This window comes from Lepidochelys olivacea, assembly GCF_965140295.1.
Source record: "Lepidochelys olivacea isolate rLepOli2 genome assembly, chromosome: 14".
Classification (NCBI taxonomy): Eukaryota; Metazoa; Chordata; order Testudines; family Cheloniidae; genus Lepidochelys; species Lepidochelys olivacea.
The window spans coordinates 38,217,530-38,281,323 of record NC_140424.1 but is presented as its reverse complement, the minus strand read 5'-3'; the positions used below and the strand labels follow the sequence as shown (position 1 = coordinate 38,281,323).

General features: G+C 53.5%; 2 protein-coding genes across 2 annotated transcripts; both read right to left on the bottom strand.

Annotated features, from left to right (window-relative positions):
- Positions 1-13,293: 13,293 nt before the first annotated feature.
- LOC311530979 (zinc finger protein 197-like) lies at positions 13,294-21,976 on the bottom strand (the record flags this gene model as incomplete). The annotated part of the gene is made up of 6 exons (XM_084648051.1): positions 13,294-16,313; positions 16,682-16,795; positions 17,765-17,891; positions 18,455-18,542; positions 21,280-21,471; positions 21,927-21,976. The coding sequence occupies 5 exons, from the start codon at positions 21,974-21,976 to the stop codon at positions 16,791-16,793; spliced, it is 462 nt and encodes a 153-aa protein (XP_084504177.1). The 3' UTR covers positions 13,294-16,313; positions 16,682-16,790.
- A 5,214-nt stretch (positions 21,977-27,190) lies between these two features.
- LOC311530809 (uncharacterized protein) lies at positions 27,191-43,376 on the bottom strand. The gene is made up of 6 exons (XM_084647746.1): positions 43,146-43,376; positions 34,004-34,091; positions 33,352-33,478; positions 32,286-32,399; positions 29,902-31,917; positions 27,191-27,534 (listed from the first exon to the last, which is right to left on the bottom strand). The coding sequence occupies exons 2-6, from the start codon at positions 34,025-34,027 to the stop codon at positions 27,518-27,520; spliced, it is 2,298 nt and encodes a 765-aa protein (XP_084503872.1). The 5' UTR covers positions 34,028-34,091; positions 43,146-43,376; the 3' UTR covers positions 27,191-27,517.
- Between the last annotated feature and the right edge of the window lie 20,418 nt (positions 43,377-63,794).

Here is a 63,794-nt window from a genome sequence, read left to right as displayed (position 1 = left end):
AGCCAGCGCATCTCTGTGACCCTCCACCAGGTTTCCTAGTGTAACCTCACCCTGAGCATCTTATGTGTAAGGCTAAGATTTTGTCATGGATATGTTTAGTAAAAGTCATGGACAAGTCACAGGCTCAATGATCAAGGGGGCAGCTCTCAGCCACCATGGGCTGTGTGGGTACTCCACAGCTCCGAACCAAAACGGGGTGAAGTCACGGAGGTCTCTGGAACTCACAGATTCTGTGACTTCCATAACACAATTGTAGCCTTACTTATGTGTTCTGACGCCCTACCAATTAACAGAGTGATTGTTAGTCCCTAAATTCCCCCTTTGGGGCTGGATTGTCTCATTCCCAGATAGTCTCAGATTACTCCAGGCCCTGCTAAAAAGCATTTAGTGTTTGTACATTTTCTGCCTTAGGGAGCAGAATTAACTAGATGCTAAATAAATGGGGAGCAGGGACAGTAAAATGTGGTGTTTTAGCTTCTGTGCTATTTGAGGATGATGGGGTGAGTCCGAGGGATTCCCTCCTTCCCCCATCACCATCATGCTCCACTCTCAACACGGTAACATCTGTCCCAGCAATGGACAGTTTTACCTTCTCCTCATTCTACCCCTCCACCTCTCAAGGTGTCACTTACCACCGTGACCCTGGCTCTCCATGCTTAGGAATCACAGTTTTGATGTCTATGGTCTTAGTCAGACTCGGGAGGGCTGGAGAAGGAAGTGTCACAGACCTGGGAGTGGGTGGGGAAATCCCAATGAACCTCAAAGCAGAATCTGACATTTCACATCTTATAGCCTTGTTTCCACCTATTGGTAAAATTGCTTCCCGGCTTTTTCTAGGCTTAGTCCAGATCATATGTAGATGGGAAGAGGTTTTTTTGTCTTTCTTTCTCTTGTAGTATACTGCTGCTAAAACTTTTGCAACTAATACAACCAAAAAATGAGGCGAGAAGTGAAGCCGGTTTTGCCACTAAAGGTATATTTATTTTCTAGGTTTTTAATTTTAAAGAATTATCTGAGAACATGAATGTGTTTTATAGCCCACCCTGGGCTATAGGTTTTTCCCTCTTTGTGAAAGCCGTTTGGTCACATGCATTGATATCAGTTGAGTTTGACAGCATGTAACTCAGATTTATTGAGGATTTCACGAGACAAATGATCATTTGCCAGAATCGTCTTTTTATAGATTTTATTTTATTTTAATCTTTATCTAACCTTTCGTCATGAGATTTTTGTGTGTGTGGTTTTAACAATGAGAGTGATCAGTATCTCTCAGCACAAACACTGATGGTGCAGACTAAATCCAGACGCCGAGGGGCAGAGACTGAAATGGGGAATGAAGTTATTTCCTGCTCCCTGCAGAGATGTGAGATACGTTGGGAGGGGGACAAGGTGGGGGGAACAGAGCTGGGAAACTGCTGGGCTTGCTCCTCAGAGCCAAGTGGCTGAGACTGTGAACTCGCTGCATCAGAGCCAGAGAGCGACTAGACGGGGCCAGTGAGTGTCATGTGAAGCTGCCCCTGAAATCTAAAGGACCAAAGAAGGATAGGGGACGTGGGCAGCATTTCCATATTGCTGAGATGCTGAGGTTGGGCACAGGGAAGAAGGGATCCGGGGATGTCAACACACTTGGGCAGCCTTGAAGCCAGGCTGACCTCCATCACTGTGGTCAGAGGAGGATGAGGAACCTGACAGCCCACCTGGTCTCCGCCTCCCACTCACCACAGTGTCCTGTGTCGGGATGACAGAGATTTTCTTTGCCCCACTCACCCCACACTGCATGCCTCTTGTTACTAACCCCCTGTGCCCTATGTTCCCCACTTGCATATGGTTCTGATATATTGTGTACAATGTGTGCCTGGTGAGGGATCTTTGGAAAACTCATGGTCTGCTGAATGTTGTGCCATTGAAATGCGTGTGACACCAGTGCACACGGTGAGATTTGCCTGTATGTTTGTTGCTAGGGTGACCATATTCCAGGTGCCCAAAAAGAGCACACTGATGAGGGGAGGCAGCTGTGGTGGGGAATCTGGGGGTAAAATTAGGGGGTATTGCAGGGGGTGCAGTGGGGGTACTCATGAGGTGAGTGTGATGGGTTGGATCACAAAAAAACCCCTTCGGAACTGCCAACTGATATGCCGAGACTACCTTGAAGCCCATTTTCCCTGGCAGCTTGAGACTTCAGAACCCTGCCTGGTTGTGCCAGACACGCTTGACTGCTACAAACACAGCCCCAGGTCTGAACCACATACCTCAAAAGCTGCAGGCTTAAGAAGTGTTCCTGTCTCCAACGCTCAGGTACCCAGCTCCCAATGGGGTCCAAACCCCAAATAAATCCACGTTACCTTGTATAAAGCTTATAAAGGATAAACTCATAAATTGTTTGCCCTCTATAAAACTGTTAGAGATCTGCACAGATGTTCCCCCCCCCCCAGGTATTAATACATGCTCTAGGTTAATTAATAAGTAAAAAGTGATTTTATTAAATACAAAAAGTAGGATTTAAGTGGATTTAAGTAATAACAGACAGAACAAAGTATATTACCAAACAAAATAAAATAAAACAGGCAAGTCTAAGCCTAATACAGTAAGAAAGTGGTTACAGATGAAATCTCACCGTCAGAGATGTTCCAACAAGTTTCTTTTACAGACTAGCCTCCTTCTAGTCTGGGTCCAGCAATCACTCACACCCCCTGTAGTTACTGTCCTTTGTTCCAGTTTCTTTCATGTGTCTTTTGGGGGTGGCGAGGTGATCTCTTGAGCCAGCTGAAGACAAAATGGAGGGGGTCTCCCAGGGGCTTAAATAGACTTTCTCTTGTGGGTGGAGCCCCCCCTCCTCTCTCCTATGCAGAAGCCAGCTGCAAGCTGGAGTTTTGGAGTCACATGGGTAAGTCACATTTCCGTGCATGACTCAGAACTTTACAGGTGGCAGCCATTGCTCACATGCTACCTTGAAAGTCCCCAGGTAGACTTCTTATGTGGATTGGAGTCTTCCAAGGTTCCATTGTCTGTTAAGTTTCAGAGTAGCAGCCGTGTTAGTCTGTATCCGTAAAAAGAAAAGGAGGACTTGTGGCGTCTTAGAGACTAACAAATTTATTAGAGCGTAAGCTTTCATGAGCTACAGCTCACTTCATCAGATGCAACATCTGATGAAGTGAGCTGTAGCTCACGAAAGCTTACGCTCTAATAAATTTGTTAGTCTCTAAGACGCCACAAGTCCTCCTTTTCTTTTTATTGTCTGTTAAGTGTTTCTTGAGTTGGCACTTACCTTACAAATTCCTTTCTTAAGAAGCTGACCAAATGCCTTACTAAGGCTACTTAAAATCAAACAAATACGCAGCCAATATTCATCGCTTCAAATACAAAAATGATACATGCATACAAATAGGATGAATATATTCAGTAGATCATAACCTTTACAGAGGCATGTTACATGGCATACATAGCATAAAACATATTCCAGTTATGTCATATATACATTCATAAGCATATGTCCGTAAAGCGTTATGGGGGTGCAACGTCACAGTGAGGGCAGTGTTAGTTGCTGTCATAGTGGCAGGGCACTGGCAGAAGCCCAGAATGCAGCAACAGCCGTCAGTCAGCACCTAGGTGCGTGGGTGGGCAGGGCCTGGGTGGGCAGGGAGCTGGCAGCAATCGGCTGCAGATGCAAGGGAATGGACCAATCAGCTGTGGGTGCAGGGGAATGAACCAATTGGAAAGCTGACCAATCAGAGCTGTTTCTGAGCTGCAGCCCCTCTGCTCGGCAAAACCCCTGGATATTTGCTGTGATAGGAAAACCGCACTCGGCAGGCTCAAAAGTGAGGCTCTGTCCAGGAAAATCCAGATATATGGTAACCCTATTTGTTACTGAAATATGTCATAGTTCTGGGGAACACCCACGGACTAGCTCCTCAGAGACAACAAAGGACTGACTGTCGATGTTAAAACTATTATCTGGCCGTCCACCAAGAGGAAGAAGGGGGGAAAATGAAATGTTCAGTTCATCTGTAGGACAGTTTGGAGCTCACGTATGCCGGACCTGACAGAGTCTGGTCAGATCTACTGACTGGACACCCAAAGTCTAGTTACTGCGGGCGGGGAGGCATTGGGTCATCACCCTCACCAGCCCCTACTCAGCCGGGGCTGCCTCCTACCTGCATTGGGTGGCAGCAGCTCCCAGCCCCAGCTCCATAGGCAAGTCCCCCTTGACAGGGCGTGGACGGGAGCAGAGCCTCGAGGGAAGAGGCAAGGCAGGGATGGGGCCTCAGGGGAAGAGGTGGGGCAGGTGTGGGACCTTGTGGGAAAAGGCAGGGCAGGGGAGCTTCTGGCACTCCTGCTGGATTACCTAGTTCTTAAAAATTACGAAGTTGGCAACCCAAGTCACTGGCTGAAAGGCTGTGAAAAATATTATCACTTTTCACAGCAGCAGACCTACTTGATAAAAATCAATAAATCACCACGATTTTGATGTTTCTATGGGTAAGGGGACTGTTGGCCCCTTACTGAACCTTAGTGGGGTGTTGGGAGGGGCTTTGGTTGGCCCTCTCCCAATACCAAAAGACAGGAGGAGGGCCAATGAGAAATAAAGACCCTGAGACTCGTCCCCAGGGCCAATGGGGAGAGGCTAACACTGTAAGTCAGCCTCATTGACAGCACAGGCTGGCCAATGAGGGAGTCAGGAGTCCGTCCTCTGTGTGAGCTGGCACTGCCTACCAGAGAAGGGCAGAGCTAAGGGGAGAGTAGCAGCCTGAGCTGGGTTTTCATTGGGTGAAAGCAGCAGGTTTTCACTGGGTCCTCCAAACACACGTGTGCAATTTAGGGGGCTAAGGGCCAGTTGGATTTCCAACCCCCCTCGGTGCCTAACCCCGGTGATTTCACAGGGAGTCAGGCGCCTCCCTTTGGAAATCCCAGCAGGCCCCTCTCTGCATCCTCGGGCACTTCAATCCCGCTGCCACACTGCCCCGAGTCCCTGGCCCTTTCCACGCCTCTACCCTCGACTGAGGAGGTGCTAGTGCTGGGCAAAAGAAGCTCAAGGCAAGTGTTTTTTCTTTGTCGAATGACAAAATGCATCCCCCGCCCCATTCCCAGTCTGCTGCCTTCACACGCACAGACGGCTGGGCCTTTTCCGGCTCAGACTTGCCAAAATTAATCAACTCACAACCCAGGGCTGAAACGGTTCAGCCCAAAAAGGAGACGTTGGAGGGAGCTGGAAGCCAACAGGAAAGGGCTTGCAGAATGGAGGCGCCCAGGCAGCCAGAACTGCTAGCACCAGCTAATAATCTGTCTGCACTGGTAACAACTGAGAACAACCCGCAGTTCTCGGCAAGCTCGTCATTGCTCCATCTCCATGCACTTTACAAAAAACGGTCAGCTTCATTATCCCCATTGTACAGATGAGGAAACTGAGGCACAGAGAGGGGTTGTGACTGGCCCAGGGTGACCCAGCAGGCCAGGGACAGAGCTGGAATAGAACACAGGCGCGCTTCATCACAGTCCCTCTGCCCAGCCACACCACCCTTTCCGGAGATACCCAAGCATAGGTGTCGGCTCCGTGGGTGCTCCGGGGCTGGAGCACCGACAGGAAAAAACATGGTGGGTGCTCAGCAGCCACCAGCAGCCTTCCCGATCAGCGCCTCCCCTCCCCCGCAATGCCGTCTCGGCCCGCCACAGTCAGCTGTTCTGTGTCATGCAGGAGGCTCACAGGGGGAGGGGGAGGGGGCGGCGCACGAGGGGGAAGGGGGCGGAACAGGGTGGGGAGAAGCAGAGGGGTTGGAGTGGGGGGCGGAGCGGGTGTGGGAAGAGGTGGGGCAGGAAGCGGTGGAGTGGGGGGAGGGCCTGGGGCAGAGTGGGGGTCGAGCATCCCCTGGAGCATTGGGAAGTCGGCACCTCTGTACCTAAGTCCCATTGGTGTGACTGTGCCCCTCCCGCACCCCATGCTAGCTCCTTGCAGGCTCACTCACCCTGCTGCCGCAGGACCCCACTCCCCTGCTGCACCGGGCTCTGCAGGGTGTCCAGACACTTTTGTTTCAGGTACCACCGGACGTACTGAGTCCACGTCTTGCCCGTCTCCCAGCTCTGCTTCTGAGGGAAGGCCGGCTGCTCGGCCGCGACCCACGTCCCCGTCTGGTCGTCAAAGCTGATGAAGTCCCTCCCATCGTAGGCGTACTGGAACCTCGGGTCCATGAGGGCCTGGCCGCTCAGAGCGCAGCCCACGGGAACCTGCTCAGTGTGAAACCCTGGAGGCGGGGGAGGGAGAGAGCTCAGACCGGGCATTGAGATCTGGGAAACGTGTCCATAGGGTGGGGTGAGGTCAGAGGGGCGCTCGGCTGGAGCAGTGACACCAGTGCTTTGCCATCTCTGACCGGTGCTGACCGAGCGACCAGTTCCAGAGGACGCTGAGAAGCAGGAGGGTTCAGAGCAGAACCATGACCAGGGCCCTCCTCGTTCCCCATTGATTTCCAGGCTCAGCAGCTCACAGGGTCTGGCCCAGCTCAGAGACTCTCAGCCTGGGGAACAGTGTCCCACAAGGGAAGGGCTGGGAGCCCCATTGCTGGAACCTTTCCAAACACACTGGAGACAGCTCTGGAGAAGCCCCTGCCCGGTCGGAGAGTGAGGGGCTCTTGGGGACTGTTTGCAAATGAAATCCCTCTTTGGAGATATTCTCTCCCCATTTCTGCCTCTCCCCAGACAGAGAGGGGAAGCCACCGAGGAACCCGAATGCCACTCACTTGCTCTCAGTGATGGGATAATGGATGGCGGATGTTCAGGGTCAGCAGACGTCCCTTGCCCTCCTCCTCACTCTCCAAGCCCAAGGCAGGCTGGAGAGAGTGGTGACCTCAGGAGTTACCCTGCCCAGCCAGCAGGCAGGGTGATGACACGAGGGCGATCGACTGGCTGTGAAAACAAGAGTCTGTCTGATTGCCAAGGGACAGAGAAACTCAGCCAGCAGCAAGGGGGTGCAGAACACGGCCCTAGGGCGGAGGTGACAGTGCCTCCGGGATCCTGACATCCCAGCACTTTACACACCTTCCTGGAGCCTCCCAAACCCACTGGGCTGTAGCGATGGGACCCCAACCCTACTGATGGCAAACGGGCCTCAGCTACCATCTCAGGGTCACACTGAGTGTCAGAGCCATGGATGGACCCCTTCACTAACCACTGCTGCACACTCCCTCCCACAGCTGGCAATTGCAACCAGGCCCTAATGTCCGGTCCCCCTGCCTTTGAGAGGGAGTGTCACTCCTGCTTCCATTGCTGCCTCTTGATCTGTGGGACTTTGGGCAAGTTGCTCCCACTCTCTATGGCTCTCTGGGACTCACATCCCTGAATGGGCTTTAAAAAAGACAATGGTTAAAGTTTGGCCCCAACTAGTTCTTGTTTCTCGAGACTAGCCATTTTAGCAAAGTTTAGAATTATTGACGTTCAACACCTGGAAACATCCCTTTCTCCTTCGCAGACGACCTTAACATCCCTTATCTCACCCAGGCTCCCTGCTGCCTGGACTTAGAGAATTGACCCTGTTCCCATTGGACCTAACCAAGGTGTCACACAGCAAAGTGGTGAAAGAGCCAGAAAGAGAAGACAACAGTCCTGACTCCTGTTCTAACTAACAGACAACAACCCCCCCACCCGGAGGCAGGGATAGAACCCAGGAAATCAGGTGTGAACATTTTCATGGAAACCATTTTCTGTCTGAAAATCCATTCAGATGAAACCACTTTATTTCTTGAAATCATAGCAAGTAGGATGAAAATTCTTTGCAAAAATATTTGTTCAAAAACAAGAGCATCTCCTGTTCATCACAGTGCACTAAACTGTCTCATCGTACACAAAGGGGAGACACTATGATCTAGTAAATTAGATGAGATACTTCAGTCTGAGCTAAGTCATTGCTGCTCTTAACAATTTCAAAAGAATAAAATACAAATCCATTACTCCTTGTTCTGTCATCAGCTACCACTGAGAACAGTCTAGATCCATCCTCTTTGGAACCCCCTTTCAAGTATCAAATCCCCCCTCATTCTTCTCTTCCGTAGACTAAACAATCCCAGTTCCCTCAGCCTCTCCTCATAACTCATGTGTTCCAGTCCCCTAATCATTTTTGTTGCCCTCCGCTGGACGTTTTCCAATTTTTCCACATCCTTCTTGTAGTGTGGGGCCCAAAACTGGACACAGTACTCCAGATGAGGCCTCATCAATGTCGAATAGAGGGGAACGATCACGTCCCTCGATCTGCTGGCAATGCCCCTACTTATACATCCCAAAATGCAATTGGCCTTCATGGCAACAAGGGCAGACTGTTGACTCATATCCAGATTCTCGTCCACTGTCACCCCTAGGTCCTTTTCTGCAAAACTGCTGCCGAGCCATTCGGTCCCTAGTCTGTAGCGGTGCATGGGATTCTTCCGTCCTAAGTGCAGGACTCTGCACTTGTCCTTGTTGAACCTCATCAGATTTCTTTTGTCCCAATCCTCTAATTTGTCTAGGCCCCTCTGTATCCTATCCCTACCCTCCAGCGTATCTACCTCTCCTCCCAGTTTAGTGTCATCTGCAAACTTGCTGAGGGTGCAATCCACACCATCCTCCAGATCATTTATGAAGATATTGAACAAAACTGGACCCAGGGCCGACCCTTGGGGCACTCTACTTGATACCGGCTGACAACTAGACATGGAGCCATTGATCACTACCCACTGAGCCCGACAATCTAGCCAACTTTCTATCCACCTTATAGTGCATTCATCCAGCCCATACTTCTTTAACTTGCTGGCAAGAATACTGTGGGAGACCGTGTCAAAAGCTTTGCTAAAGTCAAGGAACAACACGTCCACCGCTTTCCCCTCATCCACAGAGCCAGTTATCTCGTCATAGAAGGCAATTAGATTAGTCAGGCATGACTTGCCCTTGGTGAATCCATGCTGACTGTTCCTGATCACTTTCCTCTCCTCTAAGTGCTTCAAAATTGATTCCTTGAGGACCTGCTCCATGATTTTTCCAGGGACTGAGGTGAGGCTGACTGGCCTGTAGTTCCCAGGATCCTCCTTCTTCCCTTTATTAAAGATGGGCACTACATTAGCCTTTTTCCAGTCATCCGGGACTTCCCCCGATCGCCACGAGTTTTCAAAGATAATGGCCAATCGCTCTGCAATCACATCCGCCAAATCCTTTAGCACTCTCGGATGCAGCGCATCCGGACCCATGGACTTGTACTCGTCCAGTTTTTCTAAATAGTCCCGAACCACTTCTTTCTCCACAGAGGGCTGGTCACCTCCTCCCCATGCTGTGCTGCCCAGTGCAGTAGTCTGGGAGCTGACCTTGTTCGTGAAGACAGAGGCAAAAAAAGCATTGAGTACATTAGCTTTTTCCACATCCTCTGTCACTAGGTTGCCTCCCTCATTCAGTAAGGGGCCCACACTTTCCTTGACTTTCTTCTTGTTGCTAACATACCTGAAGAAACCCTTCTTGTTACTCTTAACGTCTCTTGCTAGCTGCAACTCCAGGTGTGATTTGGCCTTCCTGATTTCACTCCTGCATCCCCGAGCAATATTTTTATACTCATCCCTGGTCATTTGTCCAATCTTCCACTTCTTGTAAGCTTCTTTTTTGTGTTCAAGATCAGCAAGGATTTCACTGTTAAGCCAAGCTGGTCACCTGTCATATTTACTATTCTTTCTACACATCGGGATGGTTTGTCCCTGTGACCTCAATAAAGATTCTGTAAAATACAGCCAGCTCTCCTGGACTCCTTTCCCCCTCATGTTATTCTCCCAGGGGATCCTGCCCATCAGTTCCCTGAGGGAGTCAAACTCTGCTTTTCTGAAGTCCAGGGTCTGTATTCTGCTGCTCTCCTTTCTTCCCTGTGTCACGATCCTGAACTCAACCATCTCATGGTCACTGCCTCCCAGATTCCCATCCACTTTTGCTTCCTGGTTTGTGAGCAGCAGGTCAAGAAGAGCTCTGCCCCTAGTTGGTTCCTCCAGCACTTGCACCAGGAAATTGTCCCCCACATTTTCCAAAAACTTCCTGGATTGTCTGTGCACTGCTGTATTGCTCTCCCAGCAGATATCAGGGTGATTGAAGTCTCCCATGAGAACCAGGGCCTGCGATCTAGTAACTTCCGTGAGTTGCCAGAAGAAAGCCTCGTCCACTTCATCCCCCTGGTCCGGTGGTCTACAGCAGACTCCCACCACGACATCACCCTTGTTGCTTACACTTCTAAACTTAATCCAGAGACACTTAGGTTTTTCTGCAGTTTCATACTTGAGCTCTGAGCAGTCATACTGCTCCCTTACATACAGTGCTACTCCCCCACCTTTTCTGCCCTGCCTGTCCTTCCTGAACAGTTTATATCCATCCATGACAGTACTCCAGTCATGTGAGTTATCCCACCAAGTCTCTGTTATTCCAATCACATCATAATTCCTTGACCGTGCCAGGACTTCCAGTTCTCCCTGCTTGTTTCCCAGGCTTCTTGCATTTGTGTATAGGCCCTTGAGATAACTCAATGATCGTCCCTCTTTCTCAGTATGAGGCAGGAGCCCTGCCTCTCGCGCACTCCTGCTTCCTCCCGGTATCCCACTTCCCCACTTACCTCAGGGCTTTGGTCTCCTTCCCCTGGTGAACCTAGTTTAAAGCCTTCCTCACTAGGTTAGCCAGCCTGCTGGCAAAGATGCTCTTCCCTCTCTTCATTAGGTGGACCCCGTCTCTGCCTAGCACTCCTCCTTCTTGGAACACCATCCCATGGTCAAAGAATCCAAAGCCTTCTCTCCGACACCACCTGCGTAGCCATTCGTTGACTTCCACGATTCGACAGTCTCTACCGAGGCCTTTTCCTTCCACGGGGAGGATGGACAAGAAGACCACTTGCGCCTCAAACTCCTTTATCCTTCTTCCCAGAGCCACGTAGTCCGCAGTGATCCGCTCAAGGTCATTCTTGGCAGTATCATTGGTGCCCACGTGGACAAAGTAATTAAAAAATAAAGGAAATTGCTCTTGATGTTCTATTTTTGGGGGGGAGGTATAGCTCAGTGGTTTGAGCATTGACCTGCTATACTCAGGGTTATGAGTTCAATCCTTGAGGGGGCCATTTGGGATCTGGGGCAAAAATTGGGGATTGGTCCTGCTTTGAGCAGGGGGTTGGACTAGATGACCACCTGAGGTCTTTTCCAACCCTGATATTCTATGACACCATCCGAGCCCATCCTGGCTAATAGCCATTGATAGACTTTTCTCCCTATACTTATCTAGTTCTTTTCTGAACCCAATTATAGCCTTGACCTTTACAGCATCCTCTGGCAAAGAGTTGCACAGGTTGACTGTGCGTTGTGTGAAGAAACACTTCCTTTTGCTTGTTTTAAACCTGCTGCCTAGTAATTTCATTGGGTGACCCCTAGTTCTTGTGTTACCAGAAGGAATAAATAACACTTCCTTATTTACTTTCTCCATGCCAGTCATGATTTTATAGACCTTTATCATATCCCCCCTTAGCTGTCTCTTTTCCAAGCTGAAAAGTCCCAGTCTTATTAATCGCTCCGCATATGGAAGACATTCCATACCCCTAATCACTTTTTTTGCCCAATTTTTGTTGCTTTTTTCTGTACGTTTTCCAATTCAAATAAATATTTTTTGCTAAGGGGTGACCAGATCTGCATGCAGTGTAGTTACTGGAAAGGATTCCATGGCTGTCTCACTGAAGGAGGTGCAAAGGAGTAGCTAGAGATGTGGGCAAAGAACTTCAGCCACAGGTCTTTAGCTGTTGCTGTCTATGTGGCTCGTGTGCTGGATATGTCTAGTAACATGGAGAAGGAATTGGTACTTTGCACTGGAGCGGGTCAGGAACCAGAATGTCCTTTTTGTGAGAAATTCCATTTTTATTTTTTCTACTGAATCAGAATGAAAAAAAAACCATCCTGCAATGGTAAACAAAAATTAATAATTTGGGGTGAATTGAAATGTTTCATTTCAGTAAAATTGTAGAGTTCTATTCTGATTTTGACTTTTTCATTGTACATTAGAATCAATAATGTAATGTAAAATACACTTTGAGACAAAGTTGTTTCAAACTGAAAAACCAAAGGGAACTATCACGAAGTCACCAGGCGATGCTCTGGAACTGCTCCCTACGAAGCCAGTCCGGACTCTGAGGGAGCCTCCTCTCTGTGAGCAGACTGTCTCCAGGGCAAGCGGCTCACACAGCTTCCACCTTCCTGGGTCTGACTGTGGAGCATTCAGCATCCCATACCACACCGTGCGCTTCCCACAGCAAGTCCACACAGGCAGGGCTCCTGCACCCCAATTCCACAGTCACACGTGACTCTCAGCCAGCCAGTAAAACAGAAGGTTTATTAGACAACAGGAAAATGGTCTAAAACAGAGCTTGTAGTTACAGAGACGAGGACCCCTCAGCCAGGTCCCTCTTCGGGGAACAGAGAGGCCAGAGCCCCATCTGGCCCTCCCTCCATTTCCCCATGGGGGCAGGGAGGCCAGAGCCCCAACTGGCCCTCCCTCCATTTCCCCAACCAGCTCTAAACTGAAACTCTCTCCAGCAGTCTCCCCCAGCCTCTCCCGCCCCCTCCCCCCATGGCTCCTCCTCCAGCCTTTGTCTCTTTCCCAGGCCAGGAGGTCACCTGATCTCTTTGTTCTCTAACACCTTCAGTTGGCACCTTTGCAGAGGAGGGTCCCAGGCCATCAGTTGCCAGGAGACAGGGTGTCGGCCATTTTCTGTGCAGACCCCTGCACACACCTGCCCTCTAGGGCTCTGGAACAATCATACACCTTTTCCCCACCACCTAGATACTTAAGAACTTCATAGGGGAAACTGAGGCACCCACACAGTATTCAGAGAAAACATTAAGAACATTCCCACTTTGTCACAGGAACATTTTAACTTTGTGACCCAAGGTGCCTGGGGCAGCCCACGGTGAAAATGCCACAGTCAGGGCAGGTTGCAAAAGGAGAGCAGATTCTTCCATAACTGGTGGTTAACACTGAAATTAGACTCACCAACCAGTCACAAACTGTGCTCCTGATCCCCCATACTGGTTAGCAAGAAGCTGAAAAAAAAGAAATCACACAGCCCCCTTTGTTGCATTCCAGTTCTCTATCTCCCAATCAGCACCTAGGTCCACTACAGTGTGAAGTTATTTGAAACTCTGCTCACATATACAAAACGTTCTTCTGATCCCCACCAGCCACATTAACAAGTCAGTATTAATTTGGATCTTCCCCATAAGACCACACTGCCAGCCAATCCTTTAGTGTCTAAAACTAAAGGTTTATTATAAAAGAAAAGGCAAGCACAAGGAGAGACTTGTTAAATGGTAAAGCAATCACCAATCAGATACACACATAAGACTTCAAAGTCCATATAGCAGGTTCTTAGCAGTATTGAGTTTGCTGGCTTGAGAATCCCTGTGGAACATGTCCAAAGCTTGGATGGGTCATTCAGTCCTTTGTTCAATGCTTCAGTTTGTAGAGAAGTTGCTCCAGAGGTAGGAAGCAGGATTATTAAAGACAAAATTGAGATGATGCAGCTGTTTTTTATATTCTTTTTGTCATGTGTCTTGTACTTCCTTTGTCCCAAACACAAGCTTCACAGCACATGGCATGAAAAAGCCTTAGGTCTTGTCTACACTTGCACGTTAGAGTGCATTAAATCAGCCCTAGGCACCCTAACTTCTCAGGGGTCCACACTGGCAAGGCACGTAGAGCGCCCGGACTCCGTGGCTGGAGCGCTCCTGATAATCCACCGCCACGAGAAGCATAGAGCTTGCTGCACCCGGGCTGGAGCGCCGTGGTACCAGTGGGGATGTCCTGCTCTATTAATGCGCTCTGATCGGCCTCCAGGATGCGTCCCACAATGCCTCTTCTAGACACTCTGGTCATCAGCTTGAATTCTACTGCCCTGCCCTCAGGTGACCAACCGTCAGACCCACCCTTTAAATTCTCTGGGAATTTTGAACGTCCCCTTCCTGTTTGCTCAGCGACACGTGGAGTGCTCTCAGCACATCTTTCCAGGTGACCATGTCTCCACGCGCCAGGCGATCACCAGCATGGAGTAACGCCGAGGTGCTGAATCTCATCAGCGTTTGGGGAGAGGAGGCTGTCCAGTCTCAGCTGTGCTCCAGCCGTAGGAATTACGATACCTTCAGGCAGATATCAAGGGTCATGGCCCCTTTCCATCATGGTAGTCGATGCTAGCCATGGTACTGAGGACTACTCCACCAACTTAATGTGCTTAGTGGGGACACACACAATCGACTGTATAAAATCTCTTCTGAAAAATCGACTTCTATAAAATCAACCTAATTTTGTAGTGTAGACATACCCTCACTCTCTGACTCTCGGAATGCCTATCCAGCTCTTGCCCTCATAGTTTTTGCTGACAGATACTGGTCATTTTCCTTGTTCAAAGAAGAAGCAAATCTGATGTGAAAGGAAAATCAGTAAGGACTATTTTGGCAAATTATCATTTGTCTTTTGAAGTCCCCAAGAAATCTGAACTACATCCTGTCAAACTAATTTAATATCAAAATACATGACAGAGCAGCCTTCACCAAAAAGAGAAAAACCCCATAGTCCAGGGTGGGATAAAAAAACACCTTCCCGTTCATGAAATGAAATCCTAAAAAATCCTAAAACTGAAAATCTTGGGAACAAATGCTCAGCAGGCTAAAGCTGCTTTACTCCGCACCGCAGTGTTATTTGGCTGGGTTATTGACAAAAATTTTAGCATCATCCTCATAAAAGAAAGAGGGGAAAAAAGACAACCAAAAACTTCCTATATACAAATGATCTGGATTTGGCTGGAAAAACTCCAGATGCCACTTTACCAATAGATGGAGGCTGAGATTGAAGCTCAAACTGTGCTTTGGGGTTCACTTGAATTCCCCCTTCAGGAATTTGACATTTTCTTCTCCAGCCCTCAGAGGCATGCTTGAGGATCAAAGAAATCAAAGCCTGATTCCTAAGCATGGTGGGAAAAGAACACTGTGGTAAATGACACACACGAAGGTGGAGGGGTAGAAAGGGAAAAGGATAAACTCTCCACGGCTTGGGCAGAGGCTGCTCTGTGAGAGAAGACATGTGAGGTCAATGGGGGCAGGAGGGAATCCCCCAGACTCAGCCCGTCCCCATCATATAACACAGAAATTAAAACACCACATTATTTTACTAGCCATGCTCCAGCTTTTTTTAGAATCTATTGAATTCTGATGTATAAGGGAGAAACAGCAAAAAAAGAAAACTTAAATACTTTTCAGCATAACCTGGAGCAGTGTGAGGATGTCTGGGAATGAGACAATCTCACTCCAAAGGGGGTACTTTTAGTGACTCAAACAATCACTTTGCTAATAGGGGATTGGAATAAACTGCTCAGGGTCAATCTACACTAGAAAAAGGGGTGGAGGAACAAAGGAGACACACTAGCTAATCCCAAACACTTTTCCTGCCCTAGACAGACACTCGGAGGCTGATATCATCACTCCCCATTTATTCCCTCTCTGGAAGGCACAGATTTGTCTCAGGTCACCCCACAAGCTGCTGGCAGAGCTGGGAACAGAGCTTAGGTCTCCTGAGTCCCAGGACAGTGCTCTATCCACTAGGCAATGCTGCTTCCCTCTCAGAGGCTGATGCTGCTGTAGCAGAGGTGGGAAACCCAGGTTTCCAACAAAAGGCCCTGTGGGAATCAGTCTCTGCTAACCCAGGGGCTGGTGGAAGATGGGGGGGTGGGGACAGGTTTCTAGAGTGAATATGGGGCCTTGCCCAAGTGTCCTTTCCCGCATCTCCATGGCAGGGGGATCCTGGCTGGGAGGGGAAGGGAGAGGGGGGAACTTCAGCCGCAGAGGAGCGGCTGGAGGAGTTTCTCTCTCTCTTTTCCCCCACCTGTGGCCCATTAGCTCAGCAGTCAGGGCTGCAGCAGGGAGGAGGGGCTGATTGGGGCTTCTCCTCCTCTGCATCAGCCAAGCATCAGCTGGTCAGTGACCTTCTGGCTCTGCCTGGTCTAAGCAAACTGAAGCTTTTCCCACAGTCAATACATTTGTAGGGTTTCTCTTCATTGTGACTTGTCTGCTGGACTGTGGTTTCCTTCGGCTCCTGACATCCTCCTCCATGTTCAGTGGATTTATTCATTTTCTTCCCAGGATGGTTTCCCAGCTGCATCTCTGATCCGTCTCGATCTTCCCAGGCATTTCCCTGCTCCAAGCACTGGGAAAAATTCTCTTCAGCTCTTCTCAAAAACCTCTCCTGCGGTTCCACTTTCCCAGGACCTTCCTGCTGCTGAGTCTCCTCCTTGTTCTCACTCACTGTCCTCTCACCTGCTGGGAGAGAGAGAACCCAGACAGGAGTCACTGCCTGTGCCGGGGAGAAGGGACCGAAAGGGGAATAGCAAAGAGGGAAAACACAACACAGTGACTGCTGGGGAGATGGAGACGTTGGATTCTGCCTCCACATCCCAACCAAACACTCCCAGGGAAGGAAAGTCAGGGAGGAAATTCCCGACAGCTAACAGGATGGGTAGGAAGCCGTGACTGATATTTGCCTTGGTGCTACAACACCTGCTGACTGCAGCCCTGACCTGGGTGAGATGGGGCAGAACTGGGGGCTCTCGCTCACGGCACGTTTTGGGAGTCCCAGCTTTTTCCTTCACTCGCCAGAGGGTTCTGTCTCAGTTTCCCTGACTCCTCACCTGTGCGGGTGCCTCTCGGGCTCCCACTTTCCCCAGAGGCCTGGAGATCTGGGACCCACGGCTCTTCCCCTCGTTCCAGCCAAGCGATCAGGTCAGGTTTGGGAATGGGTTATCCTGCATAGGGAGTAAAATCAGGCAAGCTCAGGGCACATGGAGTCTTGGTAAAATATCTGTCACAAGGAACATTCCCTGAGTTTAACCTGACCCTACATGGGACTGTGGTAACTCAGACCCCTTGGGAGCAGAAGAGATCTGGGTGTCTGGGGGGATCTTTTTACCCTCTCACTAGGAGGTCTCAGGGTAGATGCGCTCTGGGGGACTTGCTGACACACACACAGCTCAGGTGTTAAACTCCTGCCTATTTCCAAGCCTGCAGAACCTAGAGCCCTCCCCACAGATGGAGCAAGGTGAATGGTGTGTGAAGAAGAAATAATACAGACAGGGCAATACCCTACTTCTGGCCCCTGGACAGCTGGAGAGATGGGGATGAGTTAGTCTGTCCATTTCTGACTCCCGTGTTCCCTTGAATGGGGTATGGCGATGCAAGTCTCTCTCACACTGGCATAGGCGCCGACTTCCCATCTTTTTCATGGGTGCTTGATCCCCCCTCTGTCCCCGGCCCTGCCCCCACTCCACCCATTCATGAGGCCCTGCCCCTTCCCCATCTCTTCCCACCCCTTCCTCACCCCCATTTCAACCCCTTTCCCAAAGTCCCCACCCCAACTCCTCCCCCTTCCTGCCCATATTCTAATTCCTTCCCCAAATCCCTGCCCCAGCCCTGCATCTTCCCCTGAGTGTGCCACATTCCTACTCCTCTCCCCCTCCCTGAACATGCAAATAGCTGTTTGGCAGCGGCCCAGTGGGAAACGCTGGGAGATAGGCGCAGGAGTGTGGACGCATGTGCTCAGGGGGAAGAAGAAAAGGTAGGGCAGGGGAGCACCCACGGAGTCGGCACTGATGCACACTGGAGCTGTGGACTATGCGACCCTCATCCTCCAATCTAACTGACCAGGGAAGAACCTGACCAGATTCAGACACGCAGACCCCACGGCTTCCATTAGTGAGGCCACAGGAATCCCTTACCCAGCGAGGTCACCATCACATAGTTCTCCTGCATGACGTCCCAATAGAGGGCTCTCTGAGCGGGGTCCAGCAGAGCCCCCTGCCCCCGGGTGAAATACACAGCCACCTCCTCGAAGGTCACCGGCATCTGAAACATCAGTTCCCGCATTCAGCACCTGCTGCCCCAGCCGCAAATCCACTAGTGACGGGGGAGGAGGCCCAGAGGAGCAGAATCCCACCCCCACTTAGAGCAGCCAGGAGGCTTCAGGGGATGGGAGAAGGTGAGAGCTCCTTGTCCCCCCAGCAGACGGAGCAGGGCAGGGTCTTCTCATTTCCCACACACCTGCCAACCACAGGCTGAGACGGGAAGCAGAGCTCTGAGGCAGGGACAGGAATCCCGACAGCTTCCCTTCGTACTTCACAGCAGCCTCTGGCCAGTGGGGTCAGGCTGCAGCACTGGGAGTCTGGTCACTTTTTCCAGCCCTGCCCGGGGGGGGGGGGGGGGAGGGGGATGGTTTCCCATTTCAGAAATGGGGGGAATGTTCCCCTTTCCCCACACCCGCCAATGGGCCTGTTCAGAAAATCAGGATCCAAGTTGAACGTGCCCCAGCAGGTTTGTCAAACTTGTCCCCTCCCTGCCTCCCCCTGAGTGTTTCCTGCCCCTCCCCCTCTACAGCAAATCCCCCCTGCAGCTCCCTGAAAATCCCCTACCTGAGCTGGCTCCATCACAGCCATTTCCCTTCCCTGTCCCCTGGAAGACGGGAGGATCTGGAGCGAAACGTGGACGTGATTCCTCAGCCTGTCAAGGTGAGAGGGGCAACGGGGGAGGTTTCAGAAGGGGCTTGAATCCATTTCACACCCCAGTTCCCCCCAGGCTCCCTCCCTGCAGACAGACACTCTGGGCTCTGCTACACTAGGAAAACCCTCAGTCACTTTATTACAACACATACCCGGCCCCTCCCACCAGCACTGAACCTCCGGAGACACTTAACGCCCCCCCACCCACCCCCAGGACAGAGTCTCTGAGACAAATGCTAGAGAAGAGCAGAATAAAATGAGCCACTTTGGGGGATTTCCCCTGATATCAGCCCTGAGGGCAGCGCGTCCCCCCAGCAGCACAGGGATTCGGCCGGGGCAGGATCTGGATTTTCCTCTGTCAGCTCCTCCCCTTGTTCCCAGGAGAGTCAGGCTGCCCAGGGGGATGCAGGGAATGGATCCAGGCGGGTCTGGGAACTTCCCTCCCCACTTCTTGCTCCTGCTGCCGCTTTCACTTTCATTCCCCTTCCTGTCTCCTTCCCTCTCCCCTCTGCCTGGTAGAACTGGGGACTGTCCCGTTCCCATGGGCATTCACTTTCCAGTGTGAGCCTGGCTGTGTCACTGAGGGCAGCAGCTCTGGGATCCGCAGGTATGGGGGGAGCCCCCTCCCCATCTGGTACAAACTCACCAGCAGGTCCCTGAAAGGGGCCCGTTGTGCAGAGTCACCTTCCTGCCCGGCCCCAGCCCTTTCCCCCAGGGTCTCTCCCAGTCACCTGCAGGCTCTGGCTCAGGGGCTGGTGCCAGCAGAGCCCGGGGCTACCCTAGGAGCTGGTTCCAACCACCGGAGAAAGTTGTCAGTCCGTCCCATCCCCCGTCTCGGACACAGAGGGGGGTTAATGAAGGTCTCTCCTTGGCACAGACCCCGCTGGGGAAGCAGCTGCTGCTCAGTCTGGGCCCCAGATCACACTGCAGGAGGCAGCATCAACCCAATATCATGGGTAAGGCTCCCTTAGAGTCATGGATATTTTTGGTAAAACTCAGGGACAGGTCACATGCTGTAAACAAAACTTCATGGCTCGTGACCTGTCCATGACTTGTACTGTACAGCTCACTAACTCTTGGGGGTGCTGCAGGTGCTCGTGGGCGGGAGTGGCCCGGGGGGCACCGCGGGTGCTGGGAATTAGTGGCGGGGGGGGCTCCGCGGGTGCTCAGGGAGATGGTCTAGGGGGCGCTGTGGGTGCTCGGGTGGGAGCAGCCCAGGATCCCCGCTGGTGCTGGAGGGCGGGGTTGACAGGGCTCGCAGGCTTCCTACCCGGCTTCTCAGAAGCGGCGACATCTCCCTCCCTAAGCTTCTAGCTTCCATGACCTCCATGACAAACTCGCAGCCTTAATCATGAGCAGAAGGAAATAGACACCAGCCTTCTCTGCCTTAGCAGTAACCAATCCCCCAACCCCCCTTCTGAGGGCAATTCAGCAGCTGCGGATTTCATTGGCCCACCTGGACTCACACCAGAACAGAACCAGGTTGAACCAATATGCTCAACTGACCTGGAACCAGACTCAAACCAGTATTCTACTCTTCTACAGTGAATTTGAATTGAACTTGGAAAAAAAATGGCTACCTGTTGAAATGAAGTTTCAGCAGTTTTTCAGCTCAATATTTGACAAAATAAAATAAAACCTACTCTGATCTCACTCATGATAAAACAAGACAACAAAACAACACCCAGGCATGTGATCGCTACCGGAACAGCCTGTCCCAGTAGGAGAAGAGAAGGGGGCAGCCCACAGGAGCAGGGAGGGAGGGGGGAGAGAAGTGGGGCTCCCTGCCCCAAAAGTTAACATTAACTCTTCAAGCCCAAGGGAAAAGGCTGCTCAATTCTTCTTCCCCTTAGACAGGCCTCCTCTCACCCATCCCCACCCATTGGGACAGCTCCTCCCTCCAACTGCCCCACCTGAGGCAGGCCCCAGGCCCCAAATTCAGTTCCCCACTGAAGCAAGCAACAAGGCTCACTCCCAACCCCCTCCCCCTTCTGCCACTGAACCCGAACCAAACCCCAATTCCACTCCTTGTGGCTTGCAGTGACTCTGGTTGGACACCGAATCCTGAGCAGAAATCAGACCAGCCCCTGTTCAGTGCTGTCAACCCAGGAGACAGACCCCTCAAATAAGAAGATTGTTTTTAAACACAAACATGAAATTGGGAGCGGGATGTGTGTGGCGATTCTGGGTGGACATTTGCCTGGTAAATTCTCAGCCCTCCTAGGTAAATCTTCTGCCCGCCCCCTATCTCTGGGTGATCAGCTTTTCTAAAGGCAAAAGTGGGACACATGCAGGAGCCCCGCCCCTCCTCTCCCTGAGGCCACGCCCCCTGCTCCACCTCTTTCCTCTGAGGCCCTGTCTCCTGGCCAGGCCAGAAGTCCAGCTGTAATAACACCTGCCCAGGGAGCCTGGGCTACTGCAGGGAGCCCCAGACCCTCCACCTGCCCTTGGCAGGGGGCTGGAGTGCCGATTAGGGTGACCAGGTGTCTGATTTTGGACTGGAACACCCACTTGAAAAGGGATCTTGGAGGCTCTAGTCAGCACCGCTAACCGGGCCGTAGACTGGTACTGCGCAGCAGGGCTGGCTGGCTGGCTCCCTGCTAGCCTCCGCGACATGCGGCTCAGGGGAAGCATCTTGTATGTCTGGCTCCTAGGCTTAGGGGCGGCCAGGGGGTTCTGCGTGCTGCCCTCACCTCCCGCCCGCAGACGCAGGCAAGGGACGAACTAGCCCCACTCACAAGCACTCAGCAGGCGGCTGTTGAGGGGTCACGGCACACACTTCTGCCTCCGCTGCCGGGCATCTTCTCCTCATGTGGCTGGACTCCAGTTGCGGCACGTGCCCTGCAGCGACCCCGCAGTCTGTCGTCCCATCGCCGGCACCAGGAGTTCGAGGTATAGATCTTTGTCTCTGAGTGCTGGGAATGGGGCTGCTGGAGGGAAGGGCAGGAGAATGAGACCCGGGCTGGCCTGGGCGGGGCGGGAGGGAAGAGACCTGAGCTGTAAGGGGCAGTTGGACGGCCAGCCGAGCCAGGTGACTTCTCAGGAGCAGGGGTTCCCTCCTCCCCCTGCTCCACTGCCATATGCAGCCACCATTGCTCCTGTCCCCCAGAGCCCCCAGCTGCTCGGACTGGGAGCATCCTCCTGTCTGCTCTGTGGGGTCGGGGGAGGCTGATGAGGTGTTCCCCTCCCATGTACCCCATTTCCACTAAGTTGAGTTGACGGGACGGGGGAATCTGTGTGTGCTGCTGCCATGGGTGGCGAGTTCTATGGGCCCGGCTCCGGCACTGTGTGAGGCCGGGTCTCTCCCTTGGCCCCACCTTCTGCCTCCGGGAGTCCCACCCGCACGTCCCCCAGGCCATTTAAAACAGCCCGGACGGCCACTCACCACCAGCAGTGCAGGGGAGCCGAGTGGCTTCCTGCCTGGTCCCTCCACATGGCTGTCGGCCCCTCCCTGCAGCCCCTGGGTGGGGTGGGTCGGGTCAAGCACCCCTGTGGCTAATGGGAAGCTGCAGGGGCAGTGCCTAGAGGTAGCAGCGCATGGAGACCCGCGGCCCGCCCTGCCTAGGAGCCCCAGGTAAGCGCTGCACCCCCCACCCCATCCCAGAGCCTGCACCCTGACTCCTTTCCCACACAACCCCTCCTGCCCCCAAAACTCCCTCCCAGAGCCTGCACCGCTCATCCCCTCCTACACTCCCACCTCCTGCCACAGTCTGCACAAAGCACCAAAACTCCATCCCAGAGCCTGCACCCCAGACTCCCTCCCCCACCCAACTCCCTCCCAGGGCTCAACCTCTTACCCGTCCTGCACCCCAATCCTCTGCCCCAGCCCAGAGCCTGCACCCAGACCTCCTCCCCCCACCCAAACTCCCTCCCAGAGTCTTAGGCAGGTGGGAAGGTGGGCAGGCTCTGGGCACCGTCAAAATTTCTACAAACCTGCCGCCCCCGGCTGCTGCCTTTCTGGGTCCAGCTGCTTGTGTCTGAACAAGCCTTCAGGTGCCTGACCGACCCTGGGTGCTTTCTTAAAGAGAGTGCGATGAGACGAGACCGGCATCAGGAGCTCCTGCTCTCCTGCCCTCTCCTTACACAGCCCAGGCAGGGAACGTGACCTGCATGCAGGGAGCCCCAACCTCACTCCCCCTGCTCACAGCCCCCGGGGGGGCGCGGGGCAAAGGAGCATCAGTGCAGTGGGGGAGCGAGCAGCAATGCCAGCTGCTCCATCCCTGCATCCAGGTCAGTTTCCCCATGTGGGTGCAGGAAGGGGATGCAGAGCTTAGGGGCACAGGAGGGGGGTAGGAGTTGGGGTGAAGGGGGCACAATGTAGAGGTTAGCGTGCAGGAGGGGGCAGGGGTTAGGGACAAAGGGGGCTCAGTGCAGGGGGTGGGGTGAAGCGAGGCCTCGGGAAGAGGTGGGGCGGGGCCTCAACGAAAATTGCGGGGGCAGGGGCGGGACAAAGGTGTTCAGTTCTCTGGACTTAGCAAGCTGGCAACCCCAGTGCCCCTAGCATCCCCCGGCCCATCTGCCGGCCCCCCAGGGCAGGCGGACAGTCTGGGACTCCCCACTGCAGACGGGGCAGCTCTTGTTATGGCCTGGATCTAGCTTCTGGCTGGCCAGGGGGCAGGGAAGAGGAGGAGCAGGGGGCGGGGGCTCTAGGCCATGGGGGGGGTCCCACCTCAATCCCACCCACGGGGAACAGGCTGGCGCTGCCCCGGAGCCTCGGGCAGGCGCAGAGCCCTGGCCCAGGGAATCCGGGACAAATGGTGTCCGGGAGTCCTTCAGCCCAGGACCGGGACTTGAACTCTGCACTTCAGGACTGTCCTGCCCAGTTCGGGAGGGACGGTCACCCTGCCCATCCCCCACTGCTGGTTTGACCATTTGTAGGGGAACAAATCCCCGCTGGGCAGGGCAGCCCCCTCACCCTCCCTTACCCCACGGGGCAGGGGAGCTGCTTTGCATCTCCCCACCCCTCCGCCGTCTCCCTGCCCCCAGGCCCTCCCTTCACCGGGCAGCTCTTTACACAGCCTCCCCTCCCCACACACCCCCCTTTCCCTCCCAGAGGCCCCCCCACACACACACACACGTCTTCCCTCCATTCCAGCCTCGCTCCCGTCAGCCCCATAATCCCCGCTCTGTCCCCCGATCACCCTGCATCGCCCCAGCCCCCCTTCAGTGCAGCCACCGCCCCTGCCCCCGCCGCATCCTGCTCCCGCATCGCCCTCCTGCCCCCCCGTTATCCGCACCCCCCGCCATTTTCAGCCCCTTCTCGGCTCCCCCCCTCTGAACCCAGGTGTCACTGTCCCAGCCCCGGCCCGGCTGTCCCGCCCCGCACACGCCGGGGGCTGCGGCAGCTTTCCCGGGCCCGGGGCAGGGAATCGCAGCCGGCTCCGCGGGGAGCAGCCCGGGGGGGGCGGGTCTCTCTTACCTTCCCTCCGAGCGGGGCCGGGCCGGGAAGGGGGCTCTGCCCTGGGAGAGGCTCCCGGGGAGCAGCGGGCAGGGCCCGGCTGGAGGTTCCCCTCTCCCGGCTGCAGCCCGGGCTCCCGGCACCAGCTCAGGGCTTTTGGACGCACAATCACCGCAGCGGCTGCGATTCACTTCTTGCTACCTGGACTGACCCCAGCGATCCTCCCACCTAGGTGCTCCTGGGTCCTAGCGATAAACCCACCGCGCTGCAGCCCCCCTGCCCCAGACCCTGCCCCCTGGGGCCCCACCTCCCTTGGGCACGGGCAGCTTCTCTCAGCCCTATGTAGGTGTCCTGCCGAGAAGCCGCAGGGTCACTGGGGGCACAGAAAAGAGACCTGCAGATCCCGGGGAGGGGGAAGAAGGGGAGTTTCTAGAGAGATGGGGTTGTTCCAGAGAATCCGGGGTGATGGGGAGTCAGGGATGCACAGGTAACAGACTGGCACAGTGAGCAGTTGGTCAGAGCTGGTCTCTTGTCTCCACACCAGGCTCACTGGCTACCAGCCCTGGGCTGGAGCTACCAGCTCTGCTCCCCTCGCTCGGGTCATGGAGCTGTCTGTGTTTTGTCTCTGGGTTCTTCCTGGGGATCCCCTCTACCCCTCTCCCAGCTAGCTCCCCCATGTGGGCATAGACTCCAGCTCCCCGTCAGACACCTAGATGTCAACAGTAAAGCTCCTGTTGCTCTGGGTCAGGGACTAGTGCTTTGCCCATTCAGGATTGTCCCCTATTTCCCCCTCATCGTTTTCAATTGTCACCAAAATCATCCGCCTTCTCCTGATGGCCGCCCAGACAATCCCCTGAAATGCTGGAATTGACCAGATGCAGCCATCGAAACAGACCAGTGCCACGGAGTTAAGTGCAGGGCCTCACTTTGCAAGGCCAAAAACAGATCAAGATATTAGATAGCACTCTTAGGTTATAGAGTAGCAGCCATGTTAGTCTGTATTCTCAAAAAGAAAAGGAGGACTTGTGACACCTTAGAGACTAACCAATTTATTTGAGCATAAGCTTTCGTGAGCTACAGCTCACTTCATCACTCTTAGGTTATGGCTACTGATGCAGCTGCACCACTGTAAGCTCTCTAGTGTAGAGGTTCGCACTACAATTTTTTGGTAGCCTCAGAGCACTTTGAGTAACAGTTAATGTGATAGATGCCAAAATGTGCCAGCAATGCCCCTCTGCCATGTACATTGGCCAGATCGGACAGTCTCTACGCAAAGGAATAAATGGACACAAATCTGACATCAGGAATCATAACATTCAAAAACCAGTAGGAGAACACTTCAGTCTCTCTGGTCACTCAATAACAGACCTAAAAGTGGCAATTCTTCAACAAAAAAAACTCCAAAATCAGACTCCAACGTGAAGCTGCAGAACTGGAATGAATTTGCAAACTGGATACCATCAGGTTAGGCCTGAATAGAGACGGGGAGTGGTTGGGTCATTACAAAACCTAAACTTAACTTCACCAATACTAACTTCTCCTGACTGTTGCTCACACCTTCTTGTCAACTGTCTGTAACGGCCCACTTTCTTACCACTTCAAAAGTTATTTTTCCTCTCTTGGTATCCTGCTGTTAACTGATTTATGTCATTAGCCTGACCTCACACTTGTAAAGCAACCCCCCATCCTTTCATGTATTTATACCTGCTCCTGTATTTTCACTCCATGCATCCGATTAAGTGGGTTCTAGCCCACGAAAGCTTATGCCGAAATAAATTTTAGTCTCTAAGGTGCCACAAGGACCCCTCGTTGTTTTTGCTGATACAGACTAACACGGCTGTTACTCTGAAACCTGTCACAAATAAGGTGCTTTGCATGTTCTTGTCTTTTGTTAATTGCTGTTTCTTTTGCTTTTTTAGTTGCTTTTTATTTAAAAGATTTGCTAGCTAGTAAGTCTGCTTCTGTGAAAAGTGAGGTTCGTACTTTTTGTTAATATCACGTTTCATAGCAGCAGACTTGCTAGCGAGTTGGGAGGCAGCGAAAAGTGATTAACAAACATACAAATACCACTTTGCACAGCAGACTTACACAGACCCAGCAAACCGGGGACAAATTAAGCCCTGGATGGGAAGTGGGTAGGGCAGCAGCAGGGGCCAGCGGCGATGGGGGTAGTGGTGAAACCAGGGTCCAAAGCCCTGCAGCAGAGGGCGAGAGCCTGCTGCCATACGGCTGGAGCCTGGGGCTGGAGGTGGCAGCGGGGGCCAGGAGCAATGGGTGGGCAGGGTAGGATTGAGCCAGGGGCTGGAGCCCAAAGCCCCATGGCTGGAGCCTGTCACCTGCCATCCCAGGGCTGAAGCCGGAAACCCGAACCCCACCGCCCCCAACAAGATGGGAACTCACACTGGCTGCCTGCTCCTCCAGCATTTGAGGCTCTAGAAAGAGGCAGGGGCTGAACCCCTGCTGGCGGCCCTGCAGGAGAAGGCAGCTGCTTTGTGCCCCCCGAGTCATGGCCCAGGAGGCTGTGGCAGCAAGGAAAGCCCCTGGTGGCCAAATCTGAGAAATGCTGCTCTAGTGTATCTGCTCGGCAGCATCTATGTCAGTGGGAGCTCAAAAAAAAAAAAAAAAGCCTCCCCCAGCCCCCTGCAAGCTCTGGTCTGAGCCTAGGCAGAAGGTATAATAGGCCAGGGGAGGCCTGAGCTGTGGTGGTCCTACCTGTGCTCTGCCTCTTCTCCTCCCCTGAGACCCCCACCAGGCATGCAGCCTGGTGAGTCCCTCCTCCACTCCACCTCCCCTTGCCGGAGGTTCCCACCACTCACTGTGTTCCTCCTCAGGACGGCCTGGGCAGGCAGCTCGGGATGGCTTGGGCTGGTCTTAAAAATTGGAAATTCCAGGAGATGACACACTCTATATGATTTTATAAAAATATGCTAATGAGTGTGAATATAACTATTCCCCACAGGTCTGGTTTTCTTTGATCATGTTCTGTTCCTCTCCTCAGGACTTAATCCAATTTGTCCTCAACTTTCCTAAAGTGTAGTGCCCAGTACTGGACACAGGACTCCAGCTGAGGCCTCTCCGGGGCCGAGCAGAGCGGGACAACAACCTCCCGCAACTTACCTACAATAGAATGATACCAGGCTTTTCCCCAGCTGCGTCAATGGGTGACAGGCACACAGTGTCCGAGTGAGTCCATTAAAGACCATTCTCCCTCCCACCCCCACCCCATTATTCAAGACAAGGGACACTGGGAGTTTGAGAAACTAAATTCGACTTTATTCTTTGCAAACCAAGAAATAAAAGCTCAATTTCCCTCCACCCCCCACATGCAAGGCCCAGCCGGGCACGGTGCATTTCAGCCCTAGCTCAGTACATTGCTGCTCCAGCCACGCACGCACCCCAGGGAAAGAGGAACAAGTTAAAGCTGATAGAAAAGCACTAACAATCCACGAGAGAGGCATTTGCCTAGCCTCCTCCTCTCAGGAATGGGGAAGACGCCGACCCCTCTCCACATCAATCCTCTTGGGGCTTCATTTGTAGTCCTCATTGTTTTGCTGACAGGTACTGGTCATTTTCATTGTTCAAAGAAGAAGCAAATCTGATGTCAAAGGAAAATCAGTAAGGACTATTTTGGCAAATTATCATTAGTCTTTTGAAGTCCCCAAGAAAACTGAGCTATATCCCGTCAAACTAATTTAATATCAAAATACATGACAGAACAGCCTTCACCAAAAAGAGAAAAACCCACGCTCCAGGGTGAGCTACAAATCACTTTCCCATTCATGAAGTGAAATCCCAGGGAATTTTAAGACTCAAAATCTTGGGAACAAATTTGCCCATTTCCTTCTGAACAGGCAAAAGCTGATTTACTCAGCACGGCCACATTATTTGCCTGGGTTATTGACAAAGATTGAGCATCATCATCATAAAAGAAAGAGGAAAAAAGACAAACCTAACCAAAAATGTCCTGTGTACAAATGATCTGGATTAGGCTGAAAAAACTCCAGATGCCACTTTACCAATAGCTGGAGGCTGGGCTTGAAGCTCAAACTGTGCTTTGGGGTTCATTTGAATTCCCCCTTCAGGAATGTGACATTTTCTTCTCCAGCACCCAGGGGCCTGACTGAGGATCAAAGAAATCAAAGCCTGATTCCTAAGCATGGTGGGAAAAGGACACTGTGGTAAATGACACACATGAAGGTGGAGGGGTAGAATGGGAAAAGGGTAAGCTCTCCATGACTTGGACAGAGGTTGCTCTGTGAGAGAAGACGTGTGAGGTTGATGGGGGAGGAAGGGAATCCCCCGGACCCACCCCATCCCCCTCAAATAACACAGAAGTTAAAACACCACATTATTTTACTATCCCTGCTCCCGCTTTTTTAGAATCTATTGAATGCTGGTGTATAAGGGAGAAACAGCACAAAAAAGTAAATGCTTTTCAGCAGAACCTGGAGCAGCGTGAGGATGTCTGGGAATGAGACAATCTCACTGCAAAGGGGGTACTTTTAGTGACTCAAACAATCACTTTGCTAATGGGGGATTGGAATAAACTGCTCAGGGTCAATCTAGACTAGAAAAAGGGGAGGAGGAACAAAGGAGACGCACTACCTAATCCCAACCACTTTTCCTGCCCTAGACAGACACTCGGAGGCTGATATCATCCCTCCCTATTTATTCCCCCTCTGGAAGGCACAGATTTCTCTGAGGTCATCGCGCAAGCTGCTGGCAGAGTTGGGAAAAGAGCTTAGGTCTGCTGAGTCCCAGGCCAGTGCTCTATCCACTAAGCAACGCTGCTTCCCTCTCAGAGGCTGATGCTGCTGTAGCAGAGGTGGCAAATCCAGACTTCCAACAAAAGAGCCTGTGGGAATGAGTTTCTCCTAATGGTGCTGTCTGAATGCAGAGGGGGCAGGGAAACGGGGCAGAGGGGGAGAGTGAGGAGAGGCAGCACCTCTCTACCCCTGTGCTCTCCCATCCCCTGGTCCCTTAACGGTTGATCCCCCAGAGTCCAGCGGCCTGGGGGATTCGGAGAGGGGAGGTGTTACCAGCCCCCATGGACACCCCCCCTGCAGAGAAGAGCTCCAGGTAAGTGGGGGAGCCCAGCCCAGGGGCTGGTGGAAGTTGCGGGGTGGACACAGGTATCTAGAGTGAAGGTGGGGCCTGGCTCAAGTGTCCTTCTCCTCATCTCCATGGCAGGGGGATCCCGGCTGGGAAGGGAACAGAGAGGGGCATGGGCGGCGGGTATAGTAGGCTGGGGGAAACCACGCCTCCTGAAACACACTAGCTTGGCCCTGCCCACACTCCACCAGGCCCCCTCTGGCCTGCTGGAGCAGAAGGGATAGGGCCTCAGGCAGAGGGTGAGGGGCCAGGGGCTAGCCTCCCCCCAAGGGCACGTTCACCCACCATCCATGGAGACGGGGAACTTCAGCCAGGCAGAGGGAGCATCTGGAGGAGTTTCTCTCTCTCCCTTCCCCCACCTGTGGCCCATCAGCTCAGCAGCCAGGGCTGCAGCAGGGAGGAGGGACTGATGGGGGCTTCTCCACGTCTGCCTGGGGTTTGCTTAGACCAGGCAGACCCAGAGGGTCACTGACCAGCTGATGTTTGGCTGCTGTTGGATCCTCACCCCAGCAATGGGCAGCTGGATCCTTGGGAGCCAAATGCCCCTGATGTGTGGGAACGAGGAAATGGGTTTGTCACCATGGTCAGCCCCAGTCAGGGCCATGAGATAATTTCCTGACTGTGTGGAGGCATCTCTGATGTCCAACATGATGTTAGCTCCACTTGGAGCATTTTCCACACTGAGAACATCTCAGAGGTTTCTTCCCTGTGTGGATTTGTGGATGCCTGATACTCCAGGAGCACCAAATGAACCTTCCCCCACATTCAAGGTCTCTGTTGTGTGGGTCACTGAAGTATGAAGTCAAATTGAATCTTTTCCTGCAGCCAAGCTATTCCTAGGGTCTCTCACCCTTGTGGCTTCTCTGATGTTTGGTCAGCTCTGACCTCTTACTGAAGCTTTTTCCACAGTCAAAGCATTTAGAAGGTGTCGCTCCTGTGTGGATTCTCCTGTGTTTAGTAAGGTATGAGCGCTGACTGAAAGTTTTCCCACAGTCCAAGCATTTATGGGATCTCTCTCCTGTGTGGGTTTTCTGATGCATATTAAGGCCTGATTTGAAACTGAAACTTTTCCCACACTCAGGGCATTTGTAGGGTCTCTCTCCTGTGTGCGTTCTCCCATGTTGAGTAAGATGTGAGCGCTGACTGAAAGTTTTCCCACACTCAAGGCATTTATAGGGTTTTTCTCCCGTGTGGATTCTCCTATGTTTAGTAAGGGCTGAACTTGCGATAAAACCTTTCCCACAGTCGAGGCATTTATAGGGTCTTTCTCCCGTGTGGATTCGTCCATGTTTAATAAGTGATGAACTTTGCATAAATCTTTTCCCACACTCAAGGCATCCATAGGTTCTCTCTCTTGTGTGGGTTCTCTGATGTCTAGTAAGCTTTGAGCTCTCACTAAAACTTTTCCCACATTCAAGGCATTTAAAGGGTCTCTCTCCTGTGTGCACTCTCTGGTGTAGAATAAGTTGTGACTTCTGAATGAAGCTTTTCCCACAGTCCAAGCATTTATGGGGTCTCTCTCCTGTGTGGATTGCCTGATGTCTAGTAAGGTTTGTTTTGTCAACTAAACTTTTCCCACAATCGAGGCATTTATAAGGTTTGTCACCTCTGTGTGTTCTCTGATGCTTAATAAGGTGTGAGTGACGAATGAAATCTTTCCCACACTCAAGGCATTTACATGGTCTTTCTCCTGTGTGGATTCTCTTATGTTTATTAAGGGATGAACTTTCCATAAAACTTTTCCCACACTCAAGGCATTTATAGGGTCTTTCTCCTGTGTGGATTCTCCTATGTTTAATAAGGGATGAACGTTCCATGAATCTTTTCCCACACTCAAGGCATTTATAAGGTCTCTCTCCTTTGTGGATTCTCCTGTGTTGAATAAGAGATGAACTTTGAATAAAACTTTTCCCACACTCAAGGCATTTATAAGGTCTCTCTCCTGTGTGGGTTCGTTGATGTGTAATAAGCTGTGATTTCTGAATAAAACTTTTCCCACATTCAAGGCATATAAAGGGTCTCTCTCCTGTGTGCACTCTCTGGTGTACAATAAATTGTGACTTCTGAATGAAGCTTTTCCCACAGTCCAAGCATTTATGGGGTCTCTCTCCTGTGTGAATTGCCTGATGTCGAGTAAGTTTTGTTCTGTCAACAAAATTTTTCCCACAGTTGAGGCATTTATATGGTTTGTCGCCTGTGTGGACTCTCTGATGCTTAATAAGGTGTGAACGGCGAATGAAATTTTTCCCACACTCAAGGCATTTATAAGGTCTCTCTCCGGTGTGGATTCTCCTATGTTTAATAAGGTCTGAGCTCTGAGCGAAAGTTTTCCCACAGTCCATGCATTTATAGGGTTTCTCCCCCGTGTGGGTCCTCTCATGTCTAATAAGGGCCGATAACACACTGAAAACTTTTGCACACTCAAGGCATTTATAGGGTTTCTCTCCCGTGTGCAGTCTCTGCTGTATAATGAGAAATGACTTCTCACTGAAGCTTTTCCCACAGTCCAAGCATTCATAGGACTTCTCTCCTGTGAGGGTTCTCCAATGTGTAATAAGGTTTCCACTGAAACGGAATCTTTTCCCACAGTCAAGGCATTTGTAGGGTCTCTCTTCATTGTGACTTGTCTGCTGGACTGTGGTTTCCTTGGGATCTTTGCATCCTCCACCATGTTGAATGGATTCATCCAGTTTGTTTCCTAGCTGCATCTCTGATCTATGTCGATCTCCCCAGGCTTCTCCCTGTTCCAAGCACTTGGAGAAATTCCCTTCAGCTTTTCTCAAAAATGTCTCCTGCGGTTCCACTTTCCCAGGACCTTCCTGCTGCTGAGTCTCCTCCTTGTTCTCACTCACTGTCCTCTCACCTGCTGGGAGAGAGAGAATCCAGACAGGAGTCACTGAATGTGCCGGGGAGAAGGGACCGAAAGGGGAATAGCAAAGAGGGAAAACACAACACAGTGACTGCTGGGGAGATGGAGACATTGGATTCTGCCTCCACATCCCACCCAAACATTTCCAGGGAAGTAAAGTCAGGGAGGAAATTCCCGACAGCTAACAGGATGGGTGGGAAGCCGTGACTGATATCTGCCTTGATGCTACAACACCTGCTGACTGCAGCCCTGACTTGGGTGAGATGGGGCAGAACTGAGGGCTCTCGCTCACGGCACGTTTTGGGAGGTCCAGCTTTTTTCTTTACTCACCAAATGTTTCTGTCTCAGTTTCCCTGACTCCTCACCTGTGTGGGTGCCTCTCGGGCTCTCCCTTTTCTCGTCGGCCTGGAGATCTGGGACCCACGGCTCTTCCCCTCGTTCCAGCTGGGTGATCAGGTCAGGTTTGGGAACGGGAAATCCTGCTCAGGGGGTGAAAATAAGAATGGCCATACTTGGTCAGACCAAAGATCCATCTAGCCCAGTATCCTGTCTGCCGACAGTGGCCAATGCCAGGGGCCCCCAGAGGGAATGAACAGAACAGGCAATCACCAAGTGATCCATCCCCTGTCACTCATTCCCAGCTTCTGGCAAACAGAGGCTAGGGACACCATCCCTGCCCATCCTGGCTAATAGCCATTGATGGACCTGTCCTCCATAAACTTATCTAGTTCTTTTTTGAACCCTGTTATAGTCTTGGGCTTCACAACATACTCTGGCAAAGAGTTCCACAGGTTGACTGTGCGTTGTGTGAAGAAACGCTTCATTTTGTTTGTTTTAAACCTGCTGCCTATTAATTGCATTTGGTAAATCAGGCAAGGTCAGGGAGCATGGAGTCTTGGTAGAGTATTTGTCACAAGGAACATTCCCTGAGTTTAACCTGACCCTACATGGGACTGTGGTAACTCAGACCCTTGGGAGCAGACGACATCGGGGGAGGGGGCGGGGGTGTTGTCACGCCCTCACTAGGAGTTCTCAGGGTAGATGTGCTCTGGGGGACTTGCTGGCACACACAGCTCGGGTATTGAACTCTTATCTATTTCCTAAGCTGCAGAACCTAGAGCCCTCCCCATGGATGGAGCTGGTCCCAGGAAGGAAGGTGAACGGTGTGGGAAAGAGAAATAATATAGGCAGAACAATACCCTGCTTCTGGCCTCTTGAAAGTGGGAGAGATGGGGATGAATTAGTATGTTCATTAGGTTTCTGACTCCCTTGATCCCTTGAGCGGGGTGTGGTGATGAAAGTATCTCTCACACTGGAGCTGTGGACCTCGCGACCCTCCCCACCAATCCAAGGAACCAGAGAAGAATCTGACCAGAGTTAGACACGCAGACCCCACAGCTTCTAATAGCTAGGAACACAGGAATCCCTTACCCAGCGAGGTCACCGTCTCATAGATCTCCTGCATGACGTCCCTGTAGAGGGCTCTCTGAGCGGGGTCCAGCAGAGCCCCCTGCCCCTCGGTGAAATACACAGCCACCTCCTCGAAGGTCACTGGCATCTGAAACATCAGTTCCTGCATTCAGCACCTGCTGCCCCAGTCGCAATCCCACTAGTCAGGGGAAGGAGGCCCAGAGAAGCAGAATCCCACCCCCACCCTGCTCAGAGCAGCCAGGAGGCGTTAAGGCATGGGGAGAAGGTGAGAGCTCCTTGTCCCCCCAGCAGACGGAGCAGGGCAGGGTCTTCTCATTTCCCACTCGCCTGCCAGCCACAGGCTGATACGGGAAGCAGAGCTCTGAGCCGGGGACAGGGACAGGAATCCCGACAGCTTCCCTTCGTATTTCACAGCAGCCTCTGGCCAGTGGGGTCAGGCTCCAGCACTGGGAGTCTGGTCACTTTTCCCAGCCCTGCCCAGGGGGCTGTTTCCTGTTTCAGAAATGGAGGGAATGTTCTCCCCTCCCCCCACCCGCCAATGGGCCTGTTCAGAAAATCAGATCCCAGGCTGATCATGTCCCAGCAGGTTTATCACAGCCTGCCCCTCCCCCTGTACAGCAAATCCCCCTGCAGCTCCCTGAAAATCCCCTACCTGAGCTGGCTCCATCACAGCCATTTCCCTTCCCTGTCCCCTGGAAGATGGGAGGATCTGGAGCGAAACGTGGACGTGATTCCTCAGCCTGTCAGGGCGAGAGGGGCGACGGGGGAGGTTTCAGAAGGGGCTTGAGTCCATTTCACACCCCGATTCCCCCCAGGCTCCATCCCTGCAGACAGACACTCTGGGCTCTGCCACGCTGGGAAAACCCTCAGTCACTTTATTACAACACAGACCTTGCCCCTCCCACCAGCACTGAACCCCCGGGGACACTTTTAAACCCCACCAGGGACAGAGTCTCTGAGACAAATGCTAGAAAAGAGCAGAATCAAAGGAACCACTTTGGGGGATTTCCCCCATATCGGCCCCAAGGGCAGCGTGTCCCCCAGCAGCGCAGGGACTGGGCAGAGGCGGAACCTGTTTTTTCCTCTGTCAGCTCCTCCCCTTGTTCCCAGGAAAGTCAGGCTGCCCAGGGGGATGCAGGGAAGGGATCCGGGCGGGTCTGGGAACCTCCCTCCCCACTTCTTGCTCCTGCTGCCACTTTCGGTCTCACCGTTCCCCTTCCTGTCTCCGTCCCTCCCGCCTCTGCCTGGGAGAACTGGGGACTCTCCCGTTCCCAGGGGCGCTCGCTCTCCAGTGTGAGCCTGGCTGTGTCACTGAGGGCAGCAGCTCTGGGACCCACAGGCACAGGGGGAGCCCCTCCCGCTCCGGTACAAACTCAGCAGCAGGTCCCTGTCCTGCCTGGCCCCAGCCCTTTCCCCCAGGTCTCTCCCCTCACTTGGAGGCTCTGGCTCAGGAGCTGATATGGGCAGAGCCCAGGGCTGCTGCGGGGGCTGGTTCCAGCCATGGTGAAAGTCCTCACCCCGGCTGAGCCCAGAGTGGGGGTTAAGGAAGGCCTCTCCCTGGCACAGACCCCGCTGGGGAGCAGCAGTTTCACACTCTGGGCTCTCAGGTAGAGGAGGCAGCATCTGACCCAGGTAGCTCAATTCAAGGGCTCTGACATCAGGAGCAGAGAGAGACAGGCACCAGCTGCCTCCTCTCCCTGAGCAATAATCGGAGCCCTCTGGTGGCAGCAGCTGATGACTGAGCCTCTCTGTCCTGCCCCTGCAGCCCCCAGGGACAGACAGGCAGAGGCTGATCCCATCGGCCCATCCACACTCCCCGCCTGCCAGAGCCAGCAGTGACTCTGGTCTCACACCAGTGTGGCTGAGATCTGACTCCTGCCCGGAAATCAGGCCAGGGCCCTGGTCAGCCCCAAACACTCAGGAGACAGACCCCAAAATCATGAGTGTGTCTGAAAATAATAAACTGGGAGCAGGGTGTGGGGGGGGGGGGCGGGGGGTCTGGATATTTGCCTTGTAGCTTCTGAGCCCTGAGGAGGAAGGCTCCATCTACTCCCAAAGGATCATGGACTATTTGTGGTAAAAGATTTCCCCCCTGACTTCTGCGTGGGGCAGCCCCGCACCCTCTCCTGACCCATGGGATGGGGGAGCTGCCCTTGTATCTCTCCCAGACCCCTGCCCTGTTTGTCTCCCTTCCCCAGCCAGTCTGCTCTTGCTCTCACAGTCTCTCCCCAGCCTCCCCTCCCCACATCCCCCCCTTTCCTTTGCAGTGCCCCCCCACTCAGAGTTTCCTTCTGTTGCAGCCCTGTTCCCATCTGCCCCATAAGTTTCCCCTGATTGCCCTGCAACGCCACATCCTCCCCAGCGCATTCCCAGCCCCCATCCCATCCTGCCCCCTGCATCCCACTCCTGCCCTTCATACATCCCCGTTCCCCCCTCAATCCCCTCTTATCTACACACACAAACCCACCTCCAACCCTCTTTAGAGCCCTTCTGGTGTAGTGCGAGAAACTGCTGTTTCTAGGAATTTGCTACTTGGGGTGCACTCAGTATGCGCAAACAAACTGAGCATGGTCAGTAACATCTGCTGAAGCCACTGCCCTTACTGGGCACAAGATGCTGTGGATTGCTTTTTACAGGGGTTAAAAAGGGGCAAAGGGGGCAAATCGGAGAAGGGTGGCCAGGGTCTGAGCAGGGGGCAAAAACTGACTGGTCAGGGGGGTCAAGAAGCTGGGGGCAGGGTTAGGATAGGGGCTGAGGGGCAAAATCGGGGGTTAAGCCCAGGGGTGAGGCACTGCCAGAGGGTGACAGAGGGCAAAACCCCTGGCTGAAGGGGTAACAGTTACCCCGGTTGGACTGAGACACCTCCTTCCCCTCAGCCCCACAATTCTCCCACTGCAGCCTGATTCCCCCGTGTCGACCCGTCCTCCGCTCCCCCCCCCCCCTTGCACTTCTTTAGCCTCCTCCCCCTGCAGCCCCGGGGAGGGCGGGTCTCTCTTACCTTCCCTCCGAGCGGGGCCCCCCGGGGCAGGGGCAGGGGCAGGGGCCGGGCCGGGAAGGGGCCCTGGCCGGGCTGGGGGCTCTGCCCTGGGAGAGGCTCCCGGGGAGCAGCGGGCAGGGCCCGGCTGGAGGTTCCCCTCTCCCGGCTGCAGCCCGGGCTCCGGGCTCCCAGCACCAGCCGCCGGGGCGCGGGGATCTCGCCGGGAGCCAGAGTCCCCGCAGCGGCTGCGAGTCACTTCCTGCGGCCGGGCCTGAGCCCCGCGATCCTCCCCCCAGAGCCGCCCCCCAGCCGCTCCTGGGTCCTAGCGATCAACCCACCGATCTGCAGGCCCCTGCCCCAGACCCTGCCCCCTGGGGACCCCACCTGACCTGGGCACGGGCAGCTTCTCCCCGCATTAAGGGAGCGTCATGCATAGAAGCAAATGTACCATTGGGCAAACAGACAAGAGACAATCCCAGAGAGCAGGGAGAAGGGGGGGTTTCTACAGAGACTGGGGATTGTTCCAGAGAGTCCCCAATGTCTACATGGACACAGGGATGATGGGGGTCCTGGTCCTGGAGAGGCAGCCCAGAGATAGACCTGTAGACCGTGTTTCTCGGTGACACTGACACTGTGTATGATTTTCTCTGGTAACAGACCGGCACAGGGAGCAGTTGGCCAGAGCTGGTTTCTTGTCTGCACCCCACGCTCACTGGCTACCAGTCCTGGGCCGGAGCTACCGGCTCTGCTCCCTTCACTCCATGGAGCTGTCAGAGCTTTGCCACCAGGTTTCCTGGAGTTATTTGTGGGGCCGGATTAATCCATCCCTGGGCTCTAGGCAAAAGCCCTTCATGTCTTCCCCCCTGCACTAGGGATCCCCTCTGCCCCTCTCCCGGCTGGCTCCCCCCTGAGGACACTGACAGCAGCTACCTGTCGCACACCTGCATATCAGCGGTGAAGCTCTAGCTAATCTGGTTCAGAGGCTGGTGCTCTGCCCACTCAGTTTTGGCCCCATTAACACCCCCCCCATTAACCCCCCCACACCCCAAATAGGACAGGGAACATGGCATGGGGGACAAAATGGAGTGAGCTGTGTTGTGACCTGGTGCATGGGAGGTCACATTGCCACTCGCTCAATTCTGGCCTCATGCAAACCCCCTCCAAAACGGGGTGCAGGCCTTTGGCCCTAGGCATATACTTAGGTTGCCTATGTCTTAATTCAGCCCTAACTGCACTTGATCTGTCCCAGGCTGGAGGCCTGCAGGGGAGTTATTCAGTTGCTGTTATGTCCAGAGGGGTCTGGTCCCTGTTCAAAGAGAGGAGGCTGCACTCGTATAGTGGATGTTTTATCCCAGAAAGGAGTACCTGTTCTTCCCCAGCTCACTGGCTAAAGTGCTCTCCACTCAGTTTGGCCTAGAAGGGGGAAGAGGTGTGACACAGTGGGAATTTTTTGTAATATTTTTGTATGAATAGTGTGCATGCCTCAGTTTCCCCTATATGTAGCACTGTTAACTAGAAAAGGAGTATTTGTGGCACCTTAGAGACTAACCAATTTATTTGAGCATAAGCTTTCGTGAGCTACAGCTCACTTCATCGGATGCATACTGTGGAAAATACAGAAGATGTTTTTATACACACAGACCATGAAAAAATGGGTGTTTATCACTACAAAAGATTTTCTCTCCCCCCACCCCACTCTCCTGCTGGTAATAGCTTATCTAAAGTGATCACTCTCCTTACAATGTGTATGATAATCAAGGTGGGCCATTTCCAGCACAAATCCAGGGTTTAACAAGAATGTCTGAGGAACAATGGGTGGGGAAAGAATAAACAAGGGGAAATAGGTTACTTTTTATAATGAATCTACCATTCCCAGGCTCTATTCAAGCCTAAGTTAATTGTATCCAATTCCAACAAGAGAGTGGTTTGGGGGTGGTGGGGGGGGGGGAGAAAACTGGATTTGTGCTGGAAATGGACCATTTGATTATCATGCACATTGTAAGGAGAGTGATCACTTTAGATAAGCTATTACCAGCAGGAGAGTGGGGTGGGGGGAGAGAAAACCTTTTGTAGTGATAAACGCCCATTTTTTCATGGTCTGTGTGTATAAAAACATCTTCTGTATTTTCCACAGTATGCATCCGATGAAGTGAGCTGTAGCTCACGAAAGCTCATGCTCAAATAAATTGGTTAGTCTCTAAGGTGCCACAAGTACTCCTTTTCTTTTTGCGAATACAGACGAACACGGCTGTTACTCTGAAACATGTTGCCATAATATGGATCTAAAAGGTGCCTGTCGTATAGCATTGGAAAACTACGAACTCACTGCTCAGTGATATTCTTGCATGAGGTAAGTGTGGGCGATACATGAAGAATTGTAAATATACATGAGCAGGAATATGTTCTTAAAAGCCTGGCTGTCAGGCTTAAGTCACCCCGCCCCAGACAAAGGAATGTGGTTCTTCCGCCTGCCTGAACCTGTCTGCAATGTAAATGGAGCGAGGGCAATGAAATTATATTTACACCAAGGGGAGACAATGTCAACCAAAGTGGAAGATGGCACTTCCCACTCTCAATGGGAGATGGAAGCCACAGCTCCAAGAAACCTTCCAGCCTCCTGAGGCGAGGTCATTGAACTCTGGAAGCTATAACCAGGCCACAAAGCCAGCTTGGCACACATTGCTGGGCAGATCAAAGCGGGCCGAGCTCCTGTACACCTGTGAAAGGTGGAATCTTCCAGCCAAGAAGTCTGAAGGTCCCCAGATACATAATCTAGGTGAGAAACCTGCTGAGACACAAGGCTCAGATTCACTGAAGATAAATGTACACACTAGAAAGCAAAGGAGTACTTGTGGCACCTTAGAAACTAACCAATTTATTTGAGCATGAGCTTTCGTGAGCTACAGCTCACTTCATCGGATTCACGAAAGCTCATGCTCAAATAAATTGGTTAGTCTCTAAGGTGCCACAAGTACTCCTTTTCTTTTTGCGAATACAGACTAACACGGCTGTTACTCTGACACTAGAAAGCACGTTTTCTGTGTAACCTCTCCTGGCTTTTTCACACTTACTGGACATCCCTTAATCCTAGGTTCCCTGGGAATAAATTCAGTTTTAGTTTTACAACAAACCATCTCAGTGCCGTGTGAATCCTCAGCTAACTAACAGGGTGGGGCTGTGCACTGTCTCTTTAAGAGAGCAGCAGACTTACTAAAGTTCTGTGAGTGCGCTCAGGAAGATCTGACCCAACACAGGTGGTGACAACCCCTCACTGGTCTGGGTTGAACCCCACAGCATCACAATGGCACTAGACCAGTTTCACCTGAGACCACCGCTCCGGTATCAAGCTTGAATCTGCTGATAGTAAAACAAAACAAAGTTTATTTTGAGAGAGAGGAGAGCTTTAAATAGAATCAACGGGGAGGGATGGAAACAAAAAATTCAGAAAACTGGGACAAGAGCCTACACTGATTAGAAGTTACATTTTCTACCTGATAAAAAGATCCTCACCCAAAAGGTCAGTCTTTCACAGCATCTGCTAGGCCCAAGAAGCCAGCCCCCAGTCTTCCAGGAAGTATCCTGCTTCAGTGACTGGATGCAGAGTGTCCTGTGACACATTAAAAAGAAAAGGAGTATTTGTGGCACCTTAGAGACTAACCAATTTATTTGAGCATAAGCTTTCGTGAGCAACAGCTCACTTCATTGGACGAAAGCTTATGCTCAAATAAATTGGTTAGTCTCTAAGGTGCCACAAGTCCTCCTTTTCTTTTTGCGAATACAGACTAACACAGCTGCTACTCTGAAACCTGTGACACACTGAATCAGTCTTTTGTCTTTCTTCCCAGGCAGGGCGATCCCCTCGCTGTCAGATCCTCCTTGTCACTGTCACAACCTTTCAGTGTTTATAGTTCAGCTTTGATGGTTTTCCATTCATTTTCTGAATAAGCACAATGGTAGACAGTTGGTCAACTCATTGCATAATGGCCTAGCCAGGAAAAACTCCCTCCAATTTAAATGGGCTGTCACCAAAACCAGTGATTCCCTGGTGACTCACTTTCACTCCAACACCATAAGGGGATAACTTTCAAGACATTTACGTTATTACTTCTATATCACCCATACATGCCTCTCGGAATATTTATGAGTATCAACACGTTATAAGCTTTCAGGAGAGATCTCACATGCGACTTCTTAAGGATAAGTACCAGGAAAACAGTGCATTAAGCGTAGTGAGTTTGTCAGGTGTGAGACAGGAGTTGCTTGTATTGAAAAGTGAGCCTTTTGCCTTTGTGGAACATGGGCCTTTGTGGAACATGGGCAGGGCCACAGCCTGGATTAGGGGAGGTTTAGCCTGCCCTGGCCTTTGATACCCACCGCCCATGACATCGCATCCAAGAGACAAACTCCATTGTGTTGGGCGTACCGCTTCCCTTTGCTCGGCTACAACTAAATGAAAATGTAACACCGTGCGACAGCTCCCCCTCCTTCTCCTCGGCCCGGGGAGCCGTGCGGCAGCTCCCCACCCCAGCTCACCTTTGCTCCACCTCCTCCCCGAGTGCCACCGTTCCACTTCTCCCGCCTCCCAGGCTTGCAGCACCAATCAGCTGATTGGCGCCGCAAGCCTGGGAGGGAGAGAAGCAGAGCGGGGCGGCGCGCTCAGGGGAGGAGGCGGAGCAGAGGTGAGCTGGGGCAGAGAGCGGTTCCCCTGCGTGCCCCCCCCACACCCCCATTACTTGCTGCAGGCGGCCCTCCCCGCGCCCCCCTGCCCCAGCTCACCTCCGCTCCACCGCCTCCCCGGAGCGCGCTTTTGGCTGCCCCCAACCACTTGGAGCCCTAGGCGGCTGCCTAGTTTGCCTAGTGGTTTCACTGGCCCTGGCTGTTACTGAAGCTTTTCTCACATTCCAAGCATTCATGGGGCTTCTCTCCAGTGTGAATTATCTGATGTGTAATAAGGGCTGATCTGCGACTAAAAGTTTTCCCGCAGTCCAAGCACTTAGGGGGGTTTTCACCTGTGTGGATTCTCTGATGAGTGATAAGGTTTGATTTCTGATTGAAGCTGTCAATCAAGCTGTCAATGAAGCCATCTGTCAAGCTGTGTCCACAATGGGGCTCAGGTCGACTTAACTATGGTGCTCAGGGCTCAAAACTTTGCCTTGCCCTGAGTGAAGCAGTAGATGGATCTGATTGCTCACTGTAGCCCAGGCCTTACAACACAGACCCGGCCCCTTCCAGCAGGCTCCACCCACCAACACTTCCAAACGCCCCCAGCATCAGAGCTGGGCACAGTTCATGGCAACTGCTCCTGTATTTCTGCTCAGTGGTCCAGCCAGGGCACCCACTGGGCCCCGCCCCAGCAATCGCCTCTCAGGCGTAGAGACCAAGTCTTCCCTAGGCCATGTCTACACGAGCACTTATGCAGGCAAAACTTCTGTCGCTCAGGGGGGTGAAGAAAGCTCTCCCCCCGAACACAGCAACTGCCGCTCACTGAGCTGGTTTTATTGTGTAGACGGGAGAGCTCTCTCCTGTCGGTGTAACGTGGCCACACGAGCGGTCTCAGAGCGGCACACCTGTGCAGCTCCCAGTTTGTAAGTGCAGACGTGGCCCAAGGAAATCCATCGCACTCGTACTGTTCCCAAAAGGCCTTTGAAATCCCTAATATCTCCCAGAGATGGCATCAGTCCCGTCTTCCCCCCAAAGGACACCCATACAACCACACAGCAGCCCACAAGCAGTAGCATTGTCAATACAAGGGACTCCCAAAATGCTTACACTTAATTCAATACGGATTAGAATCACAGAACCATAGGGTCAGAGGGACCACAAGGATCATCTACTCTAACCCCTGCCAAGATGCAGGATTTGTTGTGTCTCAGCCACCCAAGGCAGAGGGCTATCCAGCCTCCTTTGGAAAACCACTGGTGAAGGAGCTTCCACGACAACCCCGAGGCATCTGTTCCATTGTCCTCCTGAGATTTTTCCCGAGATTTATTGTAAATCGCTTATGCTGTAGTTTGATCCCATTGCCTCTTGTCCTGCACTCTGGGGCAAGAGAGAGCAACTTCTCCAGATACCGGCCTCCTCTTCTCCCTTAGCAATAACCAGAGCCCTCTAGTCTGACGGCAACAACTAATGAACGAGCTGCCCCGGACTCCCCCTGCAGCCCCCAGGGACAGGCAGGTAGAGGCTGATCTCACTGGCCCATCCGCACTCACCCCCTGCCAGAGCCAGACGTGACTCTAGTCTGACACCGGTGTGGGTGAGATCCGAATCCATGGCACAGGGAAGCTGCCATTGTCTCTCTCACCACCTCTCTTCCTTTTCACTGCCTCTGTCTCTCCCTTCCCCAGCCAGCCTCCTCTTGCTCTCCCATTCCCCCTCCGGCCTCCCCAGTCCCCTCTCCCCGCATCCCTTTTCCTTCACTAGTTCCCACCACCCAGATTTCCCTCTATTCCAGCCCTGTGTCCTGTGGGCTCCACAATTCTCCCCCATACAGTGATCCCCCTGCGTTGTCTCATCCTCCATGCAGTGCCCCCCCTGCCCCTGCCCCCTGCATCGCCCTTCAGCCTCTGCACTCGTCACACATCCCTGTTCACCTGTAAATCCCCTCTTGCCCACACCCTCTTCACACATCTTGGGACTCCCACCCCCCTTTGTACCCCCCACGTGTGGCTGTCCCAGACCCCAGCGCACACACGGAGCTGGCGGCAGCTTTCCCGGGCCCGGGGCAGGGAATCGCAGCCGGCTCCGCGGGGAGCAGCCCGGGGCCAAACCCGCCCCCTGCAGCCCGGGGGTGACGGGGGGGGCGGGTCTCTCTTACCTTCCCTCCGAGCGGGGCCCCCCGGGGCAGGGGCCGGGCCGGGAAGGGGCCCTGGCCGGGCTGGGGGCTCTGCCCTGGGAGAGGCTCCCGGGGAGCAGCGGGCAGGGCCCGGCTGGAGGTTCCCCTCTCCCGGCTGCAGCCCGGGCTCCGGGCTCCCAGCACCAGCCGCCGGGGCGCGGGGATCTCGCCGGGAGCCAGAGTCCCCGCAGCGGCTGCGAGTCACTTCCTGCGGCCGGGACACAGGGAGCCCACTCATTGTTCCCACCCAGCTGCTCCTGGGTCCTAGCGATCAACCCACCGATCTGCAGCCGCCTGCCCCAGACCCTGCCCCCTGGGGCCCCACCTCCCTTGGGCACGGGCAGCTTCTCCCAGCCCTATGCAGGTGTCCTGCCTAGAAGCCACACCACAGGGTCAATGGCGGGGGACAGAAAGGAGACGTGCAGATCTCGGGGTGGGGGGAGAAGGGGGGTTTCTATGGAGGCTCGGGGTTGTTCCAGATGATCCAGGGGTAACGGGAGCCGGGGACACTCTGTGTGTGATTCATTCTGGTAACAGACTGGCACAGGGAGCAGGTGGTCAGAGCTGGTCTCTTCTCTCCACACCAGGCTCACTGGCTACCAGCCCTGGGCTCCCAGCTCTGCTCCCCTAGCTCTGGTCATGGAGCTGTCAGAGCTTTGCCACTGGGTTCTGCTGGTTACCTGTTGGTCCAGATGAACCCACCCTGGGCTCTATTTAAACCCCTTCATGTCTGCCCCCCTCCTAGGGATCCCCTCTGCCCATCTCCCAGCTGGCTCCTCCATGTGGGCACTGACTGCAGCTCCCTGTCAGGCACCTGGATGTCAGCAGCAAAGCTCCTGTTGCTCTGGGTCAGGAACTGGTGCTCTACCCCCTCAGGATTGTCTCCTTTTCCCCCCTCCTCATTTTCCAATTGTCACCAAAATCATCCCCCTTTTCCTGATGGCTGCCTAGAAAATCCACTGAAATGTTGGAATTGATCAGATGCAGCCATCAAAACAAACCAGTGTCATCGGGTTAAGTGCAGGGCCCAGGGATTTCCCTACATCCCCCCATAGGGGTGTTTGCCCCCCTGAATTTCCCCAACCCCGCCCCCAATTTTGTGAACTAGTTACATACATTGTTGCCAATTTAGTGATTGTTTGGAAATTTGAATTAAAATTGAAACATTAATACACATTTTAAAAGCATATAAAGTGTATCATAAAATACATGTATCTGAAAAAGTATAATAGATTTGGAAAATATGAACATAGACTAGTTTCCTTATACAGCTGTTGTTTTTTGTGACAATGTCAGTGCATTCATTTCAGTAATGGTTGGCCAACCTAATAATTTCAAATTATTATTTATAAGCAAAGTCTAAATGAGCTCTCCCTGACAGCGAGTGATGAGCTGGAGGCTGGGGGGAAAGACTTCAGAACCAGATTGCATTTACATTCACACCTAATCTACCTAGGTATCCAGCAAATAGATCTGTGTCGCCCAAGTGATAGATTTTGGCTGGGATTGGGTTACAAATCACTTGAATGTGGGGGGGTAAAGAAATGTTGTTGTTCTTATTGTCTGAGTAAAGGGCAGTAGAACTGTACTTAGCCTGTGCCGATTTCGGACATCGAGAGAGAGGGTGGGGACAGGTGTTTTGCTTGATGGTCTGCCTGAGTCACAAGTACTATTTGACCTGCCCCTCTCAATTGTTTAAAGACAGAGCTCTTTAGGCTCCATAGATAGGCTCCACTTTTGTTTTGTTAAGTGACCACTACAACTTAAATCACTGATAATCAGGTGTAAGTGCTTAGACCTGCTGTGGGACAGTGTTTCTGTGGAAGAGATGGCCCAGTCTGCACTAGCAGCAAGGTTCCCCCGCTGAGAGCTCAGCTGAAATCACTGAGAGCTGGGTGGAACCGCAAGAGACCAACTCGCAGAGGTCGCAGTGGCAGGTGGCAGCAGAAGGTGACGGCGCAGGGCCATTGGCAACAGAGCGATGGAGTGAACGGTGGCTCAACAAACAACAGTGGCCACAGCGAACAGTGAGCAGCTGGAGGAACGAACAAGGTGCCTTCTTGCCCCCCACCTGGGAGGTGAACTCATGTGAAAGCAGCTCTGAACTCTGAGTCTCCACTGACCCAGGACAACGCCGGTGAGTGTTAAGGAGGCTGTTAAGAATGCTGGAGACACAACACCGTTCATGCAAACAAACATGGCCATAGATCATACTTTCTATTTAAGCAAGAGATACCACACACTACAAACTGGAGGCCAATGATAAGGGCATGGTCAGTTGTTCATCCTGAAGTTGGACACTGGTTCCGAACAAGACCAGCAGATGCTCACTGTCTTTCTGCAAGAAACTCAACTGACTGGCTAGACACAGGTGGTGCGACAGTGAAAGACTCAACAGTTGAAGAAGTGAAGAACTCTCTCACCACATTCAAAAAATGTGCATCCATGGCTGATGAATGCACCGATGCAAATGGGCATCAAGTATTAAGTCACTGTGTATGTTATCTTGATGTCAGTGGCAGGCCAGTAGATGCCTTTCTAGACGTTCAAGTTATAGAAGACAGATTGGCTGCATCTGTGACAACCCACATCTTAGAAGAGTTAAATGCTTGTCAGCTGGACCCCAAACAGATGGCTGCGTGTGCTTTTGATGGAGCTGCAAACTTCTCTGGAAGACACGGTGGAGCACAAGCTTTGCTCAGAGAAAACTGTAACCCTAGTCTCTCCTATACAAACTGCAGAGATCATCTACTCCAACTAGCACTAGTACGAGCTCCAGACCCTTCAAAAGACATTAAAAAAGCTATGAATGTAATGTCTTCATTATATTCTTTTTTCAGCAAGAGTCCAAAAAGACTGAATATCTTGGAAAATGTAGAAGATACGCTGGGACTGAAGTTCAATGGGAAAACCCTCTGGCTTTCTCATGAGCGATCCTTGGCTGTTGTCTTAAAATTACTCCAGCCATTATTACTGGCTTTGGAAAGTATCTACCAAGATGGGATGGATCTAAGTAATGAGGCTGGTGGATTACTTTTGCTACTGCGTTCAGAGAAGACTATTGCCATACTCTGTCTTGTAAGTCTACTGTTGAAACCACTTGGGTCATTAAACAATGTCATCCAGGCATCTGCTACAACAGTTGTAAATCTTTGTCTCGCAATAGAAGCTACATTTGGATCAACCAGAGAGCTATCCATTGGAAAAGTACTGGAAGAAGCAAAGACTTCAGTCCAGAAGTTGAGTAATGAAGGCATTTATATTGAATCCTTAAGTGAAGAGGACAAGAAGTGTTTGTTAAGACAACTGAAAAAGTACACAGAGTTGATTCTTAAAAATCTACAACAGCGACTTCTAGATTCTACTCAACCTCTACGTAGCTTTTATAGATCCCTGTCTTATAAAACACCAACAGTTGAGTGGAGTGAGGCACTACCAGCAATGGGGCTGCTGTGGGATCAGGACACAATAGAGAATTTGAACACAGAGTGGAATATCATATGACGAATGTATGAAGATTTGACTTAAACTTCTTTTCTGTCATCACTAGTGGCTCGACCTGATCTTTGTGCTGTGTTTCCTGGGCTGAAAGAAGTAGGAATTCGTCTCTTGCTACTCCCAGTCACAACGCTACAGTTGAGCGTTCTTTTTCATCATTGAATAGAATTTTGTGTTTTGAAAGAAGTCGCCTTCTGCCTGATCATGTGAATGAACTAATGAGCATATCACTTGAAGGAATGGAAGTACTGGACACACGAGAAGCCACCAAAGATGAACGCATTGCATTCAAGAAGTTCATTAACAGAGTTGTGCAAAATTATAACAAGAAGCCAAGAAGGATGTAGATGTATTTCATAGAAGGCTTGAGTAGCCAACTTTAATTTGGCTGATGATTTTAAAAATCTAATAAAATGGTCATGAAACATTTTTCAGTTTTTACTATGGTGCCATACAGCCCATCTTCACCCTCAGGGTCTCACCCCACATCGGCCCTGACACCACCACCCCCGTAAATTTGAAACCCCCCCCCCATTTCAATTCCTGGGGAAAACACAGGGCCTCATTTTGCTAGGCCAAAAATAAATCAAGATATTAGAGCTACTGATGCAGCTGCACCCCTGTATGCTCTCTTGGGCAGGGGTTCTCACAATAAATTTTCTGGTGGCCTTAGAGCACAGCCACCAGATCTTGTCTTGCTTGTGGCTGCTCTGACAGGTAGGCAGGGCGGCAGTGGGGGCCAGTGGCAATGGGGATGGTGTTGAGGCCCAAAGCCCTGCAGCCAAGGTCTGGAGCCTGCTGCCACGTGGCCAGAGTCCAGGGCTAGAGGAGGCAGCAGGGGTCAGGGGTGATGCGGGTGAGGTTGAGCATGCAGTAGGGACTGGAGCCCGAAGCCCCATGGCTGGAGCCTGCCACCTACCACTCCAGGGCTGAAGCTGGAAACCTGAGCCCTACCGCCCTCGACAACATGGGAACTCACACCAGCTGCCTGCTCCTCCTGCCTTTGTGGCTCCAGAAGGGGACAGAGCCCAACCCCAGCTGGCAGCCAAGGGAGGGGCCACTGCTTCTCCTCCCCATCACTGCCCAGGAGGCTGTGGCCTCAAGAAAAGCCCCTGGTTGCCACATTTGAGAAATGCTGCTCTCATGTACCTGCTCTAAGCCGGCGGGAGAGCTAATCAATCCACCCCCAATTAGGGTTGCCAATGTTCTAATTCTATAAAACCAAAGACCCTTGCCCCACCCACTGCCCTGCCCCTTCCCAAGGCCCCACCCCTTCCTGAGCCCCCCCTTCCCTCCCATTCACTACCTTCCCCCTCCCTCTGTCGCTTGCTCTCCCCCACCCTCGCTCATGTGCTCATTTTCACTGCAAGGCCCAAACAGGCACATTTATTGTTTTGACAGGTGTATTATGCAAATTTCAGGTTTTATTTGTTACAGAATGCTAGAGTTGGCAGCAAAATAGTCAAAAAGGGTCATTTTTTAAAAAATGAAATTTCACAAAGGTTTTCATGATCCTTTCCCTCCGCTCTTCCCATTTTTGATAACCAGCTCCATGTTTTTTGTTCACTAAAAGTGATTGTAATTTTATGTGTGGCCCACACATTAAAGGCTCGCTAACGGCCCACTCCTGAAGTCCAAATACAAATCCGTAGAGCACAACCACAAAAATGCACCTGTTCAGATACCTATATAAATCAATCTGTAGAAATTGACTCCCACAGCTACACGTAGATACCCGCGTCTATTCATGTGTACACATCTAGCATGCACGGACACATATACTTCCACATTATTTATTGTTACAATTGTTGTTTAGTGTCTAGAGACCCCAACTAAGATCAGGGCTCCAGGGTATTAGGGGTACTACCTGAGGGTACAGGGGATGGGGAGGCAGAAGGCTACAGTGATACCAGTCAGCTCTGTGTTTTTGGGGAACCAGGGAGCAGTATCTAGCCTGTCTGACTCATGAAAGACACCCCCCCCCACACACACACACACACCCCCAGTCTCTGCTTGAACCAAAACCAATCAGAGAAAAGGCTTGCAGAGAGCAATGAAGGGCGGATGGGAGACACACCTAGACCCCTCCTGACAAGGGTGACAAGCTTAAGACATCTCCATTAGCATACAGAAAGGAGAACAGAGAACCGCACTAAACTCTGGAACCAGAAAAGCCGGGAAGCACTGCATCATGGGGGATCTCTGCTCCAGATGTTAACAAACCTATGCCTGTACACACCCAGCTCAGCAGTTATCAGACCAATTCTAATAATGAAGCCTTGACTGATATCCAAAATACTATAACATTATATATTATATTATAATATTATAATTATGTTATAATATTTTATATATTAAAATATTATAACATTCATAAACCAGTTGGAGAACACTTCAATCTCTCTGGTCACGCAATTACAGACATGAAGGTTGCTATCTTACAACTAAAAAACTTCAAATCCAGACTCCAGCGAGAAACTGCTGAATTGGAATTCATTTGCAAATTGGATACTATTAATTTAGGCTTAAATAGAGACTGGGAGTGGCTAAGTCATTATGCAAGGTAGCCTATTTCCCCTTGTTTTTTCCTACCCCCCCCCCCGATGTTCTGGTTAAACTTGGATTTATGCTGGAAATGGCCCACCTTGATTATCATGCACACTGTAGGGAGAGTGGTCACTTTGGATGAGCTATTACCAGCAGGAGAGTGAGTTTGTGTGTGTATGGGGGTGGGGGTGAGAAAACCTGGATTTTGCTGGAAATGGCCCACCTTGATTATCATGCACATTGTAGGGAGAGTGGTCACTTTGGATAAGCTATTACCAGCAGGAGAGTGAGTTTGTGTGTGTGTGTTTTGGGGGCGGGGGGTGAGAAAACCTGGATTGTGCTGGAAATGGCCCACCTTGATTATCATACACATTGTAAAGAGAGTGGTCACTTTGGATGGGCTATTACCAGCAGGAAAGTGAGTTTGGGGGGGGGGGGCAGAGGGTGAGAAAACCTGGATTTGTGCTGGAAATGGCCCAACTTGATTATCATACACATTATAAGGAGAGTGATCACTTTAGATAAGCTATTACCAGCAGGAGAGTGGGGTGGGAGGGGGTATTGTTTCATGGTCTCTGTGTATATAATGTCTTCTGCAGTTTCCACAGTATGCATCTGATGAAGTGAGCTGTAGCTCACAAAAGCTTATGCTCAAATAAATTGGTTAGTCTCTAAGGTGCCACAAGTCCTCCTTTTCTTTTTGCAAAATACTAAAGCAGCCTACTTGCATTGTGAGCTCCCTGGAAGAAAATACCACCCATAGCCAAGAGTGATCAGATCCTATTGTCTAGCCTAAAGAAAACCCTTGAGTCATCAGTTTACCCATAAAGAAATCTAGTGTTCTCCCTTGAACTATTGTTGTTTCTCTACAAAAACTCCTACCTATGCCCAAGTAAGTGTTCTGATGCATGGACCCAAACTCTGAATCAGCTCCACTGGGACTCCATCTCCTGACTGATCATGCTGGGGGCTCTGCCTGTCTCCAGCACTCAGGACCCTGAGCTACCACCATCACCTGGAAACCCCGACCAGTTCAAGCCTCATGGAGTGGGTGAGATCCCTCTCTGTTTTCTTTTCTACCTCAGGTATTAACCTTTAATAATATAATTGTTATAAAAACAAGAAGTCTGGGGGCACCTTAAAGACTAAGGGATTTATTTGGGCATAAGCTTTTGTGGGTAAAAAACCACTTCTTCAGATCTGGCATCTGACGAAGTGTTTTTTTTACCCACAAAAGCTTATGCCCAAATAAATCTGTTAGTCTTTAAGGTGCCACCGGACTCCTTGTTGTTTTTGTGGATACAGACTAACACAGCTACCCCCCCCCCCCGATACTTGTAACTGTTATGTTTGTTTCGGCTCTCCTTGTGTAGTTATCACTATTATTCAGTAAATAACTTTTATGGTTAAGCTGGTTGCTTCTCTCTCTGAACTCTACTCTTTTGTGTTTTTAGCATCCCTATTTACTGTGCAGCACGCTTCTTTTAGTTAAGCTAAAGATCCCTGCAGCACCCAAAAATACTGCAGGGTTTGCTCATCAAGTGGGTTACTACCCGTACAATTGTGATATGAAAGTGGGGATAGGGACGTGCTGAACCTGTAACTTACAAGGGCAGCAGCTTGAAAGTGCTGCTTGACCCAGTCCGCTCAGACGTGTGTGTGTGTCGGGGGGGGGGGAGGTCCTGCAGGACAGCTCCATTGGGAGGGGACTTGCAGAAGGGAGAAGTAGAGCTCCATATGAAAACACAAGGAACACAAACAGTACATTGATAGAATTAAAGACCCCACACACACACACACCAGAAGAGTAACCCTAATAAATGAGCGTACCCCGAAGCAACGGGCAAACCTGGTAACAATAGGGACCTAATGGGAGGGCAGCAGTGTATGGAAGTGAACGGGGTGCAGGGCTGTGGCGGGTGAGGGACATGGGGCTGGCGGCTCTGGGAGATGGAGAGGATGGGTGGGAGAGTGCTGTAAGGGGTACAAAACTGGGATGGGTAGGGATGCACTGAGGGGGATGGCGCAAGGAGGGATGCAGTGATGGCGGAGGGGTGCGGGGCTGGGATGGGGATGAGGGTGCAGCATGCTGAGACTGGGATACATACCTCCAACTCCTGGGGGACGGCGACGGGGCGACAGACCACTCATCGCCTCAGGCCCCATGCCAGAGTGCCGGCCCAGCCACAGGGGGAGCGCAAGGAGAAGCGGGCCTGGCAGCAGCAGCAGAAGTGCCCGCCACGTGACCCCCTCAACAGCCACCTGCTAGGCGTGCTAATTTGTCCCCTGCCCAATGGGAGCTACACCTGTGGGGGGTGGGGCAGCACATGGCTGCCCCCAAGCCTAGGAGCCGGACACGCCAGCTGCTTCCCAGGAGCCACAGCACAGAGGTTAGCAGGGAGCCTGCAAGCCCCGCTGGAGGGTGCCATCAACTGGACAGCCTACGGCCTGGTCAGCGGTGCTCATCGGAGCTGCCAGGATCCCTTTTTGACCAGGTGTTCTGGTTGAAAACCGGACACCTAGACACCTGGCGTTGTGTCTCCAGCATTCTTAGCAGCCTCATTAAGTTCTTCTAAAATTCGCTTTGACCGTGACAGGCTTATAAGGCTTTCTGCATGTTGATGCAGTCCACAGGCACGGTGTTTTGTAGCCTTTTCATATAGGCTATCAGTATTGGCTTGGCTGATCAGTCTGGCAAACCAAGTTCTTCATTTTTACTACATAAATCCATGATATGCCCACATCTTGAATAGTGCGTGCAGTTCTGGTCACCCATTCTCAAAAAAGATATATTAGCATTGGAAAAAGGTAAAGAAAAGGGCAACAAAAATGGTTACAAGCCTGGAACAGATTCCATATGAGCACAGATTAAAAAGAGTGGGACTTTTCAGCTTGGGACAGAGAAGACTGTGGAGAAAATGAATAAGGAAGTGTTACCCTTTCACTGAACACAAGAACCAGGAGCTGCCCAATGAAATTAATAGACAGCAAGTTTAAAACAAACAAAAGGAAGTATTTCTTCACACAACGCACAGTCACCCTGTGGAACTCTTTGCCAGAGGATGTTACGGAGGCCAAGACCATAACAGGGTTCAAAAAAGAACTAGATAAGTTCATGGAGGATAGGTCCATCAATGACAATTAGGCAGGATGGGCAGGGATGCAATCCCATGCTCTGAGTGTCCCTAGCTTCTGTTTGCCAGAAGCTGGGAGTGGACGAAAGGGGATGGATCACTTGATCACCCTGTTCTGTTTATTGCCTCAGAAGCACCTGGCATTGGACACTGTTGGAAGACAGGATACTGGGGTAAATGGATCATTGGTCTGACCTGTTATGGCCATTCTTACATAAAAATGAATTATTATAATGAAGTTTAGTACAGAAACTCCAAGACAATGACCTCTTGAGATAGTGATGATGTGAGATAATGACCTGGGCAAATAATGCATTTAAAAAATCTGGGCCTACTAGGAAACATATATTTATGTAAGTTTCCCAGTCACAAATGTAGCATTCTGGAGAGAAGTCACTAAAACACAGTCCAACAAACAAATGCTCTGGCCACTGTTTGTCGTGCCACTGTTCACTCCACTGCTCCGTCCCCAGCCCTGGCAAGCCCTAGCACAAATTAAGCACTGAGGGAGACCCCCTCATTCAGGCAGGCTAAGTACAGTTCTCCTGCCCTTTACTCATACAATAAGGATAACAACATTTCATGACCCCCCCACGCACACATTTAAGAACAGATTTAAAAATTTTATGAAAGCTAACCCTAAAAATGTATATAATACCCAGGTTAAGAAAAGAGGGTGTGTACATCCGGGTATAGTGCTTAGATTATCCACAAATACAAAGATTGTTTTTAAAGCCATAAGATACATAGAGTGCATAATCAGCAATAACCCAAATTTAGGTGAATGAATTTAAGAATACAGTTTAGATATTACCATCCAAGTACAAATTCAGGTACATTTCTACATAACTTTTCAGGAGTGAGTTGGTTGTGGAAAGCACAATATATCAATGAGTGAAGATTGTCCCTCAGTAATTGAGAATTTTGGATAGGTTGTCCATTTAGAACAAAAAAAAAACAAAACAAAAAAAAAACAAATAGTCCATCAGGAAAGTATTTGAGTTACTTTCCCCACTGCGCTTCTCATCGGCACTCCAGCTCATTCCTCCTGGTATTGCTGATGTCCCCAATGTGTTCTAGGTAGATGTCCCTCGATCACCTGATGGCGTCCGACACCATGAGTTGCCACATCAGCCGAGTGTAGCGTTTACCAACTCCACATTCTCTCAGCACTTGCTCGTTACCAGGGTCCCATGCGCCCTGGGCTCCGATGATTAGTGTCTGAATTTGAACCTGGTAGCCCCTAGCTCTCAAGGGGTTGGCTAGAGGGGCATATTTCTCCAGCTTTCGAGATCGGGCATCGTGGAAGGCCAGGGTCCTGTTCTCAAATGGCATTTTGACATCCACCATGATGATCTTCTTCCAATCCTCGTTGGTGATGACAATGTCCAGTCACAGTTGGCTGTCGGTACCGGGAATGGCGGAGTTTACGGCAACCTTCCCCACAGGTGGCGGGATGGCTCTGACCAGGCAATCTTGGATGGCGTTGTGTCGCAGATGCCAGGCTCTGGAATGGGGCTTGCAGCTCCGCAAGACCTGGGGTAGTGTCTTGTTGGCATAACCGCACTGCCTGCATCGCTTGTCCCGATTCCCGTGGCAGACGGCTCCGTTCAGCGGGACACAGTTGAGCTGGCCCTGTGACTGAACCGCCAGTCGGCAAATGGGGTGAGGCTGTCCCTCGGAGGAAGTGGTTGCTGGCGTCCCACTCGCACGTCACCTCGAACGCCTTGCCCTGGCCCGGCTTCCGTTTCAGGTTTTCCACATACTGGCAGTGGATGGCATCCTTCAGGGTGTTCTCCAGCGTGGTTCTGGCTCTCGGAGTGATGACGGTGTGCTCCGTGTTCTTCGCCTGTGACGCTAGGACTCCCAGCTCCTGGCGTTCCTCGCACCTCGTCCAGTGGCAGCAGATGCACTTCTCCAGCTGTTGCATAGCGTTGCGGGCACATACTGCAGTGATTTGTAACCCAACACAAGCCAAAACGGATCACTTGGGCAGATACCTCGGCAGAGTAGGTGTGTTCATGTAAATACAATCTAAAGCCTTTCCACCCACCCCTGGCTCCTCACTAGCTGTCAGGGGAGATCTCATTCAGGCCTTGCTTACAAATCATCATTTGAAATGATTAGGTAGGCCAATATAGCCAAAACAAATGCGCCGACATTGTCATAAATAACAGCTGTATGAGGAAGCCAGTCTTTGTTCAGACTTTTCAAACCCATTGTACTTTCTCAGGTACAGGTATTTTCTCATATACTGTATATGCTTTTAAAATGTGTATTAATGTTTCCATTTCAATTTCAATTTCCAACCAATGACTAAATTGGCAACACTGCATATAACCGGGGGGAGGGGGGAGCGTTGGGGAAATTCAGGGGGGTGTAGGGAAATCCCTGCTCTGGTATGAGCATGGGCAGCAGGTATAATAGACCAGGGGAGGCTAAACATCCCCTGGCACAGTTGCCACCGGACACCTGGGCTGTGCTGGTCCCACCTGCGCTGCACCTCTTCTCCCCTCTGCTTTGCCCCTTCCCCAAGGCCCCCACTGCCTGGCGAGTCCCTCCTCTCCTCTCCTCCACTCCCCCTCCCCGAGGTTCCCACCGCTCGCTGTGTCCCTCTTGCGGGTGGCCCAGGCAGACGGCTCAGGCTGGTGCTCAAGCCAGCTTGGGGGTCGAGATGGCGCTTGGCCTGGTGCTCCTCCAGCTGCGGTGGGAGTGGGGGGACTCGGGGCTTCGGCGGGTGAGGAGGGGTGGAAGGTGCGGGGCCTCAGGCGGAAGGGGTGGGCCCAGTGTTGACCGGGAAAGGGTGCATTGTTCTGTGATGGCAACCCTATCAGGCCTGACAAACTCACTCATCCTCATGCATTGTGTTCACAGTATTTATCCACAATGGGTCATGGGAGGACGCTAATAAAGGCTCATGTCACACTGTTCCCAAGGATCATTGCAAGAAGCTTGGGGAAGACGATCTTTAAGAAAATACGTTTGTATACGAGAAACTGTTTTAAAGTCTGAATCCAGGCAGGGCTGACAAACCAGGTTTGCCAGACAAAGGGATATCTAGTGTGACAAAGTTCCTCCTCTGCCTTGGTGGATCCTGCGCTTATTGGCAAATTTGCTCACCTCAGAGATTCACAGCAGCCCTCAGTTTGGCCACTCTTGGTAGTGGCTCAAACCTGCCATCCACTCAGCTAGCCTCATCACTGGCCAACATGGGGAAACGGAGAACAATCCCCACAGTCTCTGTGTCCCACCTAGTGGGTCGGGGACAGGGCAGATCCCTTTCCAATTTAGGCCTTCCCTTCTGCTGTTTCTCACAGGCCAGGTCAACTCCTCCTGTGTCAGATCAGGAGTTGAGGGGATGGGGGGAAACTTGGGCCCACCCTCTACACCAGGTTCCAGCCCAGGGCCCTGTGGATAGCAGCTGTCCACAATGTTCCCTGTATCAGCTGCGTGACAGCTACAACTCCCTGGGCTACTTCCCCATAGCCTCCTCCCAGCACCTTCTTTAGCCTCTCTTCCTCCTGAAGCCTGATCACGCTTGACCTCTTCACTCCTCCAGCAGCATACCTTCTCGCTCCCTACTCCTGGGACACCCCCCTACTAACTGATGGGAGGTCCTTTTTAAACCTGGTGTCCTGATTAGCCTGCCTGCCATAATTTAATCTAGAAAATTCTTAATTGGCTCCATGTGTCTTGATTAGCTTGCCCGTCTTAATTGGTTCTGGCAGCTTCCTGTTTGCTCTAGGGCAGCCCCTGCTCTGGTCACTCAGGGAACAAAAAACTATTCATCCAGTGGCCAGTATATTTGCCTTCGACCACACTCCTGCTCGGGCCAGCTATATGCTCTGGCGATCGAGCCCTTCCTCTGTCTCCTCCGCAGGAGGTTGACGGGGTTGGCGCTACGGGAGCCGGAGCTGCGGCTGGTCCTGTCGGCATACGCCGACGATGTCCTCCTCGTGGTCCAGGACCCGGGCGACTTGGCGCGGGTGGAGGCTTGCCAGGCTGTGTACTCGGCAGCCTCCTCCGCCCGGGTCAACTGGGTCAAGAGCTCTGGCTTGGTGGTAGGGTACTGGCGGCAGGCGAGCTCCCTCCCACCCGCGCTTCAAGCCATCCGGTGGAGCGTGGGTCCGCTGCTCTATCTCGGCGTTTACCTTTCTGCCACGCATCCGTCTCCGCCGGAGAACTGGCACGGTTTAGAGGGCAGGGTGGTAGAGCGGCTCCGGAGATGGACAGGACTGCTCCGGTGTCTGTCCTTTCGAGGGCGGGCACTGGTGCTCAACCAACTGGTCCTGTCCATGCTCTGGTACCGGCTCAACACCCTGGTTCCGGCCCCGGATTTCCTGGCCAACCTCCAGAAATTGGTTCTGGAGTTCTTCTGGTCAGGACTGCACTGGGTCTCTGCAGGGGTTCTCCATCTGCCCCTGGAGGAGGGAGGGCAGGGCCTGAAGTGTCTCCGCACTCGGGTCCACGTCTTCCGCCTCCAGGCCCTGCAGAGGCTCCTTTATGGTGCAGGTAGTCCGGCGTGGAGCGCATTGGCACACGCCTTCCTGCGCCGCCTCCGAGGGCTCCGATATGACCGGCAACTCCTTTATCTCCACCCGAGGGGTCTTCCGCGAGACCTCTCCGAGCTGCCGGTCTTCTACCAGGACCTCCTCCGGACCTGGAAACTGTTCGCAGCGACCAGGTCCGTGGCGGCCTCCCTGGGGGTAGACCTCCTCGCGGAGCCCCTGCTACACAACCCCCAGCTCTGTGTGCAGGTGGCGGAGTCCCCCTCGGTGCGCCAGAGGTTGGTCGTGGCGGAAGTCACCAGAGTCGGAGACCTCCTGGACTATGACCGGGGAGACTGGCTGGATCCCCTGACGCTCGCTCAGCGCATGGGGCTCTCCAGACCGCGTACTGCCCTGCGCGTACTTCAGGAGGTGAGGGCCGCTTTACCGCCCGCTGCTCGGGTTTACCTCGACCGGGTCCTGCGAGAGGGCGCGCCCCGCCCACCCTCCACCCCAGGCCCTCCGGACCTTCTCATCGGGCCCCTGCCCCGTGGACCCGACCGCGCCCCCCGCCCCTTCACCGTGAGCCGGCTCCGCGAGCTGCAGCCGGTCCGGTTCCAGACCGCGCCAAAACGACATCTCTACACGCTCGTGCTCCACACCCTTCATGTCCTCACCCTCGCGTCCCGCCCTGACACAAAGTGGCGGGACCTTCTGCCACCTCTAGAGGGTGAGGAGCCCCGGTGGGCCAGCCTCTATTCCACCTTAGTGCCGAGGCCCGCCGGGGATATCAGTTGGCGGCTCCTTCACGGGGCCGTGAGCACGGGCGTGTATTTGGCGCGGTTCACCCCGATCCCGGACACCTGCCCCTTTTGCGGCGTGAGGGAAACCCTGGCGCACGTCTATCTGGAGTGCGCCAGGTTGCAGCCCCTATTCCGGCTCCTCACCAATCTTTTGTTACGGTTTTGGTTGCACTTTTCTCCTCACCTTCTCATCTACGCACTCCCTGTCCGTGGCCCCACTAAGTCGCGGGACCTCCTGGTCAACCTCCTCCTGGCCCTGGCTAAAGCGGCCATCTATAAAACCAGGGTGAGGAGGTTGGCCGATGGAGTCTCCTGCGACTGCGGGGCCTATTTCCAATCCTCTGTCCTTTCACGTCTCCGAGCGGAGTTCCTCTGGGCGGCGTCCACCGACTCCCTTGACGCCTTTGAGGAGCGGTGGGCGCTGTCCGGGGTTCTCTGCTCGGTGTCCCCGTCCGGTTCCCTTCGTTTGACCCTTTGACCGCACTCCCGTCCCTGTTTTTCATTAGTTGTCCCCCGTAATTAGTTGGCTCTCCAGGCCCTGTGGATCTCCCCCTTAGGCTGGGGGGGGCTCCTTTCGTAGTGGACGAGCTCCGCCCGCCCACTTCCTGGATCCCAATAGGACCACACTCCTGCTCGGGCCAGCTATATGCTCTGGCGATCGAGCCCTTCCTCTGTCTCCTCCGCAGGAGGTTGACGGGGTTGGCGCTACGGGAGCCGGAGCTGCGGCTGGTCCTGTCGGCATACGCCGACGATGTCCTCCTCGTGGTCCAGGACCCAGGCGACTTGGCGCGGGTGGAGGCTTGCCAGGCTGTGTACTCGGCAGCCTCCTCCGCCCGGGTCAACTGGGTCAAGAGCTCTGGCTTGGTGGTAGGGGACTGGCGGCAGGCGAGCTCCCTCCCACCCGCGCTTCAAGCCATCCGGTGGAGCGTGGGTCCGCTGCTCTATCTCGGCGTTTACCTTTCTGCCACGCATCCGTCTCCGCCGGAGAACTGGCACGGTTTAGAGGGCAGGGTGGTAGAGCGGCTCCGGAGATGGACAGGACTGCTCCGGTGTCTGTCCTTTCGAGGGCGGGCACTGGTGCTCAACCAACTGGTCCTGTCCATGCTCTGGTACCGGCTCAACACCCTGGTTCCGGCCCCGGATTTCCTGGCCAACCTCCAGAAATTGGTTCTGGAGTTCTTCTGGTCAGGACTGCACTGGGTCTCTGCAGGGGCTCTCCATCTGCCCCTGGAGGAAGGAGGGCAGGGCCTGAAGTGTCTCCGCACTCAGGTCCACGTCTTCCGCCTCCAGGCCCTGCAGAGGCTCCTTTATGGTGCAGGTAGTCCGGCGTGGAGCGCATTGGCACACGCCTTCCTGCGCCGCCTCCGAGGGCTCCGATATGACCGGCAGCTCCTTTATCTCCACCCGAGGGGTCTTCCGCGAGACCTCTCCGGGCTGCCGGTCTTCTACCAGGACCTCCTCCGGACCTGGAAACTGTTCGCAGCGACCAGGTCCGTGGCGGCCTCCCTGGGGGTAGACCTCCTCGCGGAGCCCCTGCTACACCCCCCAGCTCCGTGTGCAGGTGGCGGAGTCCCCCTCGGTGCGCCAGAGGTTGGTCCTGGCGGAAGTCACCAGAGTCGGAGACCTCCTGGACTATGACCGGGGAGACTGGCTGGATCCCCTGACGCTCGCTCAGCGCATGGGGCTCTCCAGACCGCGTACTGCCCTGCGCGTACTTCAGGAGGTGAGGGCCGCTTTACCGCCCGCTGCTCGGGTTTACCTCGACCGGGTCCTGCGAGAGGGCGCGCCCCGCCCACCCTCCACCCCAGGCCCTCCGGACCTTCTCATCGGGCCCCTGCCCCGTGGACCCGACCGCCCCCCCCGCCCCTTCACCGTGAGCCGGCTCCGCGAGCTGCAGCCGGTCCGGTTCCAGACCGCGCCAAAACGACATCTCTACACGCTCGTGCTCCACACCCTTCATGTCCTCACCCTCGCGTCCCGCCCTGACACAAAGTGGCGGGACCTTCTGCCACCTCTAGAGGGTGAGGAGCCCCGGTGGGCCAGCCTCTATTCCACCTTAGTGCCGAGGCCCGCCGGGGATATCAGTTGGCGGCTCCTTCACGGGGCCGTGAGCACGGGCGTGTATTTGGCGCGGTTCACCCCGATTCCGGACACCTGCCCCTTTTGCGGCGTGAGGGAAACCCTGGCGCACGTCTATCTGGAGTGCGCCAGGTTGCAGCCCCTATTCCGGCTCCTCACCAATCTTTTGTTACGGTTTTGGTTGCACTTTTCTCCTCACCTTCTCATCTACGCACTCCCTGTCCGTGGCCCCACTAAGTCGCGGGACCTCCTGGTCAACCTCCTCCTGGCCCTGGCTAAAGCGGCCATCTATAAAACCAGGGTGAGGAGGTTGGCCGATGGAGTCTCCTGCGACTGCGGGGCCTATTTCCGATCCTCTGTCCTTTCACGTCTCCGAGCGGAGTTCCTCTGGGCGGCGTCCACCGACTCCCTTGACGCCTTTGAGGAGCGGTGGGCGCTGTCCGGGGTTCTCTGCTCGGTGTCCCCGTCCGGTTCCCTTCGTTTGACCCTTTGACCGCACTCCCGTCCCTGTTTTTCATTAGTTGTCCCCCGTAATTAGTTGGCTCTCCAGGCCCTGTGGATCTCCCCCTTAGGCTGGGGGGGGCTCCTTTCGTAGTGGACGAGCTCCGCCCGCCCACTTCCTGGATCCCAATAGGACCACACTCCTGCTCGGGCCAGCTATATGCTCTGGCGATCGAGCCCTTCCTCTGTCTCCTCCGCAGGAGGTTGACGGGGTTGGCGCTACGGGAGCCGGAGCTGCGGCTGGTCCTGTCGGCATACGCCGACGATGTCCTCCTCGTGGTCCAGGACCCGGGCGACTTGGCGCGGGTGGAGGCTTGCCAGGCTGTGTACTCGGCAGCCTCCTCCGCCCGGGTCAACTGGGTCAAGAGCTCTGGCTTGGTGGTAGGGGACTGGCGGCAGGCGAGCTCCCTCCCACCCGCGCTTCAAGCCATCCGGTGGAGCGTGGGTCCGCTGCTCTATCTCGGCGTTTACCTTTCTGCCACGCATCCGTCTCCGCCGGAGAACTGGCACGGTTTAGAGGGCAGGGTGGTAGAGCGGCTCCGGAGATGGACAGGACTGCTCCGGTGTCTGTCCTTTCGAGGGCGGGCACTGGTGCTCAACCAACTGGTCCTGTCCATGCTCTGGTACCGGCTCAACACCCTGGTTCCGGCCCCGGATTTCCTGGCCAACCTCCAGAAATTGGTTCTGGAGTTCTTCTGGTCAGGACTGCACTGGGTCTCTGCAGGGGCTCTCCATCTGCCCCTGGAGGAAGGAGGGCAGGGCCTGAAGTGTCTCCGCACTCAGGTCCACGTCTTCCGCCTCCAGGCCCTGCAGAGGCTCCTTTATGGTGCAGGTAGTCCGGCGTGGAGCGCATTGGCACACGCCTTCCTGCGCCGCCTCCGAGGGCTCCGATATGACCGGCAGCTCCTTTATCTCCACCCGAGGGGTCTTCCGCGAGACCTCTCCGGGCTGCCGGTCTTCTACCAGGACCTCCTCCGGACCTGGAAACTGTTCGCAGCGACCAGGTCCGTGGCGGCCTCCCTGGGGGTAGACCTCCTCGCGGAGCCCCTGCTACACAACCCCCAGCTCCGTGTGCAGGTGGCGGAGTCCCCCTCGGTGCGCCAGAGGTTGGTCCTGGCGGAAGTCACCAGAGTCGGAGACCTCCTGGACTATGACCGGGGAGACTGGCTGGATCCCCTGACGCTCGCTCAGCGCATGGGGCTCTCCAGACCGCGTACTGCCCTGCGCGTACTTCAGGAGGTGAGGGCCGCTTTACCGCCCGCTGCTCGGGTTTACCTCGACCGGGTCCTGCGAGAGGGCGCGCCCCGCCCACCCTCCACCCCAGGCCCTCCGGACCTTCTCATCGGGCCCCTGCCCCGTGGACCCGACCGCCCCCCCCGCCCCTTCACCGTGAGCCGGCTCCGCGAGCTGCAGCCGGTCCGGTTCCAGACCGCGCCAAAACGACATCTCTACACGCTCGTGCTCCACACCCTTCATGTCCTCACCCTCGCGTCCCGCCCTGACACAAAGTGGCGGGACCTTCTGCCACCTCTAGAGGGTGAGGAGCCCCGGTGGGCCAGCCTCTATTCCACCTTAGTGCCGAGGCCCGCCGGGGATATCAGTTGGCGGCTCCTTCACGGGGCCGTGAGCACGGGCGTGTATTTGGCGCGGTTCACCCCGATTCCGGACACCTGCCCCTTTTGCGGCGTGAGGGAAACCCTGGCGCACGTCTATCTGGAGTGCGCCAGGTTGCAGCCCCTATTCCGGCTCCTCACCAATCTTTTGTTACGGTTTTGGTTGCACTTTTCTCCTCACCTTCTCATCTACGCACTCCCTGTCCGTGGCCCCACTAAGTCGCGGGACCTCCTGGTCAACCTCCTCCTGGCCCTGGCTAAAGCGGCCATCTATAAAACCAGGGTGAGGAGGTTGGCCGATGGAGTCTCCTGCGACTGCGGGGCCTATTTCCGATCCTCTGTCCTTTCACGTCTCCGAGCGGAGTTCCTCTGGGCGGCGTCCACCGACTCCCTTGACGCCTTTGAGGAGCGGTGGGCGCTGTCCGGGGTTCTCTGCTCGGTGTCCCCGTCCGGTTCCCTTCGTTTGACCCTTTGACCGCACTCCCGTCCCTGTTTTTCATTAGTTGTCCCCCGTAATTAGTTGGCTCTCCAGGCCCTGTGGATCTCCCCCTTAGGCTGGGGGGGGCTCCTTTCGTAGTGGACGAGCTCCGCCCGCCCACTTCCTGGATCCCAATAGGACCACACTCCTGCTCGGGCCAGCTATATGCTCTGGCGATCGAGCCCTTCCTCTGTCTCCTCCGCAGGAGGTTGACGGGGTTGGCGCTACGGGAGCCGGAGCTGCGGCTGGTCCTGTCGGCATACGCCGACGATGTCCTCCTCGTGGTCCAGGACCCGGGCGACTTGGCGCGGGTGGAGGCTTGCCAGGCTGTGTACTCGGCAGCCTCCTCCGCCCGGGTCAACTGGGTCAAGAGCTCTGGCTTGGTGGTAGGGGACTGGCGGCAGGCGAGCTCCCTCCCACCCGCGCTTCAAGCCATCCGGTGGAGCGTGGGTCCGCTGCTCTATCTCGGCGTTTACCTTTCTGCCACGCATCCGTCTCCGCCGGAGAACTGGCACGGTTTAGAGGGCAGGGTGGTAGAGCGGCTCCGGAGATGGACAGGACTGCTCCGGTGTCTGTCCTTTCGAGGGCGGGCACTGGTGCTCAACCAACTGGTCCTGTCCATGCTCTGGTACCGGCTCAACACCCTGGTTCCGGCCCCGGATTTCCTGGCCAACCTCCAGAAATTGGTTCTGGAGTTCTTCTGGTCAGGACTGCACTGGGTCTCTGCAGGGGCTCTCCATCTGCCCCTGGAGGAAGGAGGGCAGGGCCTGAAGTGTCTCCGCACTCAGGTCCACGTCTTCCGCCTCCAGGCCCTGCAGAGGCTCCTTTATGGTGCAGGTAGTCCGGCGTGGAGCGCATTGGCACACGCCTTCCTGCGCCGCCTCCGAGGGCTCCGATATGACCGGCAGCTCCTTTATCTCCACCCGAGGGGTCTTCCGCGAGACCTCTCCGGGCTGCCGGTCTTCTACCAGGACCTCCTCCGGACCTGGAAACTGTTCGCAGCGACCAGGTCCGTGGCGGCCTCCCTGGGGGTAGACCTCCTCGCGGAGCCCCTGCTACACAACCCCCAGCTCCGTGTGCAGGTGGCGGAGTCCCCCTCGGTGCGCCAGAGGTTGGTCCTGGCGGAAGTCACCAGAGTCGGAGACCTCCTGGACTATGACCGGGGAGACTGGCTGGATCCCCTGACGCTCGCTCAGCGCATGGGGCTCTCCAGACCGCGTACTGCCCTGCGCGTACTTCAGGAGGTGAGGGCCGCTTTACCGCCCGCTGCTCGGGTTTACCTCGACCGGGTCCTGCGAGAGGGCGCGCCCCGCCCACCCTCCACCCCAGGCCCTCCGGACCTTCTCATCGGGCCCCTGCCCCGTGGACCCGACCGCCCCCCCCGCCCCTTCACCGTGAGCCGGCTCCGCGAGCTGCAGCCGGTCCGGTTCCAGACCGCGCCAAAACGACATCTCTACACGCTCGTGCTCCACACCCTTCATGTCCTCACCC

Bases quoted from the DNA above. Each gene is read 5' to 3' on its own strand.
- LOC311530809 (XM_084647746.1), bottom strand. From the start codon at position 34,027: ATGGCTGTGATGGAGCCAGCTCAG. The intron at 32,400-33,351 runs GTAAGGGATTCC...CCCCCTGAGCAG, and splicing joins TGAGACGGTGACCTCGCTGG to GATTTCCCGTTCCCAAACCT. The intron at 31,918-32,285 runs GTGAGGAGTCAG...TCTCTCTCCCAG, and splicing joins CCCGAGAGGCACCCACACAG to CAGGTGAGAGGACAGTGAGT.